Source organism: Ricinus communis, chromosome 3, assembly GCF_019578655.1.
Source record: "Ricinus communis isolate WT05 ecotype wild-type chromosome 3, ASM1957865v1, whole genome shotgun sequence".
NCBI lineage: Eukaryota > Viridiplantae > Streptophyta > Magnoliopsida > Malpighiales > Euphorbiaceae > Ricinus > Ricinus communis.
In genome coordinates this window covers 25,676,086-25,748,174 of record NC_063258.1, presented here as the reverse complement: position 1 = coordinate 25,748,174, position 72,089 = coordinate 25,676,086, and the positions used below count along the sequence as shown (strand labels likewise).

General features: G+C 29.3%; 6 protein-coding genes across 11 annotated transcripts in view; 3 read left to right on the top strand and 3 right to left on the bottom strand.

Moving 5' to 3' along the window:
- Window positions 1-8,376, bottom strand: part of LOC8270196 (TBC1 domain family member 15) — a 10,560-nt gene extending 2,184 nt beyond the window's left edge. Inside the window, exons 1-13 of one of the 2 annotated variants that reach the window (XM_048371860.1) lie at window positions 8,167-8,376; window positions 7,842-8,024; window positions 7,695-7,746; window positions 7,492-7,599; window positions 6,767-6,851; window positions 6,013-6,067; window positions 5,280-5,687; window positions 4,290-4,370; window positions 2,491-2,550; window positions 1,647-1,745; window positions 1,453-1,563; window positions 200-271; window positions 1-104 (exon numbers count right to left, since the gene is read on the bottom strand). The exon at window positions 1-104 is cut by the window's left edge and continues 13 nt beyond it. In XM_048371860.1, the coding sequence (XP_048227817.1) occupies window positions 1-104; window positions 200-271; window positions 1,453-1,563; window positions 1,647-1,745; window positions 2,491-2,550; window positions 4,290-4,370; window positions 5,280-5,687; window positions 6,013-6,067; window positions 6,767-6,851; window positions 7,492-7,599; window positions 7,695-7,746; window positions 7,842-8,024; window positions 8,167-8,229 (1,481 nt within the window). In that variant the 5' untranslated portion in view covers window positions 8,230-8,376. The remainder of the gene's footprint in view (window positions 105-199; window positions 272-1,452; window positions 1,564-1,646; window positions 1,746-2,490; window positions 2,551-4,289; window positions 4,371-5,279; window positions 5,688-6,012; window positions 6,068-6,766; window positions 6,852-7,491; window positions 7,600-7,694; window positions 7,747-7,841; window positions 8,025-8,166) is intronic. The other variant, XM_048371861.1, reaches the window with a different exon arrangement.
- A 4,239-nt stretch (window positions 8,377-12,615) lies between these two features.
- Window positions 12,616-19,979, top strand: LOC8270195 (UDP-N-acetylglucosamine transporter UGNT1). Of its 2 annotated transcripts, none has more exons than XM_048371572.1 (10): window positions 12,616-14,774; window positions 14,907-14,983; window positions 15,375-15,536; window positions 15,637-15,770; window positions 16,180-16,310; window positions 16,398-16,442; window positions 16,556-16,653; window positions 17,584-17,691; window positions 19,349-19,405; window positions 19,503-19,979. In XM_048371572.1, the coding sequence occupies exons 2-10, from the start codon at window positions 14,918-14,920 to the stop codon at window positions 19,575-19,577; spliced, it is 876 nt and encodes a 291-aa protein (XP_048227529.1). In that variant the 5' UTR covers window positions 12,616-14,774; window positions 14,907-14,917; the 3' UTR covers window positions 19,578-19,979. The 2 variants fall into 2 exon arrangements, with proteins under 2 accessions (XP_048227529.1, XP_048227528.1); XM_048371571.1 differs by having other exon boundaries at window positions 12,616-13,259; window positions 19,503-19,978.
- A 3,271-nt stretch (window positions 19,980-23,250) lies between these two features.
- On the top strand, window positions 23,251-30,121 carry LOC8270193 (U11/U12 small nuclear ribonucleoprotein 25 kDa protein). Of its 3 annotated transcripts, XM_048371734.1 has the most exons (5): window positions 23,251-24,571; window positions 25,197-25,272; window positions 28,912-29,014; window positions 29,175-29,274; window positions 29,642-30,121. In XM_048371734.1, exons 2-5 carry the CDS (start codon window positions 25,263-25,265, stop codon window positions 29,735-29,737), a joined length of 309 nt encoding a protein of 102 aa, XP_048227691.1. In that variant the 5' UTR covers window positions 23,251-24,571; window positions 25,197-25,262; the 3' UTR covers window positions 29,738-30,121. The 3 variants fall into 3 exon arrangements, with proteins under 3 accessions (XP_048227691.1, XP_048227692.1, XP_015579673.1); XM_048371735.1 differs by lacking the exon at window positions 23,251-24,571 and having other exon boundaries at window positions 25,093-25,272; XM_015724187.3 differs by lacking the exons at window positions 23,251-24,571; window positions 25,197-25,272 and adding an exon at window positions 26,399-28,743.
- A 1,349-nt stretch (window positions 30,122-31,470) lies between these two features.
- LOC8270191 (serine/threonine-protein kinase PBL34) lies at window positions 31,471-36,073 on the bottom strand. Of its 2 annotated transcripts, none has more exons than XM_048371732.1 (6): window positions 35,149-36,073; window positions 34,110-34,429; window positions 33,861-33,996; window positions 33,128-33,261; window positions 32,919-33,042; window positions 31,471-32,214 (listed from the first exon to the last, which is right to left on the bottom strand). In XM_048371732.1, the coding sequence occupies exons 1-6, from the start codon at window positions 35,342-35,344 to the stop codon at window positions 31,760-31,762; spliced, it is 1,365 nt and encodes a 454-aa protein (XP_048227689.1). In that variant the 5' UTR covers window positions 35,345-36,073; the 3' UTR covers window positions 31,471-31,759. The 2 variants fall into 2 exon arrangements, with proteins under 2 accessions (XP_048227689.1, XP_048227690.1); XM_048371733.1 differs by having other exon boundaries at window positions 35,224-36,066.
- A 7,334-nt stretch (window positions 36,074-43,407) lies between these two features.
- Window positions 43,408-47,178, top strand: LOC8270192. Its single transcript, XM_002527121.4, has 5 exons — window positions 43,408-43,945; window positions 44,135-44,297; window positions 46,226-46,446; window positions 46,595-46,768; window positions 46,899-47,178. Exons 1-5 carry the CDS (start codon window positions 43,742-43,744, stop codon window positions 46,983-46,985), a joined length of 849 nt encoding a protein of 282 aa, XP_002527167.1. The 5' UTR covers window positions 43,408-43,741; the 3' UTR covers window positions 46,986-47,178.
- A 4,006-nt stretch (window positions 47,179-51,184) lies between these two features.
- Window positions 51,185-52,548, bottom strand: LOC8270228 (calmodulin-like protein 3). The gene has a single exon (XM_002527120.4). The coding sequence runs from the start codon at window positions 52,344-52,346 to the stop codon at window positions 51,627-51,629; it is 720 nt and encodes a 239-aa protein (XP_002527166.1). The 5' UTR covers window positions 52,347-52,548; the 3' UTR covers window positions 51,185-51,626.
- Window positions 52,549-72,089: the final 19,541 nt, after the last annotated feature.

Sequence of the window (72,089 nt, the reverse complement as noted above, 5' to 3'; positions counted from 1 at the left end):
AGATCAAAGTTATAAAAGGAGTATGTCAATAGAATATCACGTAAAATATTCACATTTGGATTGTCATCCCCGTCGTAGAATGAAAGTGATCTATCAGTCCTCACCTTGAAAGACAAATAATGGAATTAATAGAATACTTGCTTCCTAAGTGTTAAACTACTGAAATAAAAAATTTGGAAGTCATGAGATGATTGCATACCACATCTTTGTCTATAAGGCCTTTCCTTTCCCTAAACTTTGTAAATCTCTTTGCTTGTTCTGGAGAGATGCTCTGCAGAAGAAAGAAATAGAAATAATCTATGTCTCAAGCCTAAGGGCAAGGTTTAAAAGAATGATACAATACAACTATTAAAAAGAAGTAGGAACATATGATGTCCCGACCTAGAGCTTCACACCAAAACTTAGTCTATCAGTGATCATAGAATACCATACTTCATATTCTCGATATAAGACTAGAACTTACAATAACAAGTATCTTTAGCTGAACAGTATAATACCAATATGCATTTTATTAAGATGATAAATTTATCAGGTTATAGCAATATGGCTATCAGCCCAACAAACAAAACAGGATGACACCGAATATAGTAGGTTGATTAGCCATTACTTTCAATACAATGAAAAGTAGAAATGCACAAACAAGACATATCAGTCAATCTTATAGTTGATTGCCATCCTTACCAATCTAGTCTACATTTTGGCTCCTAAATTACACACTGTTCCATTTACCCAGTATCGTTTAGCTTTTATTTAAACCAATGCTGTGATAATACATTGCATTTATGATATTTATATACGTAGAGGGATCGTATGCATTTGATAATGTAAACCTCACAAAGCATTCTCCTATTTTACATTCCAGGAGTTAGGAGGTCAAACAACATAAAATTAAATATATCTCTCCCTTAACAATATAATGCCTTAGCATTAATTAGAACCAATTACAGTCAATCAAAACATGGCAGAAGCACAACTAAAAATAAAGGACAGCCAACAAACTAATATGTTTTAGAAAACAATGTAGAAGTTAAAAGCCAAAAGAAACAAGAGTAACTATAAAAACACAATGAAGAAATGGAAAAAGAATGCCAGTGCATTGAAGAAAAGGAAATTTAAAGCTGATACAAGAAATAGGTTCACAAGCAAATTCTGTCTGAAAAAACACCATTCAAACAGGGAACAAAAGAAAATGTAACATGTTGACAACAATATTGGGTGATTTCTGTGTTTGTTTACAGCTGTACTGCAGTGATTTATATGTTGTATTTAGGGATCCTTTTCAGAACAGAAATTCTATATACAAATGGGTTGCATGGCTGTTCACAAACTAATATAGAGAATTTTCTTTCCCCTATTCATCTCTGACATCATAACCCTTCAAGCCTTCACACAAAAATCAATTAATATTTGCATGTAATGATCTATGATAAAGAAACAAGAATGCCACCAAACCTGCCATTGTTTCTTTACAGTTTCATATTCCAACTTTTTAGTGTACTGAAGGCATTCCCTTTCTGCAGATGTCGAATCATATGCATGATATCCCAACAGAAACGCCCAGACCTACAATCATCATAAAGAGTTTTAAAAATAGAAAGATATAAAACCAAAAACAGAATTTGCTAAAACAGTATTTCACAACAAACCTCTTTCCTTAATGTGTGCTCAACTCCTCCATAGAATATTCTCTTTCTTAAAGCTTTTGAATCCGTAACTCGTCCTTCAGAATCCAAGAATGTGGCCCACTGCAAATAATACAAAAGAATCTAAGGAAATATCATTTATTTTAGGCATAACAATAGAATAAAATACATTCCAGAATGGGATTGTATTATTGGTTTCCGTGATAAGTCCTGTGGAGCATGAAATCACCAAAATTCAGCCTATAATCTTAAAAATAAGAATCAAGAATGGCAATAACATAAAATGTGAGTATAAGGCAACCGCTGCCAGCCACAGATTATACCATGGTAATATTGCATGTAGTCCTGAACAATTCTAATTAGTTTAACTGCTGATATGAGAGTATGTGTCACTATATCAACTCAAAGAATTAATGCAAATACACAGAGACTAAACCAAACAAACACCAAAAATAACCAAAAGTCTACTCAGGATTGTCGGTCACAGTTTTGTCTTGTCAAAGAGCAACGACTAAGATCAGTACAACCTCATGAAATGAGTTGGAAATAAACATGTACCACTCCTCTGCTTTGCTGAATGCATTATGATAAGGACATGCCACTGGCATAGGAAAAACTGTAAACAGTTAATATATAGAAATCCTAAGAGAGAAAGGAACTAAAATAGCATGATGGTGAGCATAATCTCCAAATCAGAATATCCCATCAACATAGACACCCAAATGACTTGGAGCTTCAGTGAGTTCCAGCAAATGATTGTGAAGTAAATTAAAAATCCATATTAAAAATGAGCCAGATTACGGAAACAAGAGTTGACAGTAAATGCCCGAAGGAAAAGATACCTCACCTCTTCAAAACCCAAAGGTGGCTGCCGTGGTTTCCCCCACACAAGCGTGAGTTTGTCAAACTGCCAAGAGAGGGGAGGAAAAATCAGTTCCACATTGAAAGGAAGAAATACTTGCACGTATTAGCCAACAAAAAGTGGGAAAAATGATATATAATAAGTTCAGGGGACATGATTTAAATTAACCTTTATGGCCATTACAATATAAAACTTTCAAACTGGAAAAGTTTTTAAATAAAATTTTGTTACATCTTCTCCATTCTATTGGATTCAGCATCACTCTGTAAGTAATAATGCAAAAAAAGTGCACCACTCTCCAGTGGCAAAGTATTAAATTTTTTTAGCTAATATATTTCTAGAGGGAGATGAAAATTAAGAAAAGCATAAGGCATACTGATGAGTTACTAGCTTGCTGTAGGCTACTCTTCTAAAGTACGACATCATGATAAAGGATTCAAATTATAAGGTCCACATGAATCTTAATAATTTTACATTACAGACTTACAAGCTGAAAGTTTTCATTTGATAGTTCTTAGCAGGATTTCAAAACAATTTATCCTCTCCAATTAAGGTCTTCTTGCTCTGCCACTTTATAGCCATTTAAACATATAGGAAAAAATTGTCAAACACTAAGGGGAAGCAAAGTAAATTTTGGACATATAACCATAGTTTTTAATACTTCAAAATTAGTAGAAAGAACAAAGCCCCACGCTTTGTCACAGGGCCATACAATCATTATTAACTTGTACGGGAAATAGCACTTGCAAGCAAAAGCTTCTCAATTAGTATCTTGTAATTTATGAATCTAATTTGGGTTATGCCTAGAATGCTTTTGTCCAGATAGTAGTGGCAACAAAACATTACAACAAAAATAAGAAAATATGAAGCACTGCATTACCATCCTAAGAAAAAATAGTACAAGAACTATTGATTTAAGGATCCAACAGTTATATCAATTCCAAAAAGGAAAATACAGATTCCAAGTCACCTGGCTGATATAAGTTTTTTTCTATATAAAGTAAAACAGCTTGGTCCAAATGGTTATGAAAGCAACCTAGAAGTGGTTGTATGAAGATCCATAAGAGTTAAACGGATAAGTTTGTCTACAGCAACTGATACATATAACTGATATGCAGTAAAACAGCACATGGTATCAAGTACAAGATGCAATCAGTTCAACCCATGAAACCAAAGCCCATACCGACATCGTTAGAAATTAACCAATGGAGATTATGCATGTAAAATCCATTGACAGTCACATCGTGATAGAGATCAATCATACTGACCTATGTTCAGAGAAAACTGAGATTTGTAACTTAACTTCAGATGCAAAAAGCATCCAAGTTTACCAACTTGCATCTGGCAGCATTGAGGCTAGATGTGTTAGTGATTAACATTCCCTAAATCAACTCATATGCTAATGTGTGCCAATATCAAATTGCCACGTAACAATCACTTTTTGGAAGCATTGCAATCATCACAGTGTAACACATAGCACACAAAACTGAATTCCCTACTCATGCAAGCCCATTTCTTAGCATTCCAACTTGATGTAAGAAAGGTCAATAGTCATGGTATGACATATGTTTAATAGAGCAATAATGTGATAAACTTAGTTGAGTATTTTTCTTTAATAATAATACATGAATAGATTCTATTAATTACCTTATCTTTAAAGCAAAAACTCGTGTATCATAGAATATCAGTTACGAGCTGACGACACATTGAAAAAGGAGTAGAATAACAAGAAGAAAAGAAATGAACCCCACTACTAAAGTAAACTACGTCGCTCCTCTTTATACCTCCTTAAAATTGATTAGCTCAAAACGTCCCACATTGGTGGCAGCTTCTTCACCATGTTCGTGTTTTCTACATATGTATTTCTGTTTAAAAAGAATGGAGGTCTAAATCAGATTGCTCTGCCATTGAAGTTTAATTTATTCCGAACTAAAATAACTGCAGCAGCCCGAGTTCAACCCAAGTTTCTAATTATGATCCCACTAATAACCAGAAATGTCATTATCCTTAAAATTACATGGCAAGAATTTCAATAAATTTCTTTTAACAAGGAAGTTCAATAAATTTCAACATCCACGTAGAAGCATTAATGACTAGAGAAAAGGTTCTTGACATAATTAATATTTTAAATAAATGATGTTAACTTTTGAGAAAGGAAGGTCAGCCTACAAGCCTGAGCTAGTTCCTAAGTACATTAATTTTTTTTTTTTTTTTGAAAAACAGCCCTTTTACACCTCAACTTTAAAATATGATCATGCCCCTTTATGCCATTTACCAAAATTATTGCAAAAAAAAAAAAAAGAAGTTCTTCCCGTTTCATCTCCTGCTAACTCATTTATAAAAATAACCATCACTGTACAAGAAAATTTATAATCCAAGAATAATCTGAAATAAGAAGGAAACTGTTGGGGATTATAAACTGTATTTACCTCATGGATAAAATGGCTTGTTGAATACAAACCAGAAAGACACATTGTTCAAAGGCCCATATAGCTATATTATTCAGGTATGTGGCATCAATGATCCAATTAGACTACAATTACACAATGTGTGCATGGATATACATGCAAGGCAGGTGCATATAGTTGCAGGAATATTATAATCACGAGCACATCAAGGCAAATGTGCTACTTGAAAAATAACTGAATTGCAAAGACCGCCATCTAAATAAGATTACATTCACCTTTAGTGCAAGATGCACACAGACATACAAATTATATTAAATACCAGGGAAGTACTAATAAATGCAAAAATTGCCAAGCATAAAAGGTTACCTCTAGCGGATCTGAGGGTACAGCACTTTGAATAGAAACTTCCTCTGTATCCTTCGGTGGTGTCTTGTGGGGACAACTATCAAGAGAAGATTGGTTGTAGCTTTTCCTCTCAATAGCATCAAACCCATTACTGTGATTTTCCCGGAAAAGTTGCGAAGTTGTTTCTCGGGCAAATTTTGTTACAAGAGAGAATTTTTCCAACACTTGGATTGAGAGATCTCGAGCAGGATCATTACCCTTATGCCTCTGCCTGCCATCATGTTGAGGAATACTGGAACTTCCACGGTGGATATTCCCATCAGCCCTCTCTTGGTTCTCATAAGATGGAGATTCACTAGCTGAAGGACATGCAGAAGCTGCACTTGCCATAGGAACAGCCCTAGGCAACTCCAAAGAGGACAAAGTTCTCTATTTGAAAGAAATTAAAGCATGAATCAGTGAAGAGCCAAAGCAAAATAAAGATGTTGACTCCACGTAATAACTATTAAGTTAGATTCTGATCTAGGTCAAACTTGCAACGGTCAGCAGTTCAGCACTAAAAACATAATATAAGTTAGAGGTTGAATAGGTACAAGCTAATAGAAAGCAGAAATCAAGATCTAATGTAAACCAGTTTCAGAAGTAATATTCACCATTAAAGACGACCACAGAGCAATATAACAAAACAAAGTTACAGGTAACTATTTACTCACTACCCGAAGAAAAATAAACAAAATAAATCAGTTTCGCGCACCTGCAGAGGATTTTGAAAATCATTGACAAGAAATACATTTGCATCTTCCAGTGACCTGAAAATATTGCACAAATTATAAGAAATGGCAACTCTAATTATAAACCAATGAAATTTGGATGTAAGAGTAAAAAATATTTATGAGGCTACGTAAAAATCAATCAGAAAAAAAGTAGAACATGCAAAAGGAAATAAAGGATGTATAAACATGACCTGATAGCACAGTTGATATAAAATTAATATATTATGAAATAAAGCCGCAAAAATATGATGCCACACACAAGTGAAACAACATTCTTCCTCTTAAAATTGAATAGTAAAAATTAGAGAACTAAGTGACACCACATAATTCATGGAAAGCTTAAGAGATGCCAATCAGGTATAAAACCATGAAATATAGTTCATAAGGAAAAAAAATAAAGAGGAAGAGAAAAAAGGGAACTGAAGAAACCATACAGGAGAAAGTGATATATAAAACAGTTGCTTCAACCCCTGTTTGGAAAGTTCTATGTGACTAATGAGAAAAATCAATGAGAATAAGTGGAAAACTCAAAAGGACAAAAATCAAAAGTAAAAAATGAAGATTCTCTTCATTATATCAAAAAAGTTCTCTGTGCACAAAAATATATCAATTGGAATTCTGATGTATTAGACATGCTGTTGCAAAAAACAAATATTTGCTAATTTGTCATCTATCTATTTTGAGAGAGATAGAGAGAGCTAAGATAAACAGAAAATGCATGAAATAGTAAACAACCTCACAATAAAAACATGTTGCTTCATTGTAGCAAGGAACTCTTTGACTCCTCCATTGTAGAAATAAAGAGGAGGAAATGCAAGTCCTGCAAAAAACCTCTTTAATAAAATGCAAGTATACAAGAATTAATGGATTGGGCATAAACCTAAAATTTTTTAGCAATGAAGGCACAGATAAATGACAAAACAGCTCATAAGAAAATTGAATACATTGAGGATAAAATTGAATGTGCATTTTGATTCTAAAATTGCATAAAAGGAATAAAGCTCATGTACTCAAAACAATCAGCACCAGAAAGTGAGCTAGGACATGAATCAGTTCAGTTTAAGAGAAAATACTAGAACCCAAAATTGCTAAAGATGCCATGAATGAGCATACATCAGATCTTAAAACTTATTTGCCTAACAGCATTGTCAATTTCCACTATACATGGGCATTCAACTAAAGTATTGGAATCTTGTCACGAAAAAATAATATTTTTCACTCGAGTATCAATCCCGCATCATGCTATAATTGAATAATAAAACCACGAAAATCACCATTTTCTTTTACATTCTCATCATAGAGGTATCTACACTTAATGTCATTTCATTCTAGAGATTGAGCATCAATAAGTGAGAAAATACTAACAAGAGTAATGCTAATAATAAATTTTTCCTCTTTAGACACACTGCGTTTATCCCAGCTAATTATTAATTATTAGAAGTGGCATGTAATTACTATACCTGATGATAAAACAACAATTATATACTGCCAACCAAGAGTTGGAGTGTGTCGACGAATGGAACGCACATCAGTAAAAGGCACAGCTCTTATGGTGTAAAGATTCATATCTACACGAAATCAATCACATTAATACACTACAAAGAGTTAAGAAACAAACAAACAAACAAAAAGTAAGTGTAGATTAGGGCTTATCATTTATCACCTCTCTCGGATAACCTAGCGTTTGAGGTTTGGCCTTTGTACGGAATCCATGTCTAGTAACAAATTCACTCATATAAGCATATAATAGCACAATCAAAACAGTTTTGGAAAAAATAAAAAGAAAAAACCTAGAAATTGATTGTTATACCATAAAAAGAGAAGAGGCTTGCTTAATAAGCTTTAATCGACCACTAATTCTCTCAGAAGCAAACTGAGTAGGATGAATCGTAACATTATCTTTCAAATAAACAACTTCAGCACCTTCAGGCTCGCTACTAGTGCTTCTCTTACTACTACTATCACTCCTCGTCATCATCACGCTCGCTGATCCCTGCAAATACAAAATCACAAAATCGAATAACCTAAAATGCAAAATCAACAAAATCAATGTCCCTCTCTATATGTAATCCTTCCTCATTGAATCGAGCACATTAGAATTGGATTTGATAAATTGATTGATTTGAATTGCTTACTTGTTGAATTGAAGCAGCGTAATCAGCATCGTCGGATAAATCGTGAAGCTCAGTTTCTTGCATGGCTAAGGATTTTTGTTGAAATGGAGAGAAAGAAGAGAAGTGAGATTTTTTTATTATTTTATTTTGCTTAGCAAAGAAGGAAGGGAAGGGAAGGAAGGAAGGAAACTTTGGGGAGGGGAGAAGGAGAAGAAGTGGGGAGGGAAGGAAAAGAGGGCGGGCCTTGCCGCGTAACTATATTTATTACGGGTATGCTATTGTTTACGGACAAATGGTCATTTTGCCCCCCAAACTTGTTCAGAAAAATATCAAATGAGGAAAGAAAACCCAAAAGATATCAAGTTTTTTGGGCTCATTTAAATGTTTGACATGAGTGTAGTGCATGTTCGTATAAAAACAAAATTTAATTAAATAAATTAGGAGGATTTATTTTTATAAGATAGTCCCTACAATAATAATAACTTAAAATAGCTAAAGGAATTTCTTTTAAATCGTCAATAGATATCGTAAATAATTTTTTAATTTAAATTGTCCATTAAATAAAAAATTATGCTGCCAATTATAACTTTTTTTGAATATCGTGTCACTTTTATTCCTACTTAAATGCATATTTCAAAAAAATTCCTAAGAAAAAACCAATAATTGTATCTTTATCATCACTTTGATCTTGCTTTTAACTCCCTAACCCTAACTCATACACTAGTAATAATAATAATAAAGAATAACACAATCTCAATCTTTTCTTATTTTCCTCCAAACAGTAATAAAACACTAACAAAAATGATATTTGCTTTTATCATTGAGACTATAAAATCTTATTATATATAATATCTATTAATTATTTTTAACTCGTGCAGTGATGTATAAGAGGACAGTAATTGATTTCAAACTCTATTCATATTAAAGTGCAAAAAAAATTAATAAATATGACAATAATAAAAAAATAGCTGATATTAAAGAAGCTAATAGCGATGGTAAAATAACTATAATTAAAAATGTTAAAATTACTAATATAAAAAAGCATAATGTTGTATGAATCATTTTTATTTGTTACTCATATGATATAGCATATAATATTTTTAATTTAATTATCACTCGATATTTTAAATTGATAAAAAGATTATTTATATCAGGTAGATAAAAATTAAGATAAATAAATATAGGACGTTTAGTATTTTTTGAAAAGAAAGAATCAAGTTATGCCAATATGTTTTCTACTATATTCATTATGGGAATCATTGATGATCCTAGCAGCGCAAACTGTGATTTTGATCATATGTAACGACGATGGTGGTTCGTTTGTGATTAATTAATTCAATTCCTTATGATATTAAATATAATAATAAAATAAATATGAGAAAAAGTTTGAGTTTTAAGTATTTCAGATTTCTATAGCAAAGAAAAAGGACAATGTGGTAATGGTGTTGCTAAGGTGGCGATGACTTCAAGCATATTAATTGCTTTTGAAAAATATTAAGCTTTTGAGACTTTTTTTTTTCTTTTAATTAATTTACTCCAAAAGTAAAAAATCGTTTTCATATTATAGAAAACAGTGATTTTATTAGACAAACCATGTGTTTGTCATACAGGAAAAAATGGCTCTTTGCTCCTAATATTTGACTTTTTGAATTTCTTTATTGCAAAGGGTCATTTTTGCTTCATTTGAATTTTATTTTATTTTCCTGACAAGTCTTTATTTGAAGCAAGTTTTTTGGACAAGTTGGGGGAGCTCATTTGGCATATAATTAAATACAGTATCTTTTTTAGAATTAAAATTATGGTAATTATGACTTAATGGATGTTTAGTTTAGGGATTGTGTGGCAATATTTTCACTAAACAATCTAATTTCTTAGATAAAAAAATTTAAAAAAAATAAGTAAATTAACAAGTTGATTTAATTCTAATTACTCAAAAAATTTAGGAGTAAGCAAACAATTATTACCATGAAATAAACTAAATCCAGAATTAAAAGAATGAAAAAACTGAACTAGAAATAACAAAAAAAAAATAGTATTTTCTGACAAGAGTATCAAGATATCTGATAATCGATCCTAATAAATTGAGTAAAATAGGTTAAATATAGCGACAATTTATCTTTTTTTTAATTTTTATTATTTTTTGATAAAAAACACACGCAGTATAATGGATAACTTGAACCGTTTATTTTTGTTAATTTAAATATCTAATTATTAATATTTTATTTTAATTTGACAATTATATATATATATATTATTTATTATAATACTTTTTTTCTCTATAAATTATAGCCATCTAATATATGCATGGGACAAAGTATAAAAAAGTACGTGAATATAAAATAGTAAAGTTTTTTATAATTTAATTAAAATCTTAAATTCAAATTTTATAGGCAGCTGCGAACTTCTAAATTAGTTAGATTGATTTCCAATAATAAAAGTTGAAAGCAAATAAAGAAAAAGCCATGAAACGTTGGTATAGCGACACCTTGAACTTGCTAAGAATCTTCAACCCGGTAACCGGTGGTCTCATATAGGCTAATTACTAGTGCTAATGCCCGGCCACCAACACCGAGTAAATGGGCTCAACTCTCTCACTCTTGAGTGAACTAATAGATGTGACAAGACCCATCCCTTTTATTATTTCCTTTCTAAAGAAATTAAAATAAAATAATATTTAAATCGCTATGAATTAAAACAAATATAAGAAATTTGATAGATTTTAATAAAATCTAAATTAATCCATTCATATGGGCTTATTTTAAGATTAAAATTTATTCATATTGAGCGTCAACCGACTATTTAAATTTGTTTATGTATATTTTCTTTCTATGTAATAGGTTTGATTTTCCTTCCTATCATATTTCAAGGGCATGTTGTCCTTACATAAACTATTAATAACCTTATTATAAAGATATTCAATAACAAAATTTTCAATTTCTTTATGTTATTTATTATTTACAATCTACATAGTGTCAAATTTGTTTGTTGAATTAAAAACTAAATTGAAATACTGAAGAAGAAGAACATATAAAGTAGAGAGAGTAGACCCTTTAGAAATAAATGCATATAGGAAGCTACTAAAAAAGAAAAAGCTAGTCGGGGATGCATATGACAAGCTTAGGGTATGTGTGATATGTGCCCGACTACTTTAATAAAGTGGATAGCTACAACACCTCCAAAATCACATTCTTCTCAACTCTCTATGGTAGGACCTTCTAATGCAATTATACTATTTAAGACTAGCATCACGCACGCCCCATAATATTTTTATTTATTTTTTTCTAATTTGTAAAGCCGAATAAATTATGAGTTATATAATAAAAACGGTCATTTTCTATGTTTTATAAAAAAAATAATAAAATATTTCTCTCCTAGTAATATAATAGTTTTGTCAAATATAGTATATCTCGAATGTAAAATAACCTATAAAGATTAAAAGATGTTTGTATCGTTTTTTTAATGTCAACTTCGATTAATTATAATGTCAAATTTAACCAAGTTGCATAATTAGATATATAAATAAACAAAAATTACCCGCGCATGCAGAATTATATACTCACATACCTTTTATGTTTTATGAATTAAACTATTGATAAAGAAATTTTTATGTATTTTTGTGTTTATAATTTTTAAGATTATGACAGAAATAATTATTATTATAAAAAAGAAAGAATTTTGATTTAAAACTTCAAATTGGAATATATATATCTATTGTAGTTTAATAGCTTCTGAGGAAATTCTTCTTTTGATTCATCTCAACATATATTTTGATTCATGTTATTTCCAATATAAAATTTATGTAATTTTGAAAATTATAGTTTAGCCTTTAACCTCTTGGAGATATTAAAATGTTTTACTGCATAAGAATTTAAAAAAAAATAATTTAAAATAGAATGAATTCAATTTTGTAGAATATTTATGGCATGAGTTGGTTTTGCTTTTGAGATTTACACACTAATAGTATTGAAAATATCTTTTAGAAAACATTAAATATCCCACAATTTTTTTTGTTTCATTTCATACACACTAACAGGTAATATTTTTATAAAATTATTTATTAATTTTAAAATATTATATATGATAATTTTATAAAAATAATAAATGACACATTAATTGAGCAAGAGATGAGATATAAATTATTGAGGTATGTAGCATTATTCGTATCTCTTCTATCTAATAATTCATTTTATTTTTTTATAAAAATTCAAATAGCGAATAATAAATTTTAATATAGACTTAGTGTATATATCATAATTAATAGGAAAGTGACATGTAAATTTAAGTGTTTTATTCTTTTATATTGGATAATTGACACGTATTTTATTATTTTAAATTAATAAATTTGTGTCAATCATTTATCAGTTTGGTGTATACTCTAAACCCAGATAAAAACTTTTAAAAACTAAATTAGAGATTTTTTAAATTTTCACACAAACCACGTTACTAATATAAATCAGTATATATTAACAGGACCATCTTTCTAAAAGATTTTATATATTAATGTCTCTTCTGCACCAACCACTGTTATATTATAAATTTATTTATTCTTACAGATTTTGTTTAATGATATTAGGTAATCTCAGGAATTCCTCTCTACTTAACTTTGGGTCTTAAGCATTTACTGCACATATGACAATAAAAGAATAAAATCTTGCATTCGAACTTTATTAGGAAAATGGCAACAGACGAGCAATTCAAATCATGACTTTCCTCCTTAAATTTAATTCAGGTACAAAACAAATCAACGCAATAAAAGGAAAAAAATAAAAAAAAAAATCAAAATCGAACGGTGATTAATATCTTAGCTGGGTCCTACCTAACCAAGTATATACGTAGACCCCACAGTGCTGACACGTGTACAATACCTACTAATTCTCTGGCCTTTCCCCACTCAAAATATATCCTTCCCTCTTTCTCTCTGCACTCTTATACATCTGCCGTGTGTTCGTTTCTGCTTTAACTCTCAAATTTGGAGGAGACTGATTTTGTTGTTGGGCTTATGGATATAGATAAGAGCAAAACATTGTTACCAGTCACAGAAGAGAAGCAGAAAAATGACTCTGTTATGACAAAAAGAGGAGCTTATGCTGCCATTTCTTATATGGCTAGTGCAGGTTCATTTCTTGATATCTGTTTCTTTACTTCTTTTTTCTTTTCTTTCTTTCTGGGTTTATTTTGTTTTTTCTTGTCTTGTTTTCTGTCTCTACTAGGTGATCATGGTTGCGCTGTTTGGTTTGTTTATGAATTCATGTTCTAGATATTAGTTGTTTACATTTTCTTTTTAATGTGTTGTCAGCTATTGTTATTGCATGGGAAAGAGAAAACTATTCTAATTGAATTTGAAGTCTTGAATATCTTGAGTATGGATGGTTAAATGAGTTGTGACATGAAATGATAGTGTTAGAAAGGTTTTTTTTTGACTGCATTTTCAGGTTTTGATAGTTATGGTTTAAAACAAGACAAAAAGAAGAAGAAAAGTATAAGGAAAAGGAATTCTAGCAAATAATTATGTTATTGGCTCAGAAAAAGTTAGATAATGTGGTGGTGGGCCTTGAGATATAGGAATATCTCCTGTATTATTGATGCCATGAAGGGACACTAAATAATGGAGCAGTAGAAAGTTTTGAGAAGGAATCAGGGAAGACAAAATGAATTTTCAATCACAATATTCTTGCAACTGTAACAATAGTATGTTATATGATCATTATTTTATGTTTCATTTATAGCTAAATGAAGATCTTGTCTGTGACGGAAGTGGACCAAAAATCTTTCAGTTTAGTTTTAGGTGATCAGGTAAGGATAGAGATAGGGATGATAACAAGTTAAACTAGTGAAGAGATTGTCAAGAATTCTAGGCGTAAAGAAAGATAAAGGGGATAATTTTTCTGGAATTTAACTTAGAAGTAGGACAAGAGATATGGAAATGAAGGAATTTGATCTGGGTTAGGATGTATAATAGAGTGATCTTTTGTTGTTGTTTCTCTATGATTCATCAATAAGAAAGAAAAATCTGTGATTTTGTTGGTCATAGAATAAGGTTGAGACTTGAATGGATGAAAATGGAGGAATGTTGCTTGAAGTAGACTGCTAGAGTGTGCAATCAGGCTTGCAAGGCCCACGTTATTGACAGCTCGATGAATAATCCTCTTTGATTGTTTGGCCCATGTTGTTCTATTTGTTATATTGAAATATATGCTCATGGGAGAAAATTCCTTTTTGGTTGCTGATGTTGAAGAACTGAAAACAAACAACTGGGCATTAATGAAAACTTGCGGGTACATAAAATCTATTCCTGGGCCTTTAGCTACATGCTCAAGCTTTTAGGTTGGTTGGTTTGATTGGTACAATATAAGAGCTTCTTCAACCAAATGATGGTAAATTGTTAGTGTATAATACTAGCAGTTCAATTAGAACAATGATGGATAATGGGATGATCTTCCTTATAAGGAAACTAGTCTTCCCTGTTACTATCCAGGTCATCCAAGTACCTATTACATGATGGTCATCCTGCTGAATATGACCTCACTACAACATTGTATCTTTAGATTTGTGACTATCTGTGGAGTGTGAAATGTGGGGTTCCCCAACAGTTATTTCTCTATGATATCTGATAATTTCATAAAGAAATGGTAGGATACTAGTCTTCATTGTCTCTCATTCAATTCTTCACCATGCTTTGGTTTGGCAGTTATATATGATGGCTACTTTTATTTCAGTTGCATATTGGTTAATCTGATAATGCTTTGTTCTTTGTTGTGCAGTTCTCTTGGTAATGTTTAACAAAGCTGCCCTTTCTTCTTACAGTTTTCAATATGCAAATGTTATAACACTTTTTCAGGTATTCTTTTCTTATAGTTCAGTTTTCTGAACAGGCACATATATTTGGTTTTTGGCTGGCTGCGACTGGTTTACACTCTTATCTTATTTTTAAGATTTTGATTGACAGTTAGCTGTTAGTTGTTTTATGAGCGAGAATTGATTTGGTAGAATTAAATTTCATGACCTAGCATACATGATTTGATGTCGTCATTGAATAAAATATTTAACACGGTTCCAGTATCTTCTGTTTATATGTATATTCCATGTGCAGAATGCATGTTCTCTAGATGCTTGTTTTGAACCCACAACAAAATTTTGAAACTTATAAAATGAAATACTTACAGACCCGCTTCTGATTCTTCTCATCAGTTTATTTGGCCAGTCTTTCTAATTCTATTTTGGTTTTGCAGACAGTATCTTCATGTTTGTTTCTCTATGCAATGAAGTGGTGGAAGATCATATCTTTTACAAATGATGAATCACATGTTAAGACATATAACCCAGCAAGACTGGTGCCTGTCAAGACATTGTTTCGCACTCTTCCTCTGGCACTTTCATACTTGCTTTACATGGTATGTATTTGATGGCATGGGATCAATAGTCTTTTCCTCATACAGAATTTTGGAGATCTCTTTCAACCTTGTCCCCTGTTTTCATTTCTTCTGGATAAAGCTGGTCACAATGGAGGCTGTGCGTGCCATAAGCGTTCCCATGTACACCACCATTAGGCGGACTACTGTGGCCTTCACAATGATCGCAGAGTATCTTTTGACTGGCAAGAGACATTCCTTGCCTGTTGTTGGCAGGTAGGCAGCCCTTTGATGCTCCTGTAAGCCATTGATTTTAACAGTCGATAGGTTAGCGATTATCCACTGTTTTAAGTTCCTTATGCTTTGCTAATGAACTGACGACCATCCATTGCTTATGGCCAAGAGTATCATGCTAATATATATGGTAGTAACTTGAGCATTTGTTTTTGTATATACAAAATAAATTTATCTGGTGACCATGGTCTTTTTCTTTCTTTTGCATACTTGAGAAGTCAAAAATCAAATTATGTTGGTAAGAGGGGATACAGTTGATGATTCCTTTGTTAAAGCATAAAAGGCTATCAGATTTCGTTGTTGGATCACTATAACCAATTATAGCAATCTGATCTTGGTTTTTATGTTGCAATCTTTATTTACTATGGAAAAAAACTAAGGAATTCATCAGTGTAGGGATAATTATACTTGGTGCATTTATTGCTGGAGCTCGAGACTTGTCATTTGATGCCTATGGCTATGCTGTTGTCTTCATAGCAAACATCTGTACGGCAGTATATCTTGCTTCAATTTCTCGAATTGGTAGATACCTAGTCCTATCATTTTCTATTTTTAACTTAATTGTTGAAAGGTCTAAATATTTGTTATGATATTGTCTACTTCTTTCAGGTAAATCCAGTGGTCTTAATAGCTTTGGCCTTATGTGGTGCAACGGTAGGATAAGAGGACCAACATAAGCTTATATGTTGTTCTTCAGGTTCACCTTTTTCAATTTGATAAATTGGACTATTTTGAAATCACTGCGCAACTTTACTTATTATATATAGGAATAATATGTGCACCAATCTTGCTTGTTTGGACATCTATCAGAGGAGACCTTGAAGCAACTATGAACTTCCCCTTTCTAACATGGCCCGGATTTCAGGTTGATGTCCATTTCTCTGGATTTTTATGTTTCTGCTCTTGTGCATAAATCATTACCTTGATTCTGTTTCTAAATTCTCCTTTCCTCGTTGTTATCCAGCCAGCAATACTCAGTTTCTCATGCATATTTGGTCCAAGTTTCTAATTTGCCTATCTATTCCCACTATTTCATTCGCCTGTCAAAAAGGAACTGTAATTACCAGTCATCAGACTTTGCCTTTAAAAATATTAGCATACTATCTTGTCTTACCATTTTTTTTGGTGAGATTAACTCATCTACATGCGCATGCTTCGTTTTCTACTGCCATTTCAATATTCACTTTGCTAAAGTGGCATGCTGTTACTATTTTCTTTTGCCTAGTCTTTTTGGACTTCAAAATCATATGGAATCCTCCTTCGAATCCGAAGTTATGTTTGCTAAAACTTTAGTTTATTCAATCTTCGGTGGCTTGAGGCAATCAAATATAACTAAAATCTGTTTCAGAGGGGACAACTTAAAAGTTTGACATTCTTCTACAAGAGAGCTTAGCTTTAAATCCTGCTGAGATGGGGAAGAGCTATCTATAGTGCAGCTCATTCACCGTACCAAAAAGAAAAAACTAAGAAGAAAAGAATTGAGATTCTCCATTATGGTGCATATGCACTTTGAAAGAAAGTTTTGTACTACAGAAGTGAATTTAACTGCTTCCACTTCAATTTCTTTCTTCTTGAATATCACTCAGGACTGCACAAATGCATGTTTTAGTTGCTCTAAACTTCATTTTTGAGATTGCACCATAACCTCAATGCAAAGCTTGCTCCCTTTACCTTAAAGTTTTAAATGAAAAGTTGCCATGTGAGTTATACACTTTAATCATTGCTAAAATGCTGGCATGTGAATATTATGGATACCAGTGATAATCTGAAATTGCTAGATTGATATGTTTTGCAGGTTGTGATGCTTCTCTCTTGTGTCATGGCTTTCTTCATCAATTATTTTGTGTTTTTGAATACAACACTAAATTCAGCACTCACACAGACAATCTGTGGAAATCTGAAGGTGAGTATTACCTGTTTTTAGCCTTTTATTATTCACAAAAAGACATGCAACCACAAAGTCCAAGTGAAAATGCCAGCGAGAGTTGCTGGAATTATATCTATATTCTGTTTGTAGCCTTACAAGATGTAGCACAAACCCAATTTCTAAATTTTCTTACAAACTATTATGGTTGCTTCTCTAGCATTTTTCCTGGAAAGTTCTTGGCTACTCCCACTATATCACACCTAACTATTGGATGAATGAGGAGTAATTTGAGTATTTTATAATTAGGCAATGAGAGAGTGATACATATTTTAAATCTTCTAACTACTCTATACTTGTCATTCATCTAAGTGTGACGTGTAGGAAGTAGCCAACAATTCTTCAGTTTTTCAGGCTAATGATGAAAATTACCCAAAAGTTTTTTCCACTCTTTGTAATTTTGACTAACTTAATTTTGTTCAGTTTTGTCCCAACTTGAAAAATTGGTTGCAATCCCATCCCACATTGTGAAATTGAGTAATTGATGTGTATCTTTACCTATGTGGCAGCTATATTGGAGTTTACCCTTGCTGATATGAACACTTGATTCTAGTCTCCTACAAAAAAAATCCAAACCTTTTTTACCTCTTGCAATTTTGTCCTCTATTTATGTTTAGCAATTTTGACCTAATTTGAGAAATTAGTTTCGATTTTAATTAAGTGATCAAAATTAAGATAAGAAATAATTCAAAGTTACTAATATCTCAATTTTAGACTAACCTTTTTTTTTTTTCAAAAAACTTCCTAACCTCTTCATTAGCCTGATGACAAGTTAAATTTGCTTTGACTAATATTGGACATTACTTAAAGAGAAAAATTAAGGATTTTTTGTTTTGCTATACACAATTTTTCCTTTCAATAAAAATAGAAATGCAAGAAGTGTCTGAGAACAGTGGCAATAGTAGAAATCATGTAAAATGTGTACCAATACCAAATATAATTGCTAATACGTAAAATGCACCGATCAATATGAAGGGTTATCAATATTGCGCATAGCAATAATGAACCAAAATATCACTAAAAATTTAAACTATTTCAGTGATGTAAAATGACTAATTGTGGTCTAAAAAATACAATTTAATTCCTTGCATATTATTTCTGCAATATTTTTTCTTTAACACTGAGCTTCCATTCACTAAAACAAGAACTATATAGGGTCAAAATGCCCAAATATGAAAGTCTAACTCAAGTAATCGATTATCTTAATTTTGGATACTTAATTAGAATTAAAACTAATTTCTCAAACTAGGTTGAAATTGCTGAAATTAAAAGATTTGGATAAAATAGCAAAAAGTTGAAAATTTTCTTCTTTTTTCTTTCTTTTCTTTTTGTTGTTGCAAAATGATAGAATTATCAAGGGTACATGTCAGCAAGAGATTACTTAATTTTACAAAGTGGATAGATTTGAAACCAATTTTTTTAAATTGGGTTAAAATTGATAAAATTAAAAGGTCTAATTAAAATTATAAGAAGTCAAGAGATTTGGTTTATTTTGATCGTAGGTCTTTCCATTTTTTTCAAAAGTTGTTTGAACTATAAAGATCTGTCTAGAAACGCAAATTCTTTTCTTCTTGTGCCCTAGAAATAAATTATATCGCAGTTTATGATTCACTTACTTTGGATTTGCTGTTGATAGGATCTATTTACCATTGGACTTGGATGGCTAATATTTGGTGGGCTTCCATTTGATCCAGTGAGCATAAACTCCTTTTGTTCTTAAATGATTTTTATGCCTTTTGTATTTGAATCTCAAGTCAGCACATAATGTAAAATTGACTATATATTTGCAGTTGAATATTGTTGGTCAGTCTCTTGGTTTCTTGGGATCCTGTTTGTATGCCTACTGTAAAATGAAAGGGAAATAGATGCACAAGCTGCTGCTCTGCTGCTATATACTGGAGGTAAATTCACACAAATGGCTGGTCAACAATTCCTTCATCAGCTGAGAAATTTTGATTTTCATAGTCACATACTACAGATTGAGATTGGATGTCTTAGGCAGCTGATATTTTTTTCTCCTGTTTTAGGCAATCTTGCTTTTTAGATTTATGAGGAAGAAGAATTGTTTTGACCCTTCAAATTTTCTAATTACAGTAGAGTCATGGACTGGAATTAGACATTTGTTTATTTATTTGTTGTTTATCTAATTTCAAGATATATAAAGAATTCATATATATTAAAAGTATATATACAGAGAGAGAAGCTTTCAGAAGTAGCAATATTTGATTTCAGATGAGCTCTCTCTACAATCCTTGTTGGTTGGTTTTTCCAGACAAAGGTCTTGATGGTTTTCTTTTGGTTCATGGAAAGAAAACAACTCCTGATACCACCCTCACCCTGTCAATAGATCATATCAGCTTCATCATGTGTTAAATGTACAAATAAAGGTTAATTATAGACATGCATGTATGCATCTCTACCTTTCAAATACAAAACTTTTCCTCATGTGCTCAAAATGTAAGCTCTGATATAACTTCTATGGGCCATATAAAGCTTGGTCATGTCATACTCAAATATCCACAAATTCTGACAAAGATATGAGAAGCGTTCATTGTGCAAACTTGATCCTGCACACAATTATGTAAAGAAAAAAGGTTCAGTTGGGTAGGCTGTGTCTCTGAAGTGGAAAGGTTCAGGTGGGATCATGTCATCCTTAAGGTGCTGGTTCAATATCTCTCTCTTGTATTTTATTTTATTTTTAAAATTTTTTTACTCAAATATATGACTATCCAGATCAAACTGATAAATAATTAATACATATTTAATAATTTTAAATAATAAAAAATGTATTAATTATTTTAATATTAAAATGTTAAACCCGTGTTATTCTTCTATTAGTTAATTATGGTATATACCAAAGTATAAAATTTTATGTCCATTTGCTGCCTTGAAAAGGTTTTGGGAGGTTCTACGAGAAGAACCTGGCTGCATGTGTGGACAGGGGAAAAGTCTCAAATACGAAGCATAATAGTAGAAAGAGAGAGAGAGAGAGAGAGAGAGAGAGAGAGAAAGGGGTGTAGTAACTCGAGTTCGTAGAGAGGGAGGTGTCTTTGTTGTCTCCACAAGCTGACAAGTGAACTTGGCCTAATTGCTATGCATGATTGAAACATACCCATCATCCATATATTTCAAAAGCTTAAAGATTACTTCAAAAAAATTTCTTGCATTCTTGATCCGTATTTCATGCTAAAATTGTGTGTTTCTGTTGAGTGAGGGGGGGAGAAAGAAGAGATAATTTAACCAACTAACCCACTGAAAACGTGATATGCTGCTTTCCATCTCAATTCAAATGCAATTGGTTGGAAAAGAAGCCTTAATTAGAGGATGCCTAATAATTTTCAGTTTTCTTTTTTAAAAGTCTTTCAATTATTTAATTAGTTGTCTACTTGGAAGTTGAAACATTTTCAAAAAGTCTTTCTATTTATTAAACTTCTTTCCTAATCTTATGCTACACTAATTAACAAATACTATTACACTATTAAGCTAGATATTCAATTATTAGATTTATATTAGAAAGAAAATCAAGAATACATACTTTAGTTAAGGACAAAGAATTTTTTTTTTTTTTTTTAGAGTATTCCCTTGAATATATATACACACACATATATATATATAGTTTCAGAAAGTATGTTTGCTTTCCTGATTAAGAAAAGGCCAGCATGGTCCATTAAAGCTTTAACAAAATCTCAGTAAGAGTAGAACATGGGTGTCTCTTTGTCCACCTTCTTTAAACAATAACTCTCATGCAATGCAAAGACCATCAAATATTTGACCTTAATATTACACTTTCCATTTTGTTGCTCTTGAAACTATTCATCAAGCTATTATAGGTGGATATTAAATAATTCTTTCAAAAATACACTTTTGTCTCCCCTCTCTCCTCTTTATGTGTAATAGCACATGTTTCTTCTTCTTACTTGGGCCTTTCCAACTTACATGCCTAGCTACCCTCCAGACATCATTTTCATAATGTACACACATATTAAAGCCAGAGTTATGGTATAGCTTTTGACCTCATCACTACAATAGTCTAAGAAAGAAAAGCAGAAGAAGAAGAAGATGAAGTTGAAGAAGAAAGTCCCTAGGATCTGGTGATGAAGAAACAAAGAAAGAATGAGAAAATGTGAATGGATTAAGGCGTGGGGTGGGAATCTGTTTGGGTAGTGGCACGCGAACTTATCGCCCTAAATCATGAGCATTGAAAGAGAAAGAAGAGCAAAGAAATAAGGGTTTAAAGAATATAATTAAAGAAGCTTTTATTATTAAAAGGGTCTTTTTACACTTCCCAAAATCTTCAAAGAAAGAAGAAGAAAAGGGCCCCTTAAAATAAAGGAAAATGATAATAATTAAAGAAAAGGAAAAGGATTTTTTATTTATTTAAAAAAAAAAAAAAAAAAAAAGCCAAACCCAAGAAGAGTGTCTCCTAGTGCACATCCAAGGCAGGGCCTCTTTAGCGCCGGTGTCTCCGCTTTGTGTGGCGTTGTTTAAATTTTTGCTCTATTTGCTAAGTGTGATCTCTATGTCGTTTAATTAAATTAATAAAATTCTTCCTTCAAGTGCCTGTGTGTTGAAAGAAATAAAGATGATGGATCAACTTTGTACGTACTCTTCCAAACAGAACCGAAACCGAAACTTCTTCTTTCTAGACAATCCTTTTGCTGACATTCTGCACTCCTGTTTCCAAGGTTCTCACTCTCTTTCTTTATTGGAAAATTCTTTCTACCTCTTATACTGACTTATGCACAAATGTGTCTGTGTTAGGATTTGACTGCCTTTAATTCCTACATATGGGTTATTATTGTTGATGGATAGCTTCTTATTTTGTGCAATAACATACCAAGTACATGTTCTAGACTAGGAGGAATATAATCTTTTGTAGAAAGAAAGAAAGCAAACTATAGTTTCTCTTATTAATAGTAAGATTTATAAAGCAAAATTACTACATAGGCATCATCCTATACGTACATGCAAGAAAGATTAAAGATTGTCTAAATCACATTTAAATAAAAGCTTATGCAAGTGAATGAACCAATTAAATAAGGTGTACAATATATTTTAAAGGAACACATAAACTAAGGGTTTGATCGAGAAGTTATAATTCTTTACTAATTTACAAAGGGGTACATATAAGCCAACTATCTTATTCTTCTCTTTTAAGGATATGTGTGCAGATGGTACAAGTTTAGTTTAATGATCAAATGTAAGCATGAGCTAAAAAAGGTGGGGTGTTTAAAATAATGATAATTATGGTTAGAAAGAAAGAGGGTACAATCAAAAGAAGGATTCTAGTTGTTTTTGGAGGTTTTTATTTTTTTTTTTTATTTTTGGTGGAGGAATATTTCAGGTGCATGCGTTTGATTTTTATTTGAGTACAAACTAAGCATGACAAACCCTAAAAGTAAGTTGCTCCCCTTGACATCATTCCACTCACCTTCTTCACCCTCCCATCCCGAGGCAAATCCTACCATTATACATTCTCTGCCTCTCCCCCCCTCTTCTCTCCATTCTCCAATCTTCTCTTCTCCTCTCTCTCTCTCTCTCTCTCTCTCTCTCTCTCTCTGAATTTTGAGTTCCTTGTTTATATGATAACCCTAGCTAGTTTTCGAATAGACTCCCAATTCTATCACCAGCCAATATGAAAATGGTGATTCTGTGTTTCATTCTTTTGATATGTTTAAACCCTAATTCAGCTTGTCATGAGTTTTTATATATTAATGATATGATAGCTCTTGCTAGTATTACTAGTCCTGTTTTTATTCCTAGTCCTAGATACTAATATGCCACTGCTCTATTACTAGGGCAAGAGCAAGAACTAAGTTTATTCTATGCTTTCTTCACTTCTGTTTTCTTTACTTTTTAATTTTTCTTTTGTAGAAAACTGTAATTTCTTCTTTTATATTTATATCCCATATCATACATAATTAAGCCATATATAAATAGGCACTGTGTTTGATGTTTGATGTTGATTTTCTTCAATATTCTCTGCTATGACTATTCGTCTATCTATCAATTGGATAAATGTAGATAGAGAATATTATTGGCTGTAAAAGTGTGTTGATACTACAGTTTATGGTACAGAGAATAATGATTGCAAGATCCCCTCCACCCCAAAATTTGACTGCAACCACCAACAAGACCACCACCTCCACCTCTCAACTCCACCAAGAAAATAAACCCGTTTCTCTTTTTCCCTACCAAAGAGATGCAATACATGATAGACATTATTGTTCTCTTAAATGATAATGCAAAATGGGACCGTATCTACAATTTCTTTATTCAAAGTACACTTTTTCTCTTTTGCCCTTCTGGTTGGTAAGTGCTTTGTGGTACCAAAAACAATCCGGCCAATAATCGCTGCGAATTCTCCAAGCGAAAAAAAAAAATAGAGAAAGAAAAACCCTTTTCGAACCCTTTAGATTATGTTATCTGGTTCTCTCTATATATAACTTTATATATATGGTCTATCATATCTTTTTTTGTTATCATTATTATTACTGCACTGTTGCTTTTACTTGGAGAAGAAAAAGAGGAGAGAAGATAAGTTTGCTGGATGATAGGGAAGCAACGAAAGCGATGTTGGTGAGGTTCAATCCGAAGACGGATTTACACATTCTGTTGTAAAGGACGATCTCAGATTGAGCCGCGCCAATATCACTTTTCATTAATCCTATTTTATTGCTTTCCCTTTCTGCCCCTCTTTCCCTCTTCTCTCAATAATAATGTATCTTCTGTTCTTATACATATAGCCTGCGTATAGCCATACAAACTCAGCTTCTATAACAACCAAACACCAACTGTTGTTTCTGTTCCATTTCCAATATAAATTAGCAGACAGCAGCTCCAATTATAAGGAGACAAGGTATGCAACTTTACTGCTTTCTCTCTTTCACATATATCTATTTATGTGAGTGTGTAGTTCAAGGTAAACATGTCGAAGGTGGGTTCATTCTTGAAAAATGCGAATCATGGATCGTTATATGAAATAATTACCTTTCAAGTTAAAATGAAATGATGCTGTAATTGGCTGATATAGCTTCGACTCTAAAAGGACTTGTTTCTCACATATATCCAACTCATGAAACCCTACATGTTTAATTTATGTATGCATAATTTTTAAAGGATATATAGTTAAAGAATATGCATCCATAGATTGATCTTTGATCCCATTTATTTGAAGCATGGGTGCACTGTCAAGGAACTGATTCTCTGATGTATATCTCTAGCCATACTTTTCATTTATTGATTATTATCTTTCTTGCTGTACATTTTCTACAATATAACACAACAAATATATCTTTCCTCTCAATCTTTACATGCATAGTCCATGTAGAACTTATTGTTTCATAGGCTAATAATCAATTAAAAGTATTGGTATAAATAACAAATAAATAAGTGATACGTATTATGAGTATTTTATATTTAGATATTAATAATTTATAAATAATAATATATTTCGTTCATTTACCAGTTTTATATATTGGTAGGATACATGCCAGAAATATACAAGTATTTTCTAATTAAGAAATGGAAGCAGTGGGTTCAACTCCTCCATGCATGAAGGTATTTTTGATTTGAGCCCTTTATTTTCTTTTCTACTGGCATATTTAACTATCAAACTTGAAAAGAAATAAATAAAAGGACAAGAACACTGCACACAAGATCCCTGACTATAGCTAGAGTTATGGAGAAAAGAAAAGTGCATAATTTGCAATATAAGGTGATTGAAGATGCGCTTTGCTGGATGCCAATGAAGCTTCTAAAGTGATATATATATATTCAATAGTGCAAAAGTACCACTGTCGGCACATTATTGTTAGTATCACTTTTCTTTTCTTTCATGCTTCTATATATAAATTTATTTTTCTTTTGCTCTTTTTGATCCATACGACCATGATTCTTTCTTCTTCTTGACTTGTATATTCCTTCATTTTTCTTTCTCTTGTTTATTTTGTTTTTCTTTGTGTATCTGTCGATATGGGTCAGTTCTAGCTAACAACAAAACCAGATGATATTGATTTCATTTTGATAAATTTAGCACAATTCTAGCCTAGAATTCCTACAACTTTGTATAATTCTTTGATTTCATCTTTACTCTTAAAATGGGTCTCACCTTATTTCTTTAATTAACTGAAAATGATAACGTTGTGATATTTTACTTAATTGAAAGCTCAACTAAAGAAGGAACAAACTTTTCCACCTAGCTAGCCACTTGATAATCAAATACTGGTTCTCTTGCCCCAGTTATTTTCTTTATATTTTTTATAAATGGATCTAATTAGCATGACACGCACATTAACTAACGAATTTCTATTCTCATTTGAAAAGCTTAGGACATTGTCTACTAGTAAAAGACTAAGTCAATTTTCTATAAAAAAAATTCAAATATGAACAGAAAATAGTATTTTGTATTTATTTGTGTTATTTTTAAAATTATTATTCTATATTTACTATTTAAACTTAACATGTTATCCAAATAGAAAATAGAAATTTTCTATATGATAATAAATAATCATATTTTACAGATTTTATAAATCTTTTACTGTGATAAAAGTTTAGATTTTCTTTAAGAAATGAGAATAGACAAAACCTTCTATTACCGTTTGAGAATTATATAAAGATAAAGGATGTCATATATAATGTTCTATATATTCTTAATTTATACCTAGAGATAAACAGTAGTCTAAATATATAATTAACATTCATTCTAGATGTAAATTTAGAATTAATATGACTTCTTTCACTATTCAATATGGCTAAACATGTTCCAGTTGGACATGCAAAATGCAACCTCTCTATTAAAAAGAATATCATATTGATAGTACATATCTTTATTTTTATGCCTCTATAGATATCTCAGGAAAAGTAAATGGCCGCCTGTGCTTATTCACAACTGATAATAAACAATAATTTGACACTAATTAATTCACTTTGAAGAAGAACAAAAAACTTAAACAGACCAGTTCTTTTATATATATATTTAGAATGAGAATGAAGAAAGATGGTGCTTGAATATCTAGTCTGCGATATGAAGAAAATAGAATGATTAAATTAGAAGAATGATTGAAAAGAATAATAAGGCTACTTTAGAAGAATGACTTTTACAGATTTTAACAATTTATGTATTTTCTTTAAAAATGGTTTTCAAAATAAATAAAAAAATTTGAAAAATAATTCATTTTTCAGAAAACATTGTTACCAAACACACACACACACACAGAGTAATGTATATATATATAATTATTGAGTTAGAGCATAGAAGGTCCACAAGAACTAGATTGAAAGTACTTCTTCTACCTCTGTGGTGTGTGGAAGTATATTGTTTTGGTTCCAATAACACAGATTCAAATGTTTTAGTGTTCTGGCAAATAATAGTACATCAAGGCTAGGCTGTCACAGCCCCTCCATTAACTAAGCTTTTCCTTATCGATTTAAAAAAGGGATCAAAAAAGTTGCATAGACGACTCTTCACTTTAATAAGGCTGTGATGAATCATATCACTATTTCTTACAAAATTATTTATTGCTCTTTTTACATTTTTATTCTATAACCATATTATTGTTATTATTATTATTATTAGAAAGAAAAAAAAAAAAAACCAACAGATCATTTGGCTATCTAGTAGTGAATCTACATTGGGCATTGTGGCACTTATCCCCTTTGTTCCCTGAATTTGTTATATATACTATTCTGTTTTATTAACTTTCATTTACAAAACAGACATTGGGAGTTTTTTTCAGAGAAAAAGATATAATTGTCTTCTAGAAAAATCTAATAGAATAAAATCTCACAACACAAAAATGCAATCAAAATATGGTAAAATTCAATAAAAATATATCTAAAAAATAAATGATTCTGATAAATAAGATCATGAAACTATATATAGGGATAAAAACACTAAATTTTGCTAACTCATGAGTCAGACCATTAGCCGCCCTTTTGATTGTTTGACAATCAATCACACCAACCTTCCTAGCAAGATAATGAATATCATTAGCAATCAATTCGCTTCACAGATTGAGTTTTGACTCCTAACTAAATTAATAACTTCAGTGCTGTCATATTTTATAATTAGATTCCGTATATCATAATCTCTAGCTAGAATGAGTCTATCCCGAATATCAGACATTGTAAACTGTAAAATTCTCCCAATAAATATGATTACAAGAACTCGAATCTAGCTAGAATACCTTCAAACTAACGTCGCGTTATGATTATTATCTTTTAATTACATATGATGTGGGTTTTAATGTTTATATGCTTTCATTTTTGTTAATTTTAATTCAAGATTTTTAATTTCAATCACTGGAATTTTATTATTAGTAGCAATCAAAAGAGACAATTTTGAATTATAGAAAAAGAGAATGAATTTACTTTTTTATTTTCTTAGAAAAGAGTAACAATTTCCAAATTTGTAAAACCCTCAAATGTTATATAAGGAGGACTAGCTTTTAGCTGTTACTTGTGGCCATCTGAAATCATGTAAACAAGAAAAAAAATGGTCCACAGAGTTAGATGCTTTTTCTAAATTTTCATCAGTTCTTTTTTATTTTGTTTTAATTTATTTGTATCGTTTTTATGTTGGAACATAAATTGCGCCAAGCCAACCGCTAAAAACAGAAAGTCTCTTTCCTTGCCCAAAAAGAAAAAAACACCATTGTAACTGAAATGCATGCATTCAAACCCTAACCCTAACCCTTACCCCCACTTATTACAGGAGAGTTTTTTTTTTTTTTTCTTAATCTCTGATATTGAAAACAAAACTCTTTCTATTTACAGAAGAAAAAAAAGGTGAGAAGAGAGATATTAGGATTTTTGGAATATCCAGGGTTCTTATTGTGTATAGCAAGGTAATAAGTATAACATATAGGGCTAGGGTTTTCTCTGATATATATCGGGAAAAAAAGAAAAGAAAAAGAAATATAGAAATGTCTATGATGTGCCCTTCCCTGACCTGTGTATCTTTTGCATATGAGAGGCTACCTCAAGAACAATTCAGGCTCTCTGTTCTGAAACTGAATGGTTCTTTCTTTGGTAACCTTAATCTTCCCTTCTCCATTTTAAATTGTGTATTGTTTTTTTATTTCATATGTTATATGGGTGCTTTCATGAATTGTTTTGTAGTAGATGAGACGGAAAAGGGTTTTTGATGACACTGTAAAGGGTTTTTTTCTTTTTTCTTTTTTTTTTTGGTGGTGATAGAGGTGCAAGTATCGAGGATGGCTACGGTAGGGGAACTTAAGCAAGCAGTGGAGAATGTCTTTACTCATTCACCAGAGGATGATATGCATATGAATATTTCATGGTATTAATATGTACATTTATGGTGTCTTTCTTTTCTTTTCCTTATCTGTAATTTTCTTCTTTATTGCCGCCTTTTTCCTCCTAGGTAATTTTTTCCTACAGGAAATAAATGGCAGATGGTTAAGGAAAGATTTCTGATTCTGATATACATCGTGATGCAGGTGGCATGTGTGGAGCCATTTCTGTTTATGTTATAAAGGGCAAAAGCTAATTCATGACAAGGCATATATTCAATCTTTTGGTATCAAGGATGGCGATCAGGTAAGTTCAAGATATCCACATTCTTTATCTTCAAAAAAGAAATTACAATCTAAAGTAATCCCCATTTATTAGCTGGAAGATATTTCAATGTTGGTATCCACTGGTTGAACGATAAAGTTTAGCCCTGAAAGGATGTGATATGCATGTATAAGGCTATTGGCATAATTTCATTGAAAAGGAGCCAAAAATTCAAACTTTGGAGAATATCCGAAACCACATTTCCTGACATTTTGCTTATGTTTCCCAGAACCTCTTTGAATTTCAATAGTTTGAATTAAAATCCTGTTTCATTCACATATATGCCATAGTTTGATCTGAAATTCATTTGTGGGCTTGCACTAATCATTCTTTTCTGGCGTGCGCACAGCTTTATTTTGTCAGACATTTAGCAACCAACAACCGTAGTTCAGCCAACAGACAGAAAAGAAACGACTTGATGCGTGTGACCAGTTTGCAGTTTTAAAGAAATGGTAAAAGGCTTGAAGGTCCCATAGAGAGAAAAGAAGGAAGAAACTTTCTGAATCACTTCAAGTTATGACAGTCTAAGTTGCTGCTATTCTTTCTGAGATTTAAAATCACTTTGCTCATTCTGTGCCTACTGCAAGCTACGTCCTTGAAAGTTTTCCTTGAGATCGAAGAATGCCACAGAATCGGAACTAAGATCTCATTAAGGACAGCAAGAACAGAACTTTGCAGAGTTCTTGATAAGTTGACATTGGGGATTTCATAATCCTTTATATACATAGCACTGATATCTGCTATTAGTGAGCTGATGGATTCGACTAATATTCCATATTGCTAAGCATAAATAAAAAAGTCATTTTCTGTCGTGAAGCATTTCTTTAGACGTCCTGCTTCTATATGACTATAGAGAAAGGAAGTTCAGTTTCAAGTTTGCCTGAGCATGAAATTATTTTCTTGAGCAATGTAAAATAGCTTCTATATTTTATACACATACTATGAAAGATGTTTCATAGTGGTTTAATAGTGATCAAACAAGGCTATATAAAAACTGTACTGAAAGGATGAACTTCGATAGATTCAATATGCCTATAGATTCAATATGCCTATGGATTTATCAGAAGAAAATAATGATACAAGCCATCTGCATCAATAATAGACTGTATACGGAATGAAAGCTATTCTTTTACCATCTCATGGCAGAACCATGAAAGGATATGACTTTGTATTGCCTCTGCCATCAAAATATGCTCTATGCAGTGAAATCCCAAATAATTATTATACAACCGTTAACCCTGTGAAAAACTCAGCAATATGGCATACTGCAAATTCAGTATTTGCTATTTCATTTACTTAATCTGCATTGCGCACCAACTGACAGCTAGAAAACGTTGTTAGATGTTTATCCAGGCTGTCATCAAATAGAAGTGTTGAATATGTACAATAATTATGCCTTGCAGCATGGACAATTACTTCTTGTTAGAAAGTTGGTGCTTTGAAAAGTGCCAGAGTGCTCTGATACAGGAAAAAGATAGGCAAGTTGGTAGCAGAGCATTATTCTTTGCTGCAACAGGGACACAGGAAACTCACTTCCAACAAGCGAATTTTCACCATGTCATTACTAAAAATCATTAGCATTTTCTAAGTTAAAAGCAGATGAGATTCTAATATGATTGTGATACAAATGCAGCTGATGATGACATGCATATGTCACGAGACATTTACCAGACACCCTTTCTGCGAAATGATTTGCAGAATAAGTTAAAGCTAGATGAGATTCTAGTTTGAATATGATACAAAATAGTGCTGACAGTAAAGTGCGTACAGTCAAAAGAATTTTATGCGTTCGTTAAAGAGAAAGAGTGAAAGACATATATGCCTCGTATCTTTGTTCACAGAATATAAAGCTGAACTGACTGAAAGTTGCTTGTCTTGGACACTACTTGTTTAGATTCTGAGATTTTATAGTCTACTTAGACAGAAGCTGGCTCATATTTACTTTCTACAGAAGTCCCCTGTCTTTTAAACCCTGCCAAACTTGGCACTCCTGCTACCAACTTGAGTACACCTTTTGATATGTAACCCACAAATTGTCCTATGAGATGTAGAACGTTTCGATTGAAATGACTTTTAAGGTTCACCGTTAAAACAATCTCTGAACTGATAATGAGTTCAGCTTCAGCTGAGAGATAAGACATTATTGTGGGATAGCTCCATGATAAATGCATCATGCAATTCCAAGAACTCAAAGCACTTGACATTCATGTAGCTGCATATAGCAATCTTAGAAGTGGAATGGTTTTATCTAATTACAAGATACATCTCAATTACGACGCAGGCAAATCGCAAGGAAGGTAATGATTGGTGATTGATGGTTAGCTTTCTAGCGTAAGGTTTTATGGAAACTGATTTACCTCTCATCTTCTGATGTTCTTTTGGCTCAAGCAAATATTAAAACACCCAAAAGTTCTACCACAAGCTTGACATAATTGCTTCACATAACCAATATGCAAAGGTGGATCCATCATCTACAACGCTGCTTGCCAGTATTCAAGGGAGAATCTCTGATGCTTTTGGATGATGCGTTCATGTGCAGCTGAGTTCCTTCAGATTTCTTCTTGCGCCTTGCTTGTTGAGACAAACGGGAGTGGTAAGATAAGATGGCAAGATCATTTAAATCTTGCAATGGAGTAAGAACCTTCACAACTTCATCCATTGTAGGGCGAGTCTTGGGGTCTCTACTGAGGCAGTTGTAAGCTAATTGAGAAACTTTTTGGACCCCTTTAAGGGAGTAATTCAGCTCTAATCGGGGATCCACCAGCTGGTACAGCTTTCGCTTGTCAGCTAAATAAGGCCGAGCCCAAGCAACTAGATTCTGTTCACCACTAGGGCGCTTCTTATCCATTGATCTTCTGCCTGTCAAAATCTCAAGCAGCACAACTCCGAAGCTGTAAACATCACTTTTAGATGTTAAATGTCCTGGAAAAGAAGTCAAAATTGTACAATTTGTTAGATTTACAACCAGAAAAAGCTCCAAGTCCTAGCGTTGATGATGTTTCCCAAGGAGCTAAACTTAATGAAGAGTTCTTAGTAGCAGAGGAGTATTTAAAAGTTGGTTCTCAAGCAGATCATTAATGCCAGCACAAAGCAATCATTATTTTGGATGGAGATTTAACCTTCTAGATCGATGATTTCAAATGATTACTATTAATATTTATTTACCAGTAGAGAATAATGCAAGTTAGATGAGTTAAGATTGTGAAATCGTCCTAATCCTGATCTATATCAGTAGATCCTGATTTTATATGGAAAGTTCATATATGAACTACTGTGGATGCATATTAGATTCAAAAGATTGTATGCAAGGTTTTCTGTATGTGGATGCACATACTCCATACAAACTTCTCTGCTTCAAGATATTCATTCGGTTTTCTCTACCCTTCAAAGAGAGACATTTTGGGATCTTGCTAGATGAAATCAATACCATCCCTTAATAATCATCTTGCAATGTAGATCAAAAGATAAATGTCACATCAGTAGCATGTCCAATTTGAATCAGAAAGATGTAATCAGAAATACACCTGGGGTCACTGACCAGATGCCTTATTGTCTATAATACAATTTAGATGCTTGGAAAAAATATTTCAATGCTTCCAAATCATATTATATTATAATAGCTATACCTGTCATCACATATTCCGGAGCAGCATAGCCATATGTTCCAACAACCCTGGTAGAAACATGAGTTTTGTCACCTTGAGGCCCAGCCTTTGCTAGACCAAAATCTGAAAGCTTTGCATTATATTCCTGTTTAACAAACCCCTTAAATTTAGAATCCAATCACAGGAAAATATTCAAACTCTATCCTTCATTAATATCAAACACCACATACTGAATCAAGCAAGATGTTTGAAGTCTTAAAATCTCTGTAGATAACTGGTTCTGGACCACCATGAAGAAAGGCTAATCCTTTTGCTGCCCCAAGTGCAATCTTAATCCTGTTGGACCATGGGAGAGGTATTGTCCCTTCAAAAGTTACAACAGACATCAGCATTTGCTTCATTACATCTTAAAGTTGTCCAAGCATGACAATAAAAAATATGTAAAGAAAAAAAAGTCATTGGCAGTATTCAAAAGTGTAGGTTCTTCATTAGCTTGAAATAAAATGTCAAAGAAAGCCAAAAAGAAAAGAAAAAAGGACAGCTTTTTTGACATCACGAGCTTCAGCTAAAACTGGCTAGGTATGCTATAAGTTCCTCAACACAAAATTACAGTCCACCTTATCAAGAACATATAGGTACAGCATTCCTTTAAGAAATAAAAGAAGAAAAATAGTGTATAATATCACCACAAACCAATAAAACAGATATGCTTAAAAGAAAATCTATGGAAATGGAAAATTTTTGGGATCAAAAAGAAGATATATTCACACCATTTTATTGTTTAGCCTCTATAATTAGGTGGAAAAAGAAGAGGAAAAAACCGGATTTCGGATAAAGCTTAAAGGGTAGTAAACTGAGACCGTCTAGTGGCTATTTTGATGGAGGATCCTGAAGTGTATAACCCATTTCATAATCTTGCTTGGTAACAATAGCCAAAATAGCAACTAAATTGTTAAAACTCACTTCTAAATAGATGATTTTCAAGACTTCCACGTGTCATGAATTCATAAACAAGCAGCCGTTGATCATCCTCAATGCAGTACCCAATAAGCTTAACAAGGTTAGGATGGTGAAGCTGTCCAAGAAAGTCCACTTCAGCCTGCAACAAATAAAATTTGTAATGATGTTAAAACCCTCTCTTCTCATCATCTACCACAACTGTGTTCTTCAACATCAATCTACTGACCCTAGAAAATCAGATATTCTACTAACCACCCATTCTCTATGGCCTTGAAGACCATCTGGCTTTAAACTCTTAACAGCAACTGTGATTCCTGACCCTGGTTTTGCCGGTGCTGTCCCATTCTCCTCTATCCATCCCTTGAACACAAATCCAAATCCACCTTCTCCGAGAATGCTATCAGGCCTAAAATTGCCAGTTGCTGATTTGAGCTCTTGAAAGGTGAACTGGAGTAACTGGCATAGAGATTTATTATCTGTTGGTGGTGGATCAGGATTATCAGAAGATAATTGTGCTTCATTAGGAGGACATAATTCTCGATTGCTAGCATTTAGATACCTTGTTTCAGTAGCTGCACAAACAGAATTGACTGTGAGACCCTCTTTCCATATTTCACGCTACTTTGTTTCATCAATTATATGCTTTATATCAAATTTGGCCATTCTTTTTATCCTTGTAAAAGAGCATTTAAGCACATACTTAGCTTGAGTTAAAAATAGAAGAAAAGAAATATAAAACAAAAGAACAAGACAAACTCAGTTTTTTCTTTTACAAGTTGGGAATTTAAGTTGGCTATCAATTCTTCTTCTTCTTTTTGTGGGTTAAACAAGAGATATTACATTCCAGTGCTTGCAACTCAAGAAGATGAATCCTATATAGAAACATCACCAAAAACCCAGTTTGAGATCTATACCAAGATGCCGAATTTACCAAAAATCTCACACTATACAAAAAAAAAAAAAAAAAAAAAAAAAAAAAAAAAGCTTTGAGATTAAATCAATCCAAACTCTAAAAACACTTGTAAAGGAGTTAAATCTGAATTACTTCCAATTCATACATAGGAACTTTATATTGGAAACAATTCAATAGATTAAAAAAAAAAAATAGTGTAATAAACCAATGTCAAAGAAATGAAAACAGAGGATACCCTTATGGAAATACGGAAGGGGCTAAACTTGAACCACTGCTAAATCAAAGTTACAAATTTTAATATTGGAAACAGTTCAATTAATCGAAGAAACAGATAGGAGTACAATAAACCAATGTCAAAGAATTAAAAGCAGAGGAGACCCTTATGGAGATGAAAAAGGAGCAGTCTTTCTTTCTCTTTTCGGACAAGATTTGAGTCAATACAATATAGTATACCTGCATCATAAACAAGACTAGTACGAGGGATAGTGTTAGCAGAGTCTTTAGAGGCAGAGGGTTTACAAGCACCTCTAACTCCTCGTTTTAGAAGAGACCAACATCCACATTTGTTCTCCATAACAACAAAAAGAAAAGAAAAGAAAAAAAGAGAGAACAACAGCTTTCCTTAATAAGGTTGTGTGCTGTGGCTCTATCTTTCTAACATGGGTTGTCACTACAATTGCATGAGATGTGATAGGGAGGTAAGCAGAGATTGGTCATGGCTATGAACTGAGTAAAGAATACAACCAAAAAAGAAAGAAAAAGGAAGAAGAAAAGAGATGAAAAAATGAGAGATGGGTGAAGAGAAAGAGAGAGAGCGAGAGTGAGACTGAAAATGTTTGTTGTGTGAGTTTAGTGTTAGTGTAGGTGGTGGTGGTGGTGGTGTTGTTGCTGCTGTTGGGGTTTGCAGGCATCATCATCACCATCATCGCAGTGTGTACAAAAAGAACTTTTTTTTTTGCCACCACCTTTTTGTGTGGGGGATAGAGAGAAGGGAATGGATCTCTTGGTGAAATTTACCATAATCCCTACCTAGTACATACAATTTCCTATTGCTAATTTTCAATTTCAGCGACACGTTCTCAAGATTTTTCCTCAAATACATCTTTGTTCTTGCACAATTATACCAGTTTTTTCTTTTTCTTTTTCCTTTTTTCCTTTTCCTTCTTGTTCTTTATAAAACTAAAAGTGAAGTGTTGTCTGATTCAATTTTGATGCACATTTTAACTATTTCTTCTTCTTCACGAGTTTAAGAGCACATTCTCATAATTTTTATATTTAGAATTTACTTCTTTATTTTAAGTCCAGACAATAATTATTATTTTTATTTATTTTTTAAGATAAAATTATATATATATAAATATATATTTATATATATTAATTTTTAAAATTTTAATTTTTTTATATGTATATTTAATTTTTTAACGGATAAAATTTTTGTTTTGATATATATACTTATTTTTAATTTGTTATGTGTTTTTACTTTTGACATATAAAATTCAAATTTATATATAATTTTATATTTTTTTATTAATTTATTAATTCATAATTGACATTTCTAATTAAATATTGACTTTAATTTTAAGAAATAACATATTAATTATATTTTAATATATTATATTAGCTAGTAAATAGTTTTCTAATCAAATAATGATACTGACTTTATTTTAAAAATATATATTAATTATATCTTGATAGTATATTAATTTTATAATTAGATAATAATTCTAATTCTAAAATATAACATCTTAAATTATATTTTATAATCAAAACAATAATAACGGTCGTGTAACGTACGGGTAAATAACTAGTATATATTTAATTTTTGACAAATAAAATTTTATTTTAAAATATTTATTTATTTTTAACACGATTCAAATTTATGTATAATTTTATAATTTTCTATTAACTTAAGTTACATGTCTAATTAAATACTTACTGTTTAAAAAAATATTAAATACTCACTCTAATTCTAAAACATACTATATTAATTATATTTTAATATTATATTAACTAAATAATTAATTTTTAAATAAATAATAATCTTAATTTTAAAAAATAACATCTTAAACATATTTTTAATATTATATTAAATAATAAATTAATTTTTGATTATATAATAAATTTTTAATTCTAAAAGTTAATAATAGCAATTATATTAATAATATTAATTTATATAATACTAAAATCAATTAATAAATATTTGAATATAATTTATATATTATTATATTAACAAAAATTTAAATTTTAAAAAATAAAAAAAAAGACTTAAAGTAGTCAGTTATTTTTATTTTTTAAAATATTATAATTAATTTATATATTTAAAATTTTATTATTATATATGTCAATTTAATTTTATAATTAAAATAATAATAATAATTATATAACGCGCGAATGAACAATTAATTATATTAACTTTAAAAGTTATTTACAATAACTTCTTAATTTTTAATTTTCTTGACTATAGGCTTTATTACAAACATAATGTGAACTAATTTCGAGAATTTGGCAGTATGTCTTCGAATCAAAGCAACCCAAATATAATTTGTGTGTGCAACAATGAGGTTATATATATATAATTATAATTTGTATGCAAAGGAGGGGAAAAAAGGACTAATTTCATGTTAATACTCTAAATCATGTGAGTGCATCAATCTTTTAGTTACTGAAGGCCTAAACATTATATAAGGCTCTTATAAATTAACATAATTTATGAATAAATTTATTATTTGATCTAATTTTTAATCAAAAGATGGACTAAAATATAAAAATTATAAAATTTAATTTTCATCAACATTCATTTTCTTCAAGTTGCTAAAGGAAAAAAAAAGAGTCTATTTTTTTGGCTAAAGAAATTCGTACCTGTAAAATATTTTATTCATTTATTTATAGGTTCAAAATACTAAGACCAAGTCTATTTTTTGACTATATTATATATCCATATGAGAAAAGTAGAGATTATCAACGAGTTTTTATAATTCACGAGCTTCCATTTTTGTTTAGTTAAAAATATCTTATTTAGCTTATTTTTCGTGTCTTTTAGCCAAGAAAATAGTGTAAGTAAAAAATTTAATTTTTAGAGAAATTAATGCTAAATGTAAGAGGTGACATTAGGTTAACAATTTGATAAATTGTTAATCATTTAATTTAATGATTATAAACTTCTTAATTTATTTATAAAATTAGATGCACTATGCATATATATTTATATATTAAAAAGACAGGCTTATTGTTTATACTATGAACAATAACATCTATCATATGTAACAAAACTTAACCTTGCTTATAAATAAATTGTTCAAATCAGTAGTATATATAATAGAATATCACAGCCTCAGCAAGGGAAAATATTATTTTTATTATGCTTTTTCTTTATTATGGCACATAACATAGAATTGCAAGAGAAAGAAGGTATAAAATAGCTAATTCCATAAAAGAATAATGGTTTAAAAAGACCAAACCCTTATCATGTTTTATTTATTGGTTTATTAATTGATTTGATTGAGATCTAATTCAAAATCTTATAAATTTTAAAGTTATTTTAATAATAATCGAATTATATTTTAAAAAATATAAATCTGACATGAAATTTTTCTGATCAATTGCAAATGAAAAAGATGAAAGTTAACCAGGGAAAAATAAAGTAGTACATAGAATATGGCAATAGATAGAAAATATAAATACATAAAAATTAATAAAGGTTCTTATGTGCTTGTCCTTGGTTTCCATATACAAAACACATATTTCTAAATTCAAATATGCCTTCCATTATTGCAATTAAAGGGTGGATTTGCAGTACTAATGAAGTTAAAGGGCACAAGCATTTTAATTAATGTCAAAAGAAGCACAAGGATATATAAATATATATAGTAGTAACATGTAAGGTGGGGGCAGTATCAAATTATCAAACCTTTGTTGATATGTTTTTGGGGGTTTGTGTATGGGAACCTAAAAGCACATAGATTCACCATTAAAACTAGTAACTTGGAGTCAGTGGTGCTTGAGACACTTCTTTGTCTAGCTAAATTAAGTGGGTTAACTTGAGAGGATTGGGAGGTGAGGTATAAATTAAAAAGATGATTTCCAAACAAGGAGTTAGCCATAAGTAAGATTTTAGTACTATAGAAGGTGTCCTAGGTGAGGGGTCAAAAACTAAGTTCTATAAATTGAATTAAATTAATTAATTAATCAATTGATTATTGGCCTCTATGTGTTATTATTGTTTGGTCAAAGCTAATAGGAAAGATATAGTCAAAGAGCATATTTGAGTGCAATCCCATCACACTTGCTTTCTCTCTCTGGGCAATAAGAGTATGTGTGTATATATATATATTATATATATATTCTTTTGTTATATTTTTTTTCTTATAAAGAAAGATAGGAGAAAAAAAAGAAAGAAAGAAAGAATAGAATGGGTGATAAGGAGAGGAGGAGAGGTGGGGGTGCTTGGTGAGAGGTCATTTCATCAACAACCATTAAACAAAATGTTATTCTATGATATGCTTTGGGTGAAGAAAATGTGTGAAAGATCCTATTCCCTTTTGTTTCCCCTTCTCTTTCAACACTGTGCTTTGCAACTTGACAAGGTCTCCTTGTTGGAAAGGAGAGATACCCATTGCCCCCACTATGTTTGTGGCTCCTACTAATGACCCACCACACATATAAACATATGTATATAGAGAGAAAAGAAAAGATTTTTTTCATTTTTTTGTTGTTAAAAAAAATAGTGTAGCCCACTCAAGGTCATCATATGGGCAAACAAAAAAATCCTACATTTGGAGGTAGAGTTGGAAAGCCATATAATTGGAGTTGGAGAAAGCTCCAAATGCATTTGCTAGACAGGGAAAGAGAGAGAGAGAGAGAGAGAGAGAGAGAGAGAGAGAGAGAGAGAGATGACACTGCATAACAATGGACAAAACCTGGAATGATATATGCTTTTTAAGATGGAGCATTTGCCTAATGGACAAGATTTTGGGCATCATATGTAGATACAGGGCCCAAGAGATATATCAGGTCGAAACTCCATACCCAACAATCAATCTGATCCCATGAGCAAGCAAGCAATACAAAAACTAATCTTTTCATTTGGACTAGTGATTGTTTGACAGGAAATTTTCTGTCTTCCTCTCTTTCTTTTCTCTTCTCTTTTCTGGTTTGATGTCCACTACACATTGCACCACTTGAGCAACATGGCTCCTTATTTGGTATCACCATCATGATGCTTGGACCTATTTATCTAATGAAATATACAAAAGCAATGCAACAGATACATATATTTTTCATCACTCCATCTCTTTAGTTTAGTTAAAAGCGAACTATCAGTCTAACAAAAAAAAAAAAAAAGCAAGCATAAATTTCATAGTTTAGAAAATTCACAAAGGAGCATGCATTTTTAATGGTTGAATTCTAACAATAAGATGGAAGCATGTGAATAAACTTAGGCTTTTAAATTATAGAAATTATAAAACTTTTAAGTTCAAATCTCTTTGTTATTATCCAATAACATCGGTAAAAGTTTATTATTTATACGAATATAAAACATTTACTGATTTTAAAAAAAGGAGAGAGTAATGATTTGTCTACAATTATACCAAACCAAATCGAGTTTTGAATAGCTTAGATTTAATTTATTTATTATGAAACTGAGTATTAAATCTACTAAATTTTTTTAATGTTGTGCGAATCTAACCGAGTTGATAATATAAGTTAAAAATTAAATTATGCATCAATATGTTAATAAAAATAATTATATGAATTTATAATAAAATTTTATAATTATATATATATATACAAATTTTAAGCTATTAATCCATTAATTTACAAGTTAATTTGGAATCACGTAAATAGATAAGCAAGGCGGTTGATGAATTTAACAAATCAAATTTTGCTGAGCTTGATATAGATTTTACCTATTAAAATGAGTTTTATTAAACGTGCTGAAACCACCTTTTAGAAATCAAAGTTGAGGAGCTTTGCGGATATGTAGCCTTAGGCAGTAGGATGGAAAGGCAAAGAGCAATCAGTTTGAACTTTGGCTGATTTTAAGGAAAGAAGAAGAGGAGTTATGATTCAGGGTAGCTGGGGATGTCCAATTGTTATTTGAATTTTGTAATAAAACTGTTTCTTTTACTTTCGGTGATGTGTGACTCTGGTGTCCCTTTGGTAACTAAGGGAAAGTTTAATTTTGATCATCATACACAATTAGACAACATTATAGTCAAACAAATTTCCTCAACTCAAACAATCAAGACCGAGAGTCTTTTGTCTCCCCCTTCCCTTTCTCTTAATTATCATTTTTTGTCCTCTTTACATTATATCTATAGATATTAAGATAATGCATGTGAACCCAATATGTCTCCTTTTCTAATAATGAGGAGATCAATCAAAGGAGCATTGCAAGTTTATCACTTTCTTTCTTTCTTCAACTCTCACTCTCTCTAATTAGATCGAAGAACCCATCTATTCTGTTTAAGCCTTAATTATTGCCAAAGGCATTTCTTTCTTTTTCTTATAATTTATCTTCTAAAGTGATAATAAAAGTATAAAATAGCCTAATCCATCTGAAATGTTGATTACTTTGTAAAGCAAAAGAAGCAAAATTCATGGTGATTTTGACCAACTCTTGCATAAATCATTTTATATCTACAATTCATGCCCACTTATATTTTTCTAGCCTCAACACAACTCGAGACCCAAAAAAAAAAAAAAAAAAAAGTAATTCATAAAGTCCTCTTCTCCTGTGTCACCTTTTCTTTAATGGTTTATTGATGTCAAATTGATGGACTAAAGCAATAATCTTAGTTTAGAATGAAGCATAGATTATATATTATAGTCGGAGATTACGAGTTTATGTCTATGATCATTTCTTTGCGAATTATTACTATTTATTTTCTTTTCTTTTTTTGTCTAATTAGTGAGTTATCTCTTATTTTATTTTTATCATATTAATATCCCTTTTGAATTTATATGAAATTGAATAATACCTATTTAGCTAGAGGTAATATATTTAAAGGATTAAATTATAAATAAATCTATAATTTGATTTTTAGATTTTCTAACGAGTCATAAACTCATCTAAAAAAAATCTCTTTATTAAATTGGAGCAAAATGATTAATTTTAATAGTACAAACAATTTTAGTGCGTAACAAAATTAAATAATATTTTTTACTTATTTTAAATTTTAGTACAATTTAATCCTAAAAATTTAGATGTTTTAAACTTATTTATATTTAAAGCAACATTAATAAATCACTGTGCCTAATTTACTTTCTAACTCATTAAGATAAAATAAACATTTTGTTAGATGCTAAAACTAGAATATCTTAAAAGCCAAGATTTTATATTAATTTAATAAATAAAATATTCTTATATGATTTTAATATTTAATAAAAAATTTATGGTTCAAATTATAACTTTTTTAGCTACAAAATACAAGAAAATTTTAATATTTTAAAAATGATACAAGCCAATGTATTAGAATAAAACTTAGAAGAAAAGTAATAGATAATAAAGCATAGATAAATTTCTCAATTTTTTGTTAAAATGTAATTAGAGACTTTAGAATGTAATTAACAGAATAATTATATTCTTTAAACTAATTTTAATGATGTGAGGCCTAGTTAATTTTTAGAGTTAAGAGAAATCACTTTAAATTTGTTTAACTTAATTTTTGTATGTGAAAAAATATTAGCTCTAGATCTTAGTGGGTAAAAACTATAAAGTGATGATTTTTCTTTGATCTTGACAAAGAAAAATCAACACTCTCATTATTAGTTAAAAAAATAATTTTAAGAATATAATTATTCTATATTCAAATTTTAGAAATATAATTCAAAATTTTTAAAATCTAAGTAAAATTTTAACTAAATGTCCAAAAAAAATTTGAAAAATGTTGAGAGTTTATTCATACTTTTTTTTTTTTTATCTAATTAATAGTTATCCCTTTGTTTTATTTTGCTAAGGTTGCTAGGGGCTAGAGAAAAATTTGGACTGGGTTGAAGCAGAAAACTTTTGGTTTGGGCTTGAAGCTATGTGAATGTGAATGTAAAAGTTAATGTAATAATAGGGCCTTGGCCATTTTACCACATTTATTATGTTAATTTGTTATCACATTTATTATGTTAATTTGTAATATTTTTTTATTTATATATACTTTTATATTTTTATTTGTTTATATCATTAAAATTTAAATTATATATCTTGGTAAATTAAATATTAGAGTTAATTATATCAATATCCTAAAATTTGATCGTATTTACACATTTAATATTATTATTTAAAAAATTAAATTAATAATTCTAATTTTTATTGAAATTATAATTGGTTATCCGCTAGTGAATTTTTTATTAATTATTTACTAAGAGAAATTTATAAAAAATATAATTAATATTTTTATAGATATATTTTTCCTCAATTTTATAATATTAACGAATATGAAAAATAATAGTTTCATAACCACGTAAACAAGTCCGTAAATTCGAAGGAATAAAAAAGCAGTAACCAAAGTCAATCCCTTTCTCTCCGCAAAATTCCTAACGTGTATCACAACAAACAAACTTAGAAGGAAATAATAAAATAATAAATAATAATAATAATAATAATAATGATAACCGGAGCCTTTCACTGACCAGCACGTCACCTTAGCATCTATTACAATGATTAAGAGACGGCAAAACCAGAAATGAGAGACCCCTCTTTTTCTCTCTCTAAACAAAGGGTAAAAACGCAAAATAAAGGAATTAGGTACATCAAAACCCTAATTCAGATCAGGAATTTTATAGATAGGTCCTGAAATTGAGTTTTTTTATTTATCGGTCGGTCGGTCGGTCGATCGATCAAGAGCTTTATGAACAGGAATAGAGGATATCAAATTAGGGTAGATATAGAGAGATAGATAGAGAAACGAGAGAGAAAAGAGGAAGAAGAAGAAGAAGAAGAAAGAAGAATAAAAATAAGAGAGGAGAAAAAGAAACTATGTCTGCAATAGTGTGCGGGAAGAGATCTTTTTTTGAAGAATTACCAGTGACAAGCCCTTCTACCGCCGCCGTTGTTGTCTCCTCTAAAAGAATCCGTTGTTGCTCTTCTCCCGTTCGCAGTTTCTCTCCTCCTCGTTCTTTTTCCCCCTTTTCTTCTAAATTAGATAAACTCTTCGCTCTTTTTCCTCTTATGGACAAACAGGTTCTCCTTTTTCTTTATTTGTTTTTTTTTTTCAGGGTTTCTTGATCGATTGATCGTTGCACCGTTATTTTGCTTGCAAATGTTGACAACTTCTTTTGAATCTATATTTATAAAGTTTGCTAGGATTCTAATTTAAAATTTTGAAATTGCAAGGATTTTAAGTGTTTGGAAATGCTTATGATTGTATAGATTATCGAGAGAGCGCTTGAAGAATGTGGTGATGATTTGGATTCCGCTATAAGAAGTTTGAATGAGCTTCGTTTGGGATCTGCTGCTGATAACAGCATCAACAACTTGGATTCTAATAATGTAGTTAGATCTGATTTACTCCTCGACGCTAATGTTCAACAAGGTATGCATAGGAACATTGTATATCATGTTTTTGTTTTTCTTTAATTTCATGTTTCTTAATGTTTGTGAGTTTATGTATGGTCGCTTGAGGTTAGAAATGTGTTCTAAGAAACATTATAAATGTATATATATTGTAAGCTTTCCTCCCAATTCGCTTGATTTGTTCCATTTTGTAAGGAGAGGATAAAGCAAGGTGGCATTTTTATTTTTTTTGCACTCTCTGCATGATATGGAGCATTACTTGCTGTAAACTGACGTTGCTTGCTTGTGCAGTATATGTCTAATTTCTACACATTTGTTGCGGTGTTTTGACTCTTTTAATCATAGGGAGTAATGCTGTTTCTTTCTGTCATTTATTTCTAGTTTGTGATTGAAGAAAAGTGTCAAGGTTGTGTGTGAAGCTTTAACTCTTTCTGTTTTCATTTGTTCATCCTTTTCCCCAAACATCCTTTCTTTCCTCTTCCCCCTTTAAACTATCTGATTTGGAAATGTATACATATGGCTCATGCTCATTTAAATTTAATTAAACGGCATGTTAAAACTGTTCTTTACCTATTTGCTGCTGTCTTGACTTGTTATTTCTCTGTTATTCTGTAGAGAATATTGGAAATTAGTTTGGTTACCTTGTCAACATTTGCCGGAAGATTTTATGTTCTGCTATTGCATCTCTTGTTCTTCTCATCCTTCAACATTTATTTTGTTTCTCTTTTTTCTTCTATAAAACTTTCTGATTGGCAGCTTATACTTGTGAGCATTTCTCGTTAATGTTTAATCAAAAGAATCGCTTTTGTTTCTTTCATATGTTCATTCCCTTTGATATCTCCAAGCCAAAGTTTTTAATATCAATAGCCAAATATATTTTGAGGTCCTAAAATTATGGAAATATCAATATATTGATGGGAACATATCCGAAAAACCTCGTAAATCTTAAAAATAGTTAATTGATATGGTTTGTAAATTTTCAGAATTTAATGAATCAAATTGTGATATATCAATGAATATATTGAATAATATAGACATGCTCCAAGCATATTTTATGTGCACCTTAGTTTGTCCGAAATTTTTGCGTACTTTGTGTGATGATGATATATCACTATATCAGCCTTGTATGCATAGGAGTCTGGTCAACTGTGCCATAAGATGAGATGTATCTGATGGGATTTAGGCATATTTGTGATGAGTCATAAATGTCTTCTAGAGCAGTAATAGCTCTCAGTTAATTGACATGTTTCTTAAAATGTGTTATATATGGAATGTGCACAATGTGATTTGAGTGCTTGGGGCCATCTTCTCTCTCTGTGTTGTGGGTATACATAGCACCGATAATGGTTTGGGATTTTTTTATTATTTAAATTTGGTTACTGATAAGATAAACAGTTTTGTAAACTGCAAAGAGAAATGTGTACATAGATTGTGAAGATCACAGAGTTTCCCTTTATGCTGAGGACAAAATTTGTTGCTCAACTCAAGAGTGATGATAGTATGCCGATCGATTCCCCTCTATGAAGAAGTTTTAACTTCACATGGAAAAGCTGTATAATTGGCTCCTTTTTCTACCAACATGTAAATTATTGACAGATTCCTTGTTGTGTGTGTGTATACAAACTTTTAACATCTGCAATTATTTAGGGTTAGTACTACAGAGGCAGTTAAGACTCCATGCTATTTTCAATTTTGACCTCTTGTGTGCGAGTATGCGTGCCATTTTCTGTGTTTCTTTTTATAATAAAAATTTTAAATCCTGATTCTAGTGCATTCTGCTCTCTGATACTTATCGATCTGCCGGCTATGCCATTTCTTCATTCAGTCAGATGAAGTATGATGATCATGAGTTCCCATTCTCTGGTCCGAAAGAAAAATAGGGAAAATCAGCTTGTTTATTTTTATAGGTCATGCAGTCTTATTGGGCAGAATAATATTTTGTTTCAGGTGTAACAATAACTAACGCAGAAGCTCCACCAACTGATGATCTATCAGCTTCATCGCAGCTTCCAATGGATGGTGCAGAGTGGGTAGAGCTATTTGTTAATCAAATGATGAGTGCCTCCAACATGGATGATGCTAGAGCACGTGCTTCAAGGGCATTGGAAGCACTGGAGAAGTCCATCTGTGCACGTGCTGGGGCAGAGACGGCCAAAAGCTTTCAACAGGTTTTCCTTTTCTTTGTTTGCTGTTTTTATTTTCACTTTAGCTACTCACTTGTTGGGAGAAGGAAATAGGGTGTGCCAAAGATTGAAATTTTTTTATTATTATTATTAATTTTTATTCGAAAGGTATTGACGCGATGCATATTTTTAGGAAAATATGATGTTGAAGGAACAAGTACAAGCACTGATTCAGGAAAATGCAATTCTCAAGCGAGCTGTATCTATTCAGCATGAGCGCCAGAAAGAGTTTGAAGATAGGAGTCAGGAATTGCAGCATCTGAAGCAATTGGTATCTCAGTACCAGGACCAGTTGAGAGCTTTGGAGGTTGAACTAATTAACTTGTGATACTTGATTTTGTTCTTCCATTTTAATAGCAGAATAGCTTGTTTCTAATATCCCACCAATTATCTCAACTCTAACGTAATGGTCTTTTGTTGATTTTACGATCTGCCAGGTGAGCAACTATGCCTTGACAATGCACCTGAAGCAGGCTCAGCAAAGCAATTCTATTCCAGGCCGTTTCCACCCAGATGTGTTCTAGTAGAAGTCTTTATGGAACCATCCCATGATATCCGATTCAATACTAGCATGCTCTATCTTTTGGTAGACAGAACTTGATTTCTGTTGACCAATTTAAGTTCTTTGGGATACTCTGACAAGTTGTCTGGTTTTAGTTTGAGATGTGTTTTATGCGCAACATTTGTAGATTTTATAATACATATGTTAATAATTTATATGCATTGATTTATATGAATATGAATTAAAAAAAAAGTGCCTCTTGGTATCGAGATACTTAATAAATTAGTATATAATATAATATTTATTAAACAAGTTTAGTTATTTTGTGAATATATTTTTTTGTTGTATAGTAGGAATTCTTATTTTATACTTTATATATTTAATAGATATTTAAATTAATTTATATAAAATTAAAATATTTAAGTTTTTTCTTTGCTTTTTGATTTAATGGCCTATTGTCGGTACTAACTTCTATGTATAAACTTTTTTAATTATATTTTTATTCGTATTATCATTTATTAAAGTAATTTATTTTAGTGGAATAATTATTTTTATTTATTTGTTAAAAGAATACAATTACATTATACTAATAATTGTTCAATAAAAACATTAACATAAAATTTCCATTTTGAAAAAAAAAAAATGAAATGTCCATATTTAAGTTTTAATAATTTTAAAATATAATATCTTTAGTAGTAATATTATTATTTGAAGTATAAGAATTCTCATAGAAAGGAGAAAAAAATGTTAAATAATAAATTAATAATTAAAGCATATCAAAAAGTAAAAAGAATATATTATCATCCAAAAACTGGATTTTATATAATAATAATGAGCACATTAAATATATGTATTTTATTTGAAATAAAATCAAATGTGTATTTTATTTTATTTTGAATTTTTTATCTTGTAAAAGTTTATATGCAATTCTCATATAAATATACGTAGTTTATATATATATATATATATATTAAAATTGAAACAAAAATAATGGTTTATCTTTTAATCTATAATTATAATAATAACTTTCTAAATTTAAATTTTTGTATGTATTTTTTATTATTTTGATCAATTAATTAATTTTATTTTATTTGTATATTGTATCTTTTGCTGTATTATAATATCTTCCTTTAAATTTAATTATTTATCTCATATATTTATTTTATTTTTATTTTTTATTTGCTAATGAGTTTATTAATGAATCTTGTGTTTTTATATTAATTACTTTTATTTTTTACTTTTACTCATTTAAATTTAAATTTGTATTTATCTATAGCCTTTAATTTTTTTTAAATATTTTTTTATTTATTAATTTAAAAGAAATTTAACCATTATATAATTTTATAATTTCTACTTATAAACATCTTAAGAAGAAAGAAAAGAAATTTCAATTAGAATATATAGAAGCCATTTATGTTTTTTCTTTAATTGTATTTTTTCTTTTTATTCTTCTACACTTTAATTTAATTTAATTTATTTTATTTTATATTACTGAAATTTAATTAGCAATAAATAAATAATTATATTTGTTCATGCATATTTTATATTTTCAATAAATTTAGAGCTTAAGTGTGATTTATATATGCATATATATTATAAATCTCAAATTATTTATTTTAGTTTTTAATATTCAAGTTAATAATTTATAAATTAGGTAAAGAGAACCAGATTAGTTGAAACAAACTGGAATCGGCACAAAACTAAAAGAAAACGGTTCAAAATCGATTTCCCCTAAGCTAGAATCGGAATTACCAGTTTTAATTCCAACTCATAATATAAAATAATTTATTTTCATTAATTTTTTATTTTTTAAAAATTGGGTAGAATGAGCTGAAATCAGAACCGATGAACTCATTGTCACAACATCTACTTTTATATATGCTAGGATAGTTATTATATTTATATTTGACATACAAACTAATATCAATATAATATATTTAACATATATTAATTATATAGTTTATGTTATAAATTACAATAATTTAAACAAAAACTGACTAATATACCATCAAACCTCTTATTGTGATAATCTATGTAGTAATAACTTCTATATAATAATAAAAAAAATCAATCACAATTTGTACCAGTTATAAATATAAATAAACTCTCTAATAAGTTATAATTTTTCTAAGTCTTGTTTTATGAAAATATTAATCTATATAGTAATATTTGTATATATAATTTTAAAAAATATATATTATGTTATATTTTGTCTTATTATATAATTGTTTTGTCTCATCAATCTTATTTATATAATATGACAATAATATCAATGCATTTTATTTTTAGTTTCTATTATTTCACCAACATAATTAAGTATTAAATACAAAGAAAACTTTTAATACTTAACATCCATTAAGTTATAACCTTCTCAAATCTCATAGTGATAAAATTTATTTGATCCCATGTATGACTATAAAGAGATTTTACTATAATTATTATATAAGTAAAATAAAATTTAGTTATAGGCATGAATATAAAATTAATTTATAAATAAAATACATATAATTTTTTCAATAAAATAGTTAATTAAAGTATACTCAAAGCGCGAGTATTAAAATAGTTATAATATGATTAGAATTGAATTAGATTAATTACTAATTAATTCTACTAAAATTAAAATATATGAAATTAAATTAATTAATTATAAAATTAGGATAAAATTAAATTAATTATTGATTAATTCTAGTAGTTGTGGATTTTAGGTGAGAGTTGCTATAAAATTTGTGGATTTTTATTGTTTGGGAAGTCAATAAATGGTCAAAGTTTATAAATATTAACAGATATTCGTCACCCTTCAAAATGCATCATTTGTAAAAGTTTTATAAGATGAGAATTTTAAAATTCACTAATAAAGTTTGTAGAATGAATTTTATAATATTATATTAAAATTAATGTTATCAATCAATAGATTTTATATTCAATTTGAATGATGAAAAGAATATTATTAATTGCATTATCTATATATTCTGATCAATTAAATGAGTCCTTTATGGCAAATAAATTTCTTGTCTTTCCATTTTTTTTGACGTTCTTTTTTGTTTTTGTTTTTCTTATAACTTAGTTGCTAAAGACCAAATAACCTATACACTAATAAAAAAATATTAAAAAAATAAAAATTGTATTTAATTAAAATCTATAAAATTCATAGAATATTGTTATAAATTTAAAATTTATATATTTTAAATGAAATAAAAATTTAATTTATAATTTTATATAATCAGATTTATCGAACTGGTTATTGCTAAATTAAATTTTAAAAAAAATATAATTAAGATTGTCAAATGAAAAATACTAAAATTAATTTTTTTTAATTTTTTTCTCGAGTAAAATAATTTTTTAATAGAATTTAATCAAATATAGTGTAATAAAATAAACAACTAATTTAAATTAAATTAATAATAAAATATAAATTTTGTATTTATGTATAAATTTGATATAGCCGTTACTACGATAAGAAATAATTTAGAAATTGCTACAGGTTATGTAGCTGAGTTGAAAGTCCTATTTGACACTAAGAAGACCCTATACAATTGTACCTCATTGTCCCGTTGACTAACACAATAGGAGTTGAAGACTTCTGTTTAATTATATTATAATATTCAAGAAGACTTTCTTTTTCTGTTGCTTCTGCGCCGGAGGTACGAATAAAAAAAAGAATCAGAAATGAGTGTGTTTTAATGGTGGGATTGAGGCCTGAATTGAATGGTATCAGTGACATGTGGTGCACGGAATTCCTATTTGGCTGTCATTTGGCCCACTGGCCGGCCGAGGCCCCTTTCTTCACAATGTGCCTTTCTTGTTTTACGATCCTCGCAATTTTTTTCTATGGATGCCAAATTCTCCTCCTATGTGGCTGCAGATTAGTGTCCATATTATCACAGTTTTCTTTTATCTTGAATTTCTGTTGATATTAAAAGAAATTCTGCTACTGGATTATAATTAATCATTCCTTAATCTGTTTTGTTATATATCAAATATTATTTTATAAATATAAGTGTCTCTTTTCGCTTAATTAAAATTTTAGATTCAAACTTTAATATATAATTGTATCAATTTACCAATTGTAAAACTTTTATCCGGGCTCGCTTTAGATTATTTTTTGAAATAAGAAAGAAAATCATATTGTTCTAGGCTTAGCTTTTCATGCCTCCACTTTCGAAAAATTTCAAATGAGAACTAGAATTAATGTTTTAATTATCTTAAGCTTAATGAACAACATTTAGAATAAGTAAGAATTACTGTTGATATACAATTACATTGAGAAAATCTCCACAGCATATTTAGAGATAAAAAGAGAGGATCATATGCACATTACAGAAAAGTCCAAGCTCTACCAGAAGCCCTAGCGATTGTCCACTAACAATTATATTTACACACGTACATCAAGCTTGCAAGCTAATATTTCCCTAGATAATTAATAAGGTTAGAGAAGAAAGAGACCATCCATCAGTCCTCTTCTTGCCTTTGTAATTGAACTCTCTGTAGTGAGATATTGGTTATAGGGTAGGATAGCAATATATATATATAAGCTTCTATTTCATTCAGGTGTGTATTTAGAGTTAATTTAAGCTTCCAAATTTCTTAATTTTTGTGAATTGTATGTTTAAACAAAAAAGGAAAAAAAAAAAAGAAGAGGAGAGGGAGAGATTAAAGGGTCTTACTAGAAATCTGTGAAAGCATGTGCATGGAGTGTTCTACTCCTCATCATCTTCTTAAACTCATCAAAATTAACCATTCCATCACCATCCATGTCAACTTTTTTAATCATTGCTTTACAATCTTCTACTCTTCTTCCTTCTCTTAGTCCCAAAGAAGACAACACCAGCCCAAGCTCTTCTACAGATATCAACCCATCTTTATCCCTGTCAAATACATCAAAAGCCTCTTGTAAATCTCCTCCTGCTTCTTGATCTTTACCCTCAAAACTCTCTCTTTCTTGATCTGATGATGGCATAGCCATAGACTCGCACAAGAGGCAAAACTCTTCAAAATCTATCAGACCATCTCCATTAGAATCAACCTTCGTCACCATTTCTTCAACTTCTTTTTCTGTCATAATGATTCTTATGTTCTCGAGGGAATCTCTGAGTTCTTGCCTGGTTATGAACCCATCACCGTTCTTGTCAAAAGTAGCAAACACGCTCCTGAGCTCGTCTTTCTTGTTACTGTCATAATTCTCAGAGGAAGCCTTAGCCTTATCTTTCTCTGAATCAAGGGCAGCAGTGGGGACAACTTTTATAGGAGTAGATGATGAAATATTCTTGTTCTTGAAGGAGAAAGATCGAAGCCATGCATACAGTTTCTTGGGAGGCAAATAGAAGTAAACATTGAGGAAGCCAGCCAAGAACAAGAGTAACAATAACAAGATGGCTATCACCATTTTTGTTGTTTCTTGAAAGACAGTATTTAGAAGGACAGAAGGAAGAAAGAGAAGCAAGAAAGGACAAAGATGCAAGTAGTTGCAGTTCGTTGGTTGATGAGAAATAAGTTTAAGTTAAAAAAGAAGAGTTGAAAAATCTGAAGAGCATTGAAGAAGGTTACGCGGTATTCGGTGTGTACCTTTCGATCCCACAAACCGCGTGAACACTGATAGATTTATTAGAAAGAAAAAGAAGAAAAAAGAAAAAGGGAAAAGAGCTTTTGACATGGTTAAGGTGATACTGATATTTCATGCTTTTAGGTGACATTTGTTAATTTCTATTGGGTAAAATCTTAGAGTCATTGTAATGTATATATACTTATAAAAATTAAATATTATTTTAATTTTAATAATTTAACTTGCTAGAGTATCATTATGGTTAGGAGTGAATAAAATTTTGAAAAAACTGAACCGAACCGATTTTTGTTTGGTTCGATTCGGTTATTTTTTTATAAATATGGTTTATTCAATTTTTGCTTTCTTAAAACCCAAAATTATATCAGTTCAGTTTGCTTTTATATAAAAGAATATGAACTAGTTAAAATCACCAATTTTTAAAATTATTTATTAAATTTTTTTTAATATAAAATTTAATTTTTAAAGTAATTTTAGGTTCGGTTCGGTTATTGTGATTTAGATCTTATTTATTTCGATTCCTTTCATATTTGAAAATTCAATTTGGTTTATTTTTAAAATTAGTTTGGTTTATTTAGAATATCTAATTTGATTCAATTTTGAACCGAACCAATCGGATGCTCACCCTTAATTATAGTCCTTTTTAATTATAGACAATCAATCGGGTATTATTTTAATTAATTTATTCATTTTATATGTTCTTATGTTAATATAGGTTGTCAATAAATTCATATATAATGATGTGTCTAAATAAGTACTCGCAAGTGTACGAACCGAATGATAGTTCGGGTGAGCTCACCACGAGGTCGATCTCACAAGGAATTGTAGAGCATATATCATAAAGACCAACTATCACACAAATTACTGAAAGTAAATATAAACACTCTAAGCCGATGTTTTGAGAATGATCTTACTTTAATAAAAGAAATTAAATAACCAGAAAGTAAATATGCAACTAGAATGATTAATATGAACTATATGATAAAATAGTATTTAGTCTAGCTTTTACTTAGTAATCCCCTTAATTCCCTTAAGCCCTAATTTAACAAATGAGATGGTGATGTGCCTTTTCCCTAAGTTACTCAAGCTAATGATGCAATTTATGTTTCTTAACCAACATAGATTAAAGTAAAGATGATGTCTCTAATACTTTTAACCTAAAGATTTTCATAACACATATTACTATTGAATTGATATGATGGTCAATCAATAATAATAGATGAAACTAATGAACATATGAAGGAAAAGAAATCATTCATTAAACTCAAAATATATAAGGTTCAAACATAAGTAAAAAACCAAACTAAACACTTATGAGACTTAGCCTAACATACTCAATCCAACGATCATTGTAATTAAATAGAAAGACTTAAGATTCATAAAACAGAACATTAAAACTCCCTCAAAGTTCAAAAAGTTCAAAGGGCTCTTCAAGGAATGAAGAAGATTGATCCTTTTTCTTCACGTCTTCGAAAAGCTTCTCTGATTCTTCAAAAAGTGATGCCACGCAAGCTAGTAAGATGTCAAAGATTAATTGATTCACTCCAGAATTTTCTGCCGAGAATAGAACCCTTGTCTTCGAGAGATTCAGTAGTCGAAGAAGTCCCTCTTCTAATTCATCTCTACTCCTTGTAGAGATTCCCTTTTTCAGAGTTCTTTCCTCCCCAAACAACTCCTTTAGTTTATCCTTTTATTGTCCTAAACAAACTAAACTACTCAAATGATAATTATCTACTAATTACATAATAATTATTTAAACTTTTCTTTTTGGGCCTTAATGAATTAAGCTAGGCCCAAACTTTTAATAGCCCACATGTCTGATTCTAAGCTAGGCCCAAACTATTAATAGCCCACGTGTCTGATTCTCGAGCCTTTAATAGCCGCAGTCCAATTAACGCCCATTAGTGTGTTTTAAACTCAAATTCTCCTTTTTTGCATTATTTCCTGAATTTAGACAAGAAAAACTAAAGTGAGGTAAAACACATCTTTATACCATATTATATATAGAAACAAATCATTAACGCTCTAAAATATCCTTAAATATCTATATACAATTTAGATCGATCGTATAACTTTTAATAAGTCAAAAATTGTATAGAAAAATTCTATAATTATCAAGTACTATTAGTTAAATTTAAAAATAAAAAGAATTAATACTTAAAAATAATATATCTAATTATCAATAATTAAGTAATATATATAATTACCTAATCTCGTATTAATTATATTAACAAATTGATATTAAAGTAATACCGATATATTTTTAATTCATAAATAATTTCATATATAAAATTATTTACAATTTAGTTTGTAAGAATCTTAATTATTTTAATATATTATAATTATTATTTTCTTTCCTTTTGATTTCTTTAAAGCATATTAAAAGTACTTTCTTGTGATTGATTCTTTCATACTTTTAAATTCCAAAGATATATGTTTTGAAGATGCTAAGTCAGATTATAAGAGGCACTTATAGAATTTGCTCACGTAATTACATACATTAACTATTTAATACGCTTAATTTAAACAATAATAGTTATACGAACTTCATATTAATATAATTAAAATTTGACTCCCCGCTTTTCCAAGTGATTGTATAATCTGAAAATAACAATCACAATTATATAGTTTATAGTTTGATTTTATATATTGAGAATTCGCGCACAATATTTATTAGGATGTGTTTGTTTGGGAAAATGAAAAAGTGATAATATAGACTAGTCTTTCTTTTCCTATTTTATATTTAGTCAATTTTGTGGGTCCAATATATATTAGTTTTATTGTCGTGACACATGAGTGCAATAGGAATAATTATGATAGGAGACAATTTAATGTGATACACCAATTGTTTGTGTGAGAAGAAGAATACAAAATGATGTTATTTGTTGCTTCACATTCCATTTTTGCACCAAAAGTAAAATGCCAACTACTACTCTTTATCACTTTACCGTGGAGGCTCACTTCATTAATGATTGAGTACTACTTCAACTTTGAAAGAAAAGAAAAATACAGAATAATTGATGGTCCTTCCACTTTACCACTTTGCTTGGGCTTGAGCTCCTCCCTTTCTCGCACTTCTTTTCTTTCTTTTTCTTGTCAAAGAAAAGGAGTGAGTACTCGATATCTATACGAATTTTTCTCAATTGTAAAATATTTATAGAATTATAGTTAATTTGGATATGGTCTAAGTCCGTTATTGCAGTACTAATCTCGGAACTGAAAAATCTAACTAAAGTGCAATCTTGGATGCTCGAGGAAAGTTGTCCTTAATAATCATCTCCTGAAATTTGAATTCAGTATTTGAACACCTACATACCAATATTATATATTTTGGCATTTGATAATTGATGGAGATTTTATTATTTAAATTATATATTTTAATTATCTATCAATTTAGTATATAAGTGGAAACATACACTAAACTCAAATAAATTCCTTTTATTAATAGATGAATTGAATGTTATATTAGAGTAAAATAAAATGATGACTAAGTTAGAAAGTCTATTACTTATATAATTGTGTATTGCATTAAAAGAATATTAATAAAATATTATAGGAAAATATGTTAAAATTCAATAACACTAACATAATGTATGTGTAAAGCGAAATTGCACCATCAAAAGTAAGATGGTGAGCAAGACTAAGACAATAAAGTTGACCTTATGCCTTCCATTTCCAAATTATCTCCACCCTACAAAGGGGAATGCTGAACTAGAGATTAATTTCAGAAGAATATTTGTTCTTGGAAAACTATAGTATTATTATGCTTCCTACTTGACTCTTTACCTTCAAAGGCCCTTTCTATTGAAAAGTAAAGCCAATACTTTTCTTTTTTTCTTTTTTCATTTTTCTTTTTCCTTAAAAAAGAAAAAGAAAAGCAAAAGAAATTTATCAACCAAAAAATAAAGGATATAAAATACAACTAGTTTAGTATTTTATTTTTATTTTTATAATATTATATGGAAGTGTTCTATTTTTAAAAAATGCCACTATTTATCACTATTAAGATAAAGTATGAGCATTAATTAATTTAAATGGTCTTTCAAAAGTGTCTTATTTGTTATGAGTCACTGTCTTCCCGAAAGAAAAGAAAAAAGTCAAAAGTTTACATACGTATGTTCCCAATTGATTAGCAACTTATTATTTTAATTCATTCGAGATAATGTAATATTTTCTATTTGTTTTGTTCTTGTAAATGCCTAGGGTTCATTAGATAGTTTATAATGTTTTTAAGGTTGTTGTTGGGTGGTGTAAAAATAAATTTTTTTTTTAAATTAATATATAAATTTTTTAATATCTATAAAATATATTTTTTTAATACTGTCTTTAGAAAAAAGTACTAATTTATCTGTTTTTTCTCAAAAATAATTTTGAAATTTAGAAAATAAAATAAGATTTGAGGTTAGAATGATTTCTCATCCTAAATACCAAATTATCCTTAAATTATATAATATGAGAGTTAGTGTCTTTAGCTTTTAGGATAGGCCGGAATACATTTAGCAATTCCCTAAAGCAGCTGTCTTTATTATAAAGAGAATTCGACATATTTTTTATTTTTTAAATATAAAATAAAGAATAAATTTATCTTTTTATATTTGGAGAGCCAAATTCACTATCTATTCTTATTGTAATTAGTACATTATAAACTTTTATACATTTCATTAATTGATATCTATTATTTTTTATTTTTTTTCTCCAAAGTTAATATTTTCTCTCTCTAAGAAAAATAAAATTTAAAACAATAATACTTATTAAATAAAGTAAAATAAAAAAATAAAAATTATTAAATTCATAATTTTCTTTATTTTTATAAGTATGCTATTTCTTAAATAAAAAATGCTCTTTATACAATTACTTTTATTAATGTTGGACCATAATTAAGTAACCATAGTTACCTTGTGAACAAAGTTAGGACTATTACATGAAGAAGACAAAACAAAATTTGGAAAGTAACATTTAACATTTGCAATTCTGTTGCAAATTAGTGGTTTTATATATATGAAAGTTAAAGTAATTATAAATTTAAGGCCAGTAAAGAAGAAGAAAAGGCAAAGCAGTCCATTTTGTTAAAGTGAAAGTCAGTCATAATATTGTTCAAAAATATCAATTTCTCCAACGAGGAATAACGTATTGAAAAGGGAGACACTAGCAATTTATAAGTTACTGCCGTGGAAGAAACGGCACAGGCACACGCGTTTTTCCAGCATCGGATACTTGGCTTCCGTTGCTTATATTATTAAAACGCCGCACTAAAGTGCTTTTGAGATTCCCTCTCGTCTCATCTTCAAGAAATTGGAATTCTGTATTATTTCATTGAATAAGGTGTTTATTTGCGAGTGGTTTAACTGGTTATTATTATTTTAATTATTAATATCTTTTAAAATTAAAAATTAAATTAAATTTTTTATTTAATAATCTAAAATAATTTAGTGTGTTAGATAAAGTTAAATTTAAAAATATTATTTCAGAATTTTTAGTACTTATAAATTTAAAAATTTAAATTTAAAATTCTTATTAAACTAAAAGAATTTCTTAATATATAACTAAGAAAAATTGTATTATATTTTTGGAAAACTATATATATATATATATATATATATATATATATATATATGTATAATTTTGATTAAGAATGATTAAATAATAAAAAAATTAATAAATCATAAACAATAGAAATTTCTATATTTTAATATAGTTTGCTGCATGAATGGAAGTTTATTTATTTATAATATTTTTGTTATAAAGTAGGCAGCTATTTCAGAAAGGTTTATATTTTATTTAAAATTTTCAAGATGAAAGAATATTAAGAAAAATAATGTTAATGTAGATGCCTAATTAATATATTGTGATAAAATCATATCTTAATAATCAAAATAGGATGAGCAGATTTATAATTCCATGCATGAACTCATTTTCAACATTTTCTTTTGTTGGAAGTGATGAAAAGAAATATTCTTTGGCCAACCAAAAAGAATATTTATGTTCTTTAAGATATGTTTTTGTAATTTATAGTAAATTTTAATATTTTATGTTTTTGTTTAAGAAATTTATAAAATTGTATCGAATTTTATGAAACAATCTATATAAATTTATCTAAATTTTATAATTTTTTATTTAATGAATACATAACAAAAATTAAAAATCATTATAAAACTATCTATACTTTTATTTAATTAAATTTTTCCAGAAGACCCAAAAGATAACATGTGGGACAAAAGATTTAAAAGATAATCAGTAATAATCTTTTATATTTTATTTATTTGCAGAGAAGGAATTATGATATTGGGTGGAAGGATAGGCTTCGGTCTGAGTAATTTCCATAACCTTACAAATCCAGTTATTGTTGGAGACACTCTTCAGGTCCACTGTAGAATTCCAAGAAAAATGGGCCACCAGCCCAAAAATGGGCAGCCGGGCAGGAATGTAGTTAAACAAGCCTGACCAAAAAATAAAAAATAAAAAGGGTTATTTACACAAATTTAAAAAAACGTTTTACAAAAATACGCTTTCTCTCTCTGATGCCTGCATTTCTTGCATGCTATTTGACATTCAATAACAACACACTTATTAGAAAATGGTTATTTTTATTTTTATTTTAGAACCTATATTTTTATATGAATTTAATTTTTTATTTTATTTTTCTATAAATATGTATTTCATATCAACTAATTAATTAATATGGATGACTTTTTCAATAAATTATTATAAATTCAAATGTAACGACCACGACACTCTAAAAATCTTATCATTTTTAAGTTAAAATTTGAAATATGTCCTATTCACTTTATACTATATAACTTATGCTGGACATTTCTTGATCTAATGTGAGAGTAAATATTAACTTGCTTATCTATTCTTCCTTGTTTAGATCAATATAAACATTTCCCTTTATGTGATTTTATGAACGTTGCTAAATTTTAAAGTTTTTATTTAATTATAAATTTAAAATTTTTATAAAATTAATAAAATTTGTACCTTTAAAATACACAAGCTCACAAAAATTCCTCTAAAGCTAATCTTTTCTTTCTCGCAAAAAATATGATAATACTATCGATTTTCAGTTTATGAAGAAATATAAAAAAAAGATTAATATATGACTATAGGACACACATATCTTTTTTTTTATATTATTTGCTTAATTATTCATATATTAATTTTATTACAACATGCATCTTTCTATTGCAGAGCGATCATTTACTTTATAGAAAGCCAAAGCAATTATTTTCACTATATGCAAGCATTTATGCTTTATTTATATTAATATAATATTTTTTTGCAACGCCAGAATAGAAATTATTATTGTTTTTGAAGATGATGAGAATTATTAATGTGAAATTGCAACTCAATTTCTAATATTTTATATTGTCTTCAATATGTAAATAACAGTTTAAGTAAAGAAATAAAAGACACTTCTTCATTTATCTGAAATTCAACCAAACATCAACAAAATCATTTAATTACATAAAGACTTAAAATAAATAAAAAGGTGTAAAATTTGACATAGAAATTCATAACGAAACTGTAAATATAGTCTAAAAATTAGAAGACTATATATATATAAACCAAAATAATTGCTTACAAAAGTTTTAAAAAAGTTCAAACGTTTTATAAAAAAAATAAAATTCAATAAATTTTTAAGAAAATCAAAATGATAATATTTTTTTTCTTTTATATAATAAGAGAACTGCAAAGAGAGATATCAAAAAAAGAAATAAAATAAAAAAGAGATTGAAAAAACCACAAAAGAAAATAAACTGAAGACAATTATTCATAAATTTGAAAATCAACCAAACATCAATCAAACATTAACCAAACATCAATAAAATTATTCAAAGTAACTAGTTATATAACACAAAAAATATTTAATTTGATTTTTTCCTAATGTTTCTACAATGTATTTTTTTGGATCAATTTCTTTTCTTTTCTATAAAAAAATTTTGATCAACTTTTCAATGCAACCTATTACTATTTTTTCAATTTTATTATGTATATGTATTAAAGAAAAAAGAAGTAGATTATTTAGAAAGACCTTTAAAAAATACACATAAACTAAAATCAACCAAAAATAACAAAATCAACCAGTTATATGAATATTAAATAAATAAAAAATAAATAGAAAATTAACTAAATATCAATAAAACATAAACTATAGACGTCTAACATCAACCAAACATCAACTAAACATTAATAGAAAATCATTCAACTAAAATAATACTCTGAATTTTTAATTCTATTTGATGATAATTTTTCAGAGATATTTTAGTAATTTAATATTTAGTTATTAAGAATTTATTTGGAATTGACAAATATTTTAAATATTTTCATTTGGTTAATTATATTAATTATTTATTTTATGAATATAATTTATTATAATTACTTTATATTATTCTTATTTTTATTTTAATATAATATAAATAACATGGCTGAAGCAAAGGAAAAAAAATAATCAATATCAATAATGTGAATTCCAATATTACAAGTCAAAGCTCTGTTTGCAAACCAACGAGCAAAGCCATTAGCTTCACAATTACATACATACACCTCACTCTCCAATCCCTACAAAGAGCTTTATGAATGCTTCACATTAGTTGATTATAAGTATATGAAAGATCATAGTTTTATGAATGCTTCTCATGAGTTGATTATAAATACATGTAAGATCATATGGTCTCCTACAATAGCAGTACATTGTTAAATTTTACATGCACTATTTAACAAATTATGTGAGATCATTACGTCTGCTTTTTTTAGCTTTATTGTGGCGTCAACAAATAATTAATTAAAATTACAATCTCACTAAAGAAAAACATAAGCAAAAAGAGCATCTAAAGGCCAAAGCTATCAGTGATCATTACTAAACAATCTTAATGCTACTCTATATGTTAAAATACACAAAAAAAAACCATTTCTGATACATACAATACAATCGCAATTACTTGAAAATACAGTCTCTTCAATTCAACCTATAACTAACAATATTCCTTTTCCCATTGACTAAAAGGATAAAATCCTTTGCATCTCATGAATCTATGTTCCTTCGTCATCATCAAAATTATAATCAGAATCAAAAACATAAATTCCAGCTAATTTCCTCTTCAAAACGACTTCAGAGATAATAGGAATCTCACCTTCATCCTCTTCATAGTACGTCTCTATTCTCTTCTTTTAACTTTGCAATCATTTATTATCTTACATTTTAGACTTCAAAAAAGAAGTTAAAAACTTCAATAAAACAAAATAAAACCCTCCAAGCCAAGGTTTTATCATAGCTAAATAGAACCCGAAAAATATAGGAAGCTTTAAGCTATATTTTCTTAATTATCGTTACCCATTTGAAACTCAAGGCAGTGGCGGCGGCGGCAGAGAAGACTTGACCCATAACTTCTCTTGAGAAACCTTCTCAACTATCTGACCCATTTGAGCAGCTGTTAGTATAACATCTTCAACATTTTCTCAGTTGCCCAAAAGTAATTTAGACTATTACAAAAATTACATTTTTGCCTCTGATGTGTGCTAACTGTGTTAGCTACAATCTAAGGCAGTGTACCTATCAATGCAGTCTAGCACTAATGGCGAGTATCAAGGTCGTATTCCTCGGAAAAGTGAAAGCCCAGAGTTACTCCTTTGTTCTTTGTTATATTAACCTAAATGAGTGATGAATAATTTCTAAACTAACTAATAGCTACAAGCTAAGTTTTAAGGGAGATGCAAGAGTAATTGATAACTAAAATAACCAAGACAATAAAGCAAACCCAAAGGGAACCTAAACTAGTTGGCAATCAAACAAAAGATAAAGGATTGGTGAGTCTAATTATGCTACCCGTGGACGAATTCTTAACCGAATTCGGTTTCTCTCTCGAGATAACCGAATTCCTAAACCTAATAACCTAAAGTTGCAATCTCTTCCCAACGATTGATTCTTAAATTAGCATTAAGCTTTAATCCGCCTCTATTAAGCTTTGTTAATTCTTAATCCAGGTAGTTAATTATCCTTATCTCTAAGCGATTATTAACCAGTTCTTGCTATTCAAAATTCCAATTGCCAAATGGACTTCTCAATCACACAAAGCAATCTAAACACACAATTCACAATGTCTCATGAATAATATATTATCTTATTAATACTGAAAGCAAGAAGAACCAACAATATAATATTAAGCCAACATAGTAAAGAAATCCCAATGGATTTAATCAATCTAGCTAATCATGTTCATTATCAAAATACACAAGAATTCAATTACAACAATGAGTAAAGGTAGAGAAAACTCGATTACACCCTTAGATGAGAGTAAACAACCTCAATTCCTCTTGCTCGAATTGAATCGGTTCTTGTTCCCCTTGCTCGATTTGAAAACCAATCAACGAACCTCGCCCAATCTTCAGTCCTTGAAGGGAATCCGATTGAAACCTTGATCCAAGTCTCCTTTTCCTTTGGTTTCATCTCAGTAAACCCTTAGGGAGAGAAAAGTTAGGGTTTGGGACGTTCTCCCCCGCTCTCTCTCTTTTTTTTCCTCTCTTCTTTCTTTTAACTAATTCCCCCTGTCGCCATGTTGGTGGTTGTGTTCCCAACACGGGCTGGTGTTGATGCCCGTGTTACTCTCTGTGGTCGTGCTCCCTAAAACTTATGTTTCTTTGATGTTTGATGCACTAACATGGTCGTGTTGGTGAACGTGTTGGGAACACGGCTAGTGTTGAAACCAACACGGCCATGTTCAGCTTCCTCTTATTCGTACTTAGCTTGTTTCGGTAGCTTCGGTGTCCAATTATGCTCAAATTCCTTCCTTTATCATCCTTTGACTTCTTTTAGACCTAATGCACACAAACAGACGCATAGGGTGAGTGTTGGGACCAATTCACATCCAAATGTCCATAAAATTAATCTTAAAAACCCCATTTAGATGTGTGTATTTTACGCACATCAGCCTCTACTCGTCTTTTTCTCTCCAATCAGCTCTCTTTCTCACTGTTGCGCCATCTCCTTTTTGTTCTTCTTTTTCTGGTTGCAATTCAATGCGTAACTCTTGCCATAGCATCTCAACAACGTCGCAAGCTCTCCTTCACCACCAGTCTCACTGGATCGACTCGCATCGGTGAAGCAAAGAGAAGAAGTCAGTGGTAAAATTTATATATAAAAAATAAATTCACATGTTAAAAAAATTAGTATAACAAAAATAAAATATAAATTTTAATAAATTAAATTAATATAGTACTCCAATAGCATTTCTTAAAAATAGTAATTTTAAGTTTGAGTTCTAAAGTACAGAGCACACTTTCCATGTTGGGTCTTATTGAGCTAATAACTTTTCTATTACAATCTTCAATCATATAATAATTATTATTAGGATATGCTTTTCAATTTAACTCGAGGTCACTATGCATATTGAATGGAAAGAAAGGGTAACCAAATTTTCTTTATTCAATTATTAAAAAAGTACACATCACTCGATAATATAGCTTATATTATTAAAATTTTGATTTTACTTCTTTTTTCTCAAAGATGAGATAATTTCTATCATTTAAAGATAGCTATTGATAAATATATTTTATTCAAAATAAAATCAATTCTTGATTGATATGGACAATTCTCCATATTGCAACACGTCATATTAATTGTACTTTTCAGTTCAGACCCACAAAGCATATCAATTGTTCAAACCCATAAAATGATTCACTTCCTTCTGCAGAATTTTATTCTATTTTTCATTATTATTTAAATGCATATATTTTTTATTTAATAATTTAAGAATTTTAGTTTTTTTATAATTATAGCATAACTCAGCTGAATATATATATATATATATATATATATATATATATATACGGTACAATTCTAAAAGGGGCAGAAATAAGTAAAATGATAAAATAATAAAGAAAAATACCATATTCATAGGTGGAATTTAAAAGTAATTAAATAAATAAAAGGAAGTGATGGATGGATCATAATTGAGGACTGGGCCCATTTCAAGTAAATGAGACAGTTACTGTTACAAAAGGGGCCCATCTGGACTGTTGATTATAGTTCCCTTCGGAAAGATCGAACGGCCCATATCCAATTCTTGAAGCATTAGTTATGTTGTGTTGTTTTTTAGTCGTAGAGTAGGGACTGGGAGTTTTGCTGGAGTGAACAGGCTGTTAAAATGACCCACAAACGGATAAAGACAACCTTACCTTTCTTTGTCAACACCGTCCCGTTCCCAACGTACCATTACTCTCATTGGCTTGGCAGCTCATCACATGCCCTCCTTTTCTTTTCTTTTTTTCTTTTTGTAATTTATGCCCTTTAGGATGGTCCCATACTCCCATCTAATTATTGTTATTATGTCTCATTTAAAACCTCATTTATTCCTCTCTTATAAGAAGAAGATAAGATTTTGTCCCAACCCAAATTGCAGAAATTTATATAATTTGTAAAGATTGTTCTATGCAGTTTTTCTTTTACTAGGTAAATTCATATTTATACATTTATTTTTTTTTTATTTTAGTGATCTTAATACTTAAATTATTTGATGATAAGTTGGTAGACTATTTTTATAATATTTAAATATTTTATTGCATGTAATTATTTAAATATAAAATATCTAAAAATTTATTAGATTATAAGAATTTAGAATTGTTTGAAAATGAGTTTAGCATTAAAGTTTAAAAATATCAAAACATCATTTTTTAACACCCAATACCGATCTCAAACAATCTCTAGAAAAATCACAGAAATAGAGTTAAAATTTTTATATGATTAAATTAGAAATAAAACTGTTAAATAACTAAAATTTAAATATTTAAATAATATAAGTTTGTATATTTAATATATTATTATATATTGGCTCACAATTGATTTGTCATTCGAAGATGCAGAACTACTGTTTTTGTTGTATTATTTTTTTCCAATTGGATGTAAGTTCACCCCACAAAAAAGATGATGGGATTTCTTCTACTTTTTATTGTATGCTTAAATAGTAATTTAACAATCCAACATTTTATTTTTTTCCTTATCTTTTCATATTTTATTAATTTTTCACCTTTATTTCTTCTGTCACATTAAATATTAAAGTGTCCACAACAAGATTTCTAATATAAATCGAGATGCTAAAAATTATACAAAAAAAAAAAAAAGAAATTAAAAATCACATTGTGTATGAATATAAACTGAATTTGGCATAGTCATGAGTTGTTTGTAACAGTTTTAAACATTCAAAAATATAAATAAATAAAACAATAGGAAAACTCTTTCTTTATAAAATGATATTAAAATGAAAAAAATAGGTTTTTAAAGGAGAATTTAATGAATTTTAATGATTAAAAACTTAAATTAAGTATATCAATATCATTTAAGTAAAAAAAGAAAGAAGATTTGGTACAATTATAAATTATTAGGGTGCAAAAGTCACAACCCAAGTTTATTGGAGTCAACCATCAATTACACATTCTTCCCTCCTTGAAATGCTAATAACTACCTTTTCTTGGTATAGAAGACTTGAAGAATTGAGAATGAGTGTTCTACTATAAAAACTCATATTTTAACATCATATTATTATTAAATTATTAAATCGAGTCTAAAAGGAAATTACACAAAAGAAAAACTTATTTAGCAATAATTCCAGACATGAAGAAAGGGGCACCAAAAATAATTAAATGTGGCAAGAAGATAATATATCCAAACTGTTTATTCCAACAACTGAAAAAAAAAAAAAAGAAGAAGAAGAAGAATGGTCTTGAAGTAAAAAATTCATCACTAAACTACCATATCAAAATTTAAAATAACTAATAATTTATTAAAATAATTATCTATTTTAAATAAATTAACTTATTACCTGTAAAATAAATTACTGTTATCATTTAATATTATTATTTTAATTTTTTTTATAATTGTTACTTTTTAGTTTACTAATGAGTAAAAAAATCTTTCTCCACATTATTTACTTCTCCTTTCTTTTTTCTTATTCATTAATATTATTTGGATAATGCCAACCTATATATAATTTTACGATATTATATTTCAATCCTTAATTTTTTATTTTTTTATTTTTTATATGAATTATGAGTTGAATATTCAAAAAGAATTGATTAAAATGTAACAAATTATTTTTTAATATAAAAATATTTATCATATTAGTATTTCTTATTTATTTTTTTAGTTCATAATTTACAAAAAATATAAAATAAGAATAATAATTATATTTGCATCTATTATGTCATTAATATATTTGTTCGTCCGTGAATAATTTTTTATTCTTTCAACTCTTCAATGTTATATATTTATTAGTTACAAGTACTAATATTTTGCAATATCGTTATTCGCTGTAGCAGTCCAATAATAGGCATGTTATTATTATATTAGTGTTTATTGATCTCAATCTATAATATTTTCTTTATAATTAAAAATAAAAAATATCATTTTATGATGAATTAAAAAATTTTATAATTAAAATAGTAGTAACAACGATGCATCAATATATAGATAACAGATAACGGTAAAAAGAACTGTTAAATCAATGACCCTAAATGATGCATTTGACCAAAACATTAGACATATAAGTAACATTTAATACACCATTCAATTATTAGTCTTTTTCTTAAGAGTGTTAATTTACTCGCATAAAAATTTAAACTAAATTCCTTAATTTTAAAGAATTATCGTAAATTTATCTTTCTTTTGTGACCAATACATATTTTGTTGTCTTTACAGTGTTTCTTTTATCACAACACAAGTTCATTACATTAAAACTTGATCATTATTAGATAAACATTCTTTTACTTTTCTTGTAAATGTTTAACAAGACAATACATGAAGATTAATTATTGAAATTGATCAATCAACTTAGCTATCAACTAAAAATTCTTGTATGAATCGAGCTTCGTAGTATCTATAAAAGAAGTTTGAAAGTATTGGATGGAGTTTTCCGACCCCACTAGATGGCTAAGTTGATTAAGATAAATAAGATTGTAGAAAAGTATCTTACTTGTAGAAGATTATATGTACTTGTTCAACTAAGTTTCAGTCTTTTATATAGGACTTGAAGGTCTTCTAATTATAGTGGGAGTAAGACTATGTAAGCATGATGTCCAAAATTCTATAAGAATTAGTCTTTTTGATCATACAGTGATATCAGATTATTTCAATAGAGTCCAACTATGATATGGTCTTTTTAAATTTTTTACACAATTTAAAAAGTTATTATATATAATTATTTAATAAAATAATAATTAAGAATTGATCTTTTAACTTTGATTTTTTTTTTCTCTTAATATGAACCTTATTGGCTATAACTATGTGACTCGCACTATGTCCACTAAGTCTAACCGTTTGACATTTTCTTTAACCTACTAATTCTAATTTAGTGTTTCGAAGCAACAATTACTAAACATACTAATATTTTAAATAAAATAATTAAAAATAAATGAATGAGCCACTACTACTGGCAAAATGAATATAAACTACATTTTCTTCTTAATAATCCAAATAATTTAGGCCATATTGATTTTAATAAATAATTAAATGAACTACCAAATGCGACTTATATTAACTAAATATATCAAAAAGCAAAATAAAGTGACAAGTTAAAGTGTTTAACAAATAGTTACTATCAAATGTAAGAAGTCAGGTTTAGAGATAAACTGAAGTCTAAAAAGGAAATTATAGATTATGTTTAAAAAAGAAAAGAAAAGAAAAAAGACAGAGAAAGAGAGCGTACACTTGAACCGTACGAGGGCAGAAGGTCAGAGGAGAGGCAGTAGTGGCTCGTGCAACTTGACTTGTCACGAATCATATATACATATTACATATAATTTTATTATCAACTGTGAACTTCAAAAATTCACTGCTATTCTAAACCCAAAATTAAAACTCAATTCTGATTTAGAAGAAAATGGGGCCCACATCAATTATCATCTATTCTTAATTATATTTTCATATTTATATTTATAAATATATAATTTAAGTTTATAAATGATAACAGAAATATCAAATATCTACTCAGTCCCTTCTTCACTTTGTTTTGTCATTTATCCCTCCCCACACGCTTGCTTGGATTCTTCCACTCTCTCTCTCTTTCTTTCTTTCCCAAAAATTCCACTCAATTCTTCTGCTTCTTCTTCTTTTTTTTATTTTTTTATTTATCTTTTCACCTTCTCTGTTATGGGTTATATCTCTCACACTATGTTACCCTTTTGTTTCTTTTTTGTTGTCCTTATTCTCAATCCTTATTCTCGCGATAATACAATTAAATTTTTGTTTCTCATTTAAATTTTAGCATATAAACAAGTTTTAACTTAGTTCATTAACAAGATTGTGTTTAGCTTTGCATATCAATGATTTGTTTTGAATTAGATTTGATATTCTGCTCAGTTATCTCATTCAATTTTTTTAAAGTTTAAAATATTATTTTATTTTAAAAATATTAATATAGTTGCGTATTTATGACAGTCTACTACTTTTAAAACAACTAAAAAAAAAATTTATGTTTCATAAGTCTAAAAATTAGAAATAAGAGAAGTGTGAATGAATCAATAATAAATTAATTTTAATTTAAGTCTAATCATTAGTATGACTTAAGTCAAATTAATGAGTTTGCATTTTTACATTAAAAACTCTTTTATATTCTTTTATATATCTAATGTAGAATAATCTTTACATCTTTCGACAATAACCAACTCAAAATTAAATATTGAAATTTAGAACACATTTTCTTATGGATATAATAACTTGAGTATATATATATAGTATTTATTGTGGAGTTAAAAACTTGAATTTACATATTCTCAATGTGTATGTTGCATGCATTCTTTTGGTACATAGAGTAAGGCAGACATCTCATCGCAAAGTTCGTATTGCATTGATGATCAATGCCTTTTCCCTTTCAATTAATTGACATAAATTGAAAACCCATCCTAGAGACTTCACTTCTTCATCTTTGCTCTTTCCTTTTCCCTTTTTCTTTTCTTAATAGAAGAAAAAAGAATCAAAAGGAAACATCAATAGAAAGTATAGTTAGGTGGTAAAATGGACCCATTTTTAGTGTACAGAAAAAGGAATGCTACAACTCAATGAACAAGTGCCAGTCAGAACAGATATAGTAATAAGGACTTTGCATTGAAATGGCAATTTCCTGAATCTCATATTACTGTTCCATCATGCCTTCTTCCTCAGACTTGTACTATGATTGCATGCATATCAAAACATTATTACATATATAATTTGGATTACAAGATAATATGTTTTATTAACAATTTAAAAAACCTGTAAACAAAAAGTAAAACAAAGATTATTCTAAGTTCTAATTAATATCATGAAAAACTATACTAAAATTAATTCTCGACCATTTAAACTTTTATGGGAGCTGCATTAGGAAGAAAAGAAAATCTAATATTTACAAATTATGCATATGCTGATATATAATTACAACCCGTATTTACTGCTGTTTATATATGGACTCTAATATTTTCATCTAATGTTTTATAAGTTTGCCAAAAAAAAAAAAATTAAAGATAGAAAGGGGAGAATAAACAGTAGGAGGATGAGGCGTTGGGGTGGGCCGTTGATACGGAAAAATAAAGGCTAGAAATGCGCCGACGGGAGCAACTAATCAGTCACATGATCAATAATAATACGACACCGTGACCAGACTCTGTTGCGGCAACACATCGGACAACGACAGGTGACTGATACCCTCTCCTCTATCGCTTCCATCTATCTCTATTTATGTTAGCCATAAACCTATTTTTGGGTCCCTATAATTTTTCCCCTTTACGTTCCTTGGTCCCTGTTGTTATCAATTATATTTTAAAAAAAATGTTAAACTTCTATTTTTATCATTTCCATGTCCTTTCATTATTGTGAATGAATAAAAAAAAAAACTTATGCCAAAAAAGATATTCAATCATGTTATTTTAGGGAATTTCTAGACTTTTGTTTTAATCTTTAAATCTTTGCCCCCATCATTTGTAATTTTTCTAGTATTTAGTTTCCATATTCAAATGCTATTTAGGTTTTAATTTGCCATATTATTACCTTAGTTATTAAGTTTAAGATAAAAAAAACTAAGTTTCAAAACTTTTGTATAAAAAATGTATCTTTTGTTTATATTATATCATGTTATTTTTTTTTGTTCTGATCTAATATGAAAAATTGGCCTAAACTTCTAAGATAGAATAATTTGATAAGATTTAAAATTTATTTTCCACTTATACTAATGGAACCTTCAAAATTGCTAAAACTGTCATTCCCACTCTAAATCCAAAATTAAACTGACGCTAATTTACAAGTCAATTTTCACAGTGAATACTTATCTTGTAGTAATCCATCATCTTTTTAAAAGGTGTTTATTTTAATTACGGCTTTAATACGAAGATGGATTGATTTTAATAAATAATAGTTTTTTTTTTTTTTTTAAGATCTAAGTGAATGCACCATCTATAGAAATATCATCTTGTCGCCCTAACGATCTTATTGACTGGCTTTAATTTCTGGACAAGTTTTTTGTGCCTCTCTTTTCTGTAATTAAAGGTTTTGGTATTATGAAGTTTTGAGGGTTTTTCATGTAATGTTTGAGGGTGTAGTAACTTTCAGAATGTAAATGGGAGCCTATCGGTCTTAGGTACCAACGAGCAATCCATCCTCTCATCATGTTTTTATTTATTTGCATTATTTTCTTTATTTCAACGCTTATTCTTAATTATTGTTCTAGGTATTTACAAAATTAATAAACATTTCATATAAAAATTAAAGTTTATTTAAAATAATAATAAATTTATAAGGATCCAATAAACTAAAAATTAAATACCCTTACTCGTAATGTTTAATAATATCTGAGTTCAGGTTCCTAGTAGAAGAATGTACAGATAACAATAATAGGAGTTTAAGGATTACTTCAAAAAAGAACAGTTGATCATCAAATACCAAATAAAATAAAGTGGAAAAGCCCAAGAATGTATAGATGCCTTCTGGCTTCATGTTATTCCCTTCTCTTCCAATCATCACACTCAAACAAAATCTACCACTTCTTATCTTTTGAAATAATTACAGATACTCTCCACAAAGTTTGCTTTATTAGACACATCCCATTCCTATATTTTTTAAAATAGGATCTTTGTTTGAGAAAAATCTTAAATAAATTCGATCTATTATTAAATCCATAAATTTATTTAATTATATGGTGATATATGACTTTATTTATTAATTATTTTATTTTTATTGGTTGCCTTATTTATTACTATTAACAAATTAATAAATGAAGTCATACGTTACTATACAATTAATTTAGTCCACATATGATGTAGCACACTGAGTCTACTCAAGAATTTTTCATCTAAATATTTTCTATATGTTAAGTTGCTATGTTTCATCCCCTTTGAATTAATCTTTTGACTCGATTTGATTTAAATGTTAATTATAAGTCGTTATAAAGTTTATTTTATTTTTAAAGAAATAAAATAATTTTTACAATAAATTATTGATATTTTTTTCTTTTTTTAAATATTATTCTATCGATCACTAGTTTGTATTAAATTTATTGACAAAAATTTTAGATTTTTGAAAAATAAAATAAATTTTACAATAAAATAAATTTTGACTTT

Excerpts from the sequence above, each read along its gene's own strand:
- LOC8270195 (XM_048371571.1), top strand. The coding sequence starts at position 13,145 with ATGGATATAGATAAGAGCAAAACATTGTTACCAGTCACAGAAGAGAAG. Across the intron at positions 14,984-15,374 it reads ATGTTATAACACTTTTTCAG|ACAGTATCTTCATGTTTGTT; the intron begins GTATTCTTTTCT and ends TTGGTTTTGCAG. Across the intron at positions 15,771-16,179 it reads TCCTTGCCTGTTGTTGGCAG|TGTAGGGATAATTATACTTG; the intron begins GTAGGCAGCCCT and ends GGAATTCATCAG.
- LOC8270193 (XM_015724187.3), top strand. The coding sequence starts at position 28,638 with ATGTCTATGATGTGCCCTTCCCTGACCTGTGTATCTTTTGCATATGAG. Across the intron at positions 29,015-29,174 it reads ATGCATATGAATATTTCATG|GTGGCATGTGTGGAGCCATT; the intron begins GTATTAATATGT and ends ATCGTGATGCAG. Across the intron at positions 29,275-29,641 it reads GTATCAAGGATGGCGATCAG|CTTTATTTTGTCAGACATTT; the intron begins GTAAGTTCAAGA and ends GCGTGCGCACAG.
- LOC8270191 (XM_048371732.1), bottom strand. The coding sequence starts at position 35,344 with ATGGAGAACAAATGTGGATGTTGGTCTCTTCTAAAACGAGGAGTTAGA. Across the intron at positions 34,430-35,148 it reads CCTTTTTCATCTCCATAAGG|CTACTGAAACAAGGTATCTA; the intron begins GTCTCCTCTGCT and ends CTGTTTGTGCAG. Across the intron at positions 32,215-32,918 it reads TCCGGAATATGTGATGACAG|GACATTTAACATCTAAAAGT; the intron begins GTATAGCTATTA and ends CTTCTTTTCCAG.
- LOC8270192 (XM_002527121.4), top strand. The coding sequence starts at position 43,742 with ATGTCTGCAATAGTGTGCGGGAAGAGATCTTTTTTTGAAGAATTACCA. Across the intron at positions 44,298-46,225 it reads CGACGCTAATGTTCAACAAG|GTGTAACAATAACTAACGCA; the intron begins GTATGCATAGGA and ends ATTTTGTTTCAG. Across the intron at positions 46,769-46,898 it reads ACCAGTTGAGAGCTTTGGAG|GTGAGCAACTATGCCTTGAC; the intron begins GTTGAACTAATT and ends ACGATCTGCCAG.
- LOC8270228 (XM_002527120.4), bottom strand. The coding sequence starts at position 52,346 with ATGGTGATAGCCATCTTGTTATTGTTACTCTTGTTCTTGGCTGGCTTC.